The sequence below is a fragment of the Podarcis gaigeae genome, assembly GCF_964106915.1.
Source record: "Podarcis gaigeae genome assembly, chromosome: 13".
Taxonomy (NCBI): Eukaryota; Metazoa; Chordata; class Lepidosauria; order Squamata; family Lacertidae; genus Podarcis; species Podarcis gaigeae.
The window spans coordinates 7,287,162-7,355,623 of NC_139689.1; the positions used below are offsets into that span (position 1 = coordinate 7,287,162).

General features: G+C 47.3%; 6 protein-coding genes and 1 long non-coding RNA gene across 41 annotated transcripts in view; 5 read left to right on the plus strand and 2 right to left on the minus strand.

The window, feature by feature from the left end:
- Positions 1-330: 330 nt before the first annotated feature.
- On the minus strand, positions 331-1,095 carry PSMB11 (proteasome subunit beta 11; the record flags this gene model as incomplete). The annotated part of the gene is made up of 1 exon (XM_083710713.1): positions 331-1,095. The coding sequence occupies one exon, from the start codon at positions 1,093-1,095 to the stop codon at positions 331-333; it is 765 nt and encodes a 254-aa protein (XP_083566839.1).
- Positions 1,096-7,060: 5,965 nt separating this feature from the next.
- On the plus strand, positions 7,061-13,692 carry PSMB5 (proteasome 20S subunit beta 5). The gene is made up of 3 exons (XM_083707112.1): positions 7,061-7,375; positions 9,327-9,633; positions 13,211-13,692. The coding sequence occupies exons 1-3, from the start codon at positions 7,127-7,129 to the stop codon at positions 13,507-13,509; spliced, it is 855 nt and encodes a 284-aa protein (XP_083563238.1). The 5' UTR covers positions 7,061-7,126; the 3' UTR covers positions 13,510-13,692.
- Positions 13,203-17,089, minus strand: LOC310829123. Its single transcript, XR_014557168.1, has 2 exons — positions 15,947-17,089; positions 13,203-13,947 (listed from the first exon to the last, which is right to left on the minus strand). It is a non-coding gene; the product is annotated as an uncharacterized lncRNA (long non-coding RNA).
- Positions 17,090-17,371: 282 nt separating this feature from the next.
- On the plus strand, positions 17,372-25,629 carry LOC310828871 (uncharacterized protein C14orf93). The gene is made up of 6 exons (XM_083706834.1): positions 17,372-19,273; positions 19,972-20,217; positions 20,409-20,470; positions 21,034-21,137; positions 21,671-21,783; positions 24,059-25,629. Exons 1-6 carry the CDS (start codon positions 18,752-18,754, stop codon positions 24,458-24,460), a joined length of 1,449 nt encoding a protein of 482 aa, XP_083562960.1. The 5' UTR covers positions 17,372-18,751; the 3' UTR covers positions 24,461-25,629.
- Positions 25,630-28,246: 2,617 nt separating this feature from the next.
- Positions 28,247-38,311, plus strand: HAUS4 (HAUS augmin like complex subunit 4). 4 transcript variants are annotated; one of them, XM_083706998.1, is made up of 10 exons: positions 28,247-28,367; positions 30,060-30,132; positions 30,350-30,492; positions 31,171-31,287; positions 31,955-32,095; positions 33,858-33,954; positions 34,389-34,534; positions 35,349-35,479; positions 36,516-36,584; positions 38,049-38,311. In XM_083706998.1, the coding sequence occupies exons 2-10, from the start codon at positions 30,084-30,086 to the stop codon at positions 38,224-38,226; spliced, it is 1,071 nt and encodes a 356-aa protein (XP_083563124.1). In that variant the 5' UTR covers positions 28,247-28,367; positions 30,060-30,083; the 3' UTR covers positions 38,227-38,311. The 4 variants fall into 4 exon arrangements, with proteins under 4 accessions (XP_083563124.1, XP_083563123.1, XP_083563126.1 ...); XM_083706997.1 differs by having other exon boundaries at positions 28,286-28,515; XM_083707000.1 differs by having other exon boundaries at positions 28,298-28,377.
- A 2,019-nt stretch (positions 38,312-40,330) lies between these two features.
- PRMT5 (protein arginine methyltransferase 5) lies at positions 40,331-60,081 on the plus strand. The gene is made up of 17 exons (XM_083706753.1): positions 40,331-40,642; positions 42,823-42,941; positions 43,610-43,695; positions 45,297-45,431; positions 46,052-46,167; positions 46,996-47,045; positions 47,174-47,337; positions 48,764-48,925; positions 49,666-49,743; positions 50,216-50,274; positions 52,433-52,555; positions 55,896-56,071; positions 56,237-56,346; positions 57,353-57,446; positions 57,690-57,806; positions 58,530-58,594; positions 59,700-60,081. Exons 1-17 carry the CDS (start codon positions 40,488-40,490, stop codon positions 59,850-59,852), a joined length of 1,962 nt encoding a protein of 653 aa, XP_083562879.1. The 5' UTR covers positions 40,331-40,487; the 3' UTR covers positions 59,853-60,081.
- A 1,549-nt stretch (positions 60,082-61,630) lies between these two features.
- Positions 61,631-68,462, plus strand: part of RBM23 (RNA binding motif protein 23) — a gene marked incomplete at its 3' end in the record, with an annotated part of 16,137 nt that continues 9,305 nt past the window's right edge. For 4 of the 32 annotated variants that reach the window (XM_083706878.1, XM_083706867.1, XM_083706865.1 and 1 more), the window contains exons 1-3: positions 61,766-61,934; positions 66,730-66,858; positions 66,974-67,054. In XM_083706878.1, the coding sequence (XP_083563004.1) occupies positions 66,823-66,858; positions 66,974-67,054 (117 nt within the window). In that variant the 5' untranslated portion in view covers positions 61,766-61,934; positions 66,730-66,822. Of the gene's footprint in view, positions 61,939-62,056; positions 62,238-66,580; positions 66,859-66,973; positions 67,055-68,462 lie in introns of those variants that run through there. The other 28 variants (XM_083706875.1, XM_083706862.1, XM_083706854.1 and 25 more) reach the window with 17 other exon arrangements.

Here is a 68,462-nt window from a genome sequence, read left to right on the forward strand (position 1 = left end):
AAGCCACGCTGATTGCTTTTCACCATATTTGTGAATTATTTGGGGTTCTGATTCGCCGTTTGTAGAAATAAGCGATTGGTTTCCCTCTCCGCTTGTCTTGCTGCTACAATATTGTCCCTATGTTGGGTTTGCACTGGTCCAAGCTGCCATCTTTGCAGCTTTGGGGTGGGTTTAGAAAAAAACAAAACTATTTAGTCCACTCCCGCTCCCTATTTTACAACCTGTGCTTTGTTTTCTCTGCACCGCTTTGCTGAAATGAATGGTTTCTGAATCTGGGTTATGGCTGCTTCTTGCTGAAACCGACAGACCCGTCCCGTTTTAGGCTGGTATCTAGTCAATTCCACGGTGCCTTTCTTTAGTGTCGCCCTCTCCATCGCCCAGTGGCCCCAATCCATGATAGACCTGGCTGAGATCTTCCCGGGAGACGCACACCCAGCCGTTTGGCCGCACGTGGTAGAGGTCCACATTCCCCCCGGAGTAGGCATCTCGGTGGGCTGCGTGAGCCACAGCCTGGCGGGCCAGCATGAAAGCCTCGTCGCGTGGCAGGTCGAAGCGGTAGGAGCCGTCCATCACCCCGTAGGCATAGGGAGAACCAGAGCCCACTGCGAAAATGTCTCCTTGGAGGCATGTGCCATCGCTGTAGACGTAGCGCAGAGCAGGCCCGCTGTCGTCCCAGCCGCACAGCACGGTGGCCACGCACAGGTCCTTGTGGCGGCAGCCCCGCAAGAGGAAAGCCAGCAGCTTGGCGGCCCCTGCCACGCTGACCTGGCGCCCGCCGTGGAGCTGCCTCAGGCGCAGAGAGCACCGCAACAGGCGCAACCAGGAGGCGCAGTCGGCCGACGTCCCGGACGTGGTCGCCAGGAGGTGGCGGTGGAGGGTCATGACCTTGCGGGCCGACGGATCAGACACGAGGTTCCCGCTCGAAGCGCGGGTGTCCGCTGCCACCACCACCCCATGGCTGCAGCGGAAGGCCAGCGTGGTGGTGCCGTGGGACAGTGGAAATGGCAGGGGCACCACTCTCCCGCTTGGGGGTGGCAGGGGCCAGCTGGGGGCCTGCGGCGGGAGGTCCAGGCCCAGGACGCTCTGGAGAGCCATTTGGGAAGAGTTCTGGAAACACTGGGAGAAGAGAGCTTATAAAAGGAGGGAGGGGGCCTAGATTTCGGGAAGGATCAGATAGAGGATTGGGGCGGGGCTGGAGACAAGGTGAGATGGTCAGGTAAAGCTGCATGTTTAACGGTGGGGAAAGGAGGGTGACGAAAAGCTTCAGGAAGCTTTTGCTAGGTGACAGGCTCCGACCTGTTTTTTGACACTGACTAATTTCCTTTTTTATTTTTTATTTTAGTCTAAAGGCAGGTGGGAGAAGCATCCTCCGTTTATGAGCAGTGGGTTCTATTGTATTCAGTTTGGCAGGCTCCCAAGCCTGTGTCTAGGACTGCAGCCTAAGAGACAGGTGTGCGAGTACTTCATAATGGGGCTGAAACAGTGAGCGGTGAATGATGCAGCAAGAAAAGCTGGGTCTCATTCACACCCCGTGGTGCGTCTTCTTCATTTATTTGTTAAATTTGTATACTGCCCTTCCACCGAAGATCTTGGGGCAGTTCACAACATGAACATACAAAACGAAAACGCAAAAATACGTAACAAGACCAAGAACAAACCCATAACCCTACCTTCCACAAAGAAGGCCTGGTTCTTTGTGGCCCAAGGCCTGGTTGAAGAGGAACATCTTTGCCTGTCACCTACAGGTGTATAATGAAGGTGCCAGGTAAGCCTCCCTGGGGAGAGCATCCCACAAATGGGGAGCCACCACAGAGAAGGCCCTGTTCTCGTGTTGCCTCCCTCTGGACCTCTTGTGGAGAATGCACATGACGAAGGGCCTCAGATGGTGATCTCAGATCCCAGGTAGGTTCATATGGAGAGAGGTGCTCCTTGAGGTGTTGAGGTCCTGCGCTATTTTAAGATTTTATCGGTCAAAATCAACACTTTGAATTGGGCCTGGAAACTAATTGGCAGCCAGTGCAGTTGGGCCAGGATTGGCATTACAGTGGTACCTTGGGTTAAGAACTTAAATTCTTTCTGGAGGTCCCTTCTTAACCTGAAGCAAAGTTCTTAACCCAAGGTACTATTTCTGGGTTAGCGGAGTCTGTAACCTGAAATGTCTGTAACCCGAGGTACCACTGTATACGCTCAAAACATCTTGCCCTGGTGAGCAACCTAGCAGCTGAATTTTGCACCAGCTGAAGTTTTTGAACCATCTTCAGAGACAGCCCTAAGTTTAATGCATACAGTGATATAACCTAGAGGTTACTAGGGCCTAGATAACGTAGTAAGTTAGTGAGTGACCTCCTCTGTCCCAGGGTTGTTCCTTCTCCCATCTCTTGGGCCCCCAGAGAGACTGAAGAATCTGCCCTAGACTTGAGTCAGAGTATTTGTCCATCTAGCCCAGGATAAGCCTACGCTGACTGGGTGTAGAAGAAGAGTTTGGATTTGATACCCCGTTTTATCACTACCCGAAGGAGTCTCAAAGCGGCTAACATTCTCCTTTCCCTTCCTCTCCCACAACAAACACTCTGTGAGGTGAGTGGGGCTGAGAGACTTCAGGGAAGTGTGACTGGCCCAAGGTCACGAAGCAGCTGCATGTGGAGGAGCAGAGACGTGAACCCGGTTCACCAGATTACGAGTCTACTGCTCTTAACCAAAACACCACACTGGCTCTCTGTATTTTATTTACTCTTCTTTCTTGCATTGAAACCCATCTTCTCCAAGGAGCTCCAGGTGGTGTGCGTGGTCCCTCCCCCTCCCTCCACATTCAATCCCTGCAAACGACCCGTTCGCCAGGGTGAGGCAGTTGCCTCAGGTGGAGACAGCCGAGAGGGGTGGCAAATCCAGGCCCCCAAGGAGTGTGCTATTCTCCCCCTCCTGCAAAGAGCAGGGCCACCACCTGCTCCTCTCTAGCCTCCCTTCCCTCCCATCCCCCTCAGCATGCCAGAGTTTCCCCAGACCATTTCCAGTTGCTTCAGGTGGTGTGTTTGTGCCATTTTCTGTTCTGCCTCAAGCGGCAACATTTATTGAGCCAGCCTTGGGAGGTAGTTAGGCAATGCAGCAATGGCTTCATGGTCAAGCAGGGCGTTGGATTCTGGTCTCCCAGGGCCTAGTCTGACACACTCGCCCATCACACACTGGGTTTCAGGCATGGAGTTTCTCTCAGGCCTACCTGGAGATGTGGGGACTTTAGCCTGGGACCATCTCCTTTCTTCACAAGGAGAACTTTCCATATACTTTGGCATCGAGGTCCCTCTTTTTGTAAAACAACCACCACAACAAAACGTCACTACACCCAGAGCCATCACAATCAAGTGAAGGTATTGTTGTTCCCCCAAGCGTTTGGGTCAGGGGCCGAGTGGAAGCCCAGTCAGACCAATAAAGCACGTTTCACCCTTGCCGCGTCCCCAGTGCCACGTCAAAGGCAAAAGCGATGGGGTTCTTTCTTGGCAGAGGCTGCAATCTGCTTTTGTGTTTGGCTCTTGGGAAGCTGCTTTAGGACAGTCTCTGAGAGAGCAAACTGGCAGCTGGAATTATACAACCAGACACATCAAATATGCTTTTGCTGCTTGCAATTTAGCTCATAATAAATATTGCTTTGTTTTCTCGTCTCCACCAGTTATTGGCAAGGATGGCCCATCAGCGCAAAACAGGCATCGACCAACTCAGCTTCAATTAGGTAGCCCATCGTGCAGCCCAGACACCTTGGCCTAGCGAAAGTGGGACCCTGAGCCAAACTGGTCCCCGGCACCGAGAGAGTTACCTCTCCTTTCCCTCCCGCCCTGACCTGAAAGAGACGCTGCCCTGTCAGCATCTGTCACCCTCAAATGCGTCCTTCCGCGTGCTCCAACGAAATGTGATGCCGAGTCCCCCAGCAGCATCCATCTAGCGCTTGGGGGGCTGGGGGAAGTGAGTGGGGGGATGTGGGAGCCAGGAGGGAATGGGAGGGGTGTGTGAAGAAGACCCTCAAAGGGCAATCCTGGTTGTGATCCAGTTACATGGTGATGGGGCGATCCTGTACACTCTGTCACCAGGCTTTGCACTAATGGCTCCACTCCGCTTTCTCTCCAGAAATGCCTTGACCTTTGCCGGGGGCGGGAGGGTGGGTCACGCTTAGCTCAGTGATAGTCAAGACCTGTGGATGATCCTGCTATGGGTAGCAACTGCAGAATGCTGCCTTCAGACAGTTGGTCTGCCTAACTCAGTATTGCCTGCACTGGAGACGCCATTGGGGACTGAATCAGAGGCCCTCTGCATGCAATATGTCTTAGAGAAACTAGTGCTGAAAGAGGGGGTGCAGGCGGTTTGGCTTTTTTTGGAGGATGTCCTCTGTCCTCCAAGACCAAAACAGTTGGCTTCAGTGCCGTTAAAGGTGTACAAAGCAAACAGGCATTTCCAGCAGAAAAGAGCAGGACGAGAGACACCCATGTTAATGGGAAGCAGAAGTTCCTTTTCAGAAGATGTTTAGTGCTTACGCTGCATTAATGGGAAACAGAGCATTTATCACTGGAACTATCAGAGGTGTACAATCCGGAGAACTTAACTCTGCAGCAGAAAAGGTAAGTGTGAATGCATTTCGAACTAGGCACGGGGGTGTGTGTGTGTGGTAAATTCAAGTCACAGTTAAGTTTATAAAAGGATGTCTGCCATGGAGAAAGTGGACAGAGAACAGTTTTTATCCCTCTGTCGTAACTCTAGGACTCATGGATGTTCAATGAAGCTGAATGTTGGAAGGTTCAGGATAGGTACGATAATCAATATGATACGATAATCTTTATTGTCATTGTCCCTTACAGAACAATGAAATTGAAAAATCTACATAAGACATTCAGAACCCAACAAGCCTGCTATCCCAGCTATCCCAACCTGGTTAGCCCCGTAAAAACTCTGATACTCCCATACAGACTCCATACAATGCATTTAAAACCAAAATCACATTTGGGTTGAAACTGTTTCTCAGGCGGCTAGTCCTAGTCTTTATAACCCTGTACCTTCTTCCAGAAGGCAGAAGCTGAAAGAAATCATTTCCGGGGTGCGCTATCTCTGCAGCTTTCTTATGGTACCTGGAAGCATAGATTTGATCCAAGGTGGGAAGAGTGCACCCAATTATTCTCTCCACAGTCTTTACAACCCTCGACAGCATTGTTTTTCCCCTGACCGTGCAGTAAAAGTTGAACTATGGGACCTGCTGCCACTGGAATCAGTGATGACCACCAACGTGGCTTTAAAAGAGGATTAGACAAATTCCTGGGGGAGAGGGTCATCAATGGTTACTAGCCCTCATGGCTATGCTCTGCCTCCATGGCTGCTCCTGAATACCAGCTGCTGGAAACCACAGGAGCAGAGAGAGCTGTTGTACGCATGTCCCACTTGCGGGTTTCCCATTTGGGTATCTGTTCGGCCACTGTGAGAAGAGGGTGCTGAACTAGGCGTGCCTTTGGCCCAGTTGAGCTGGCTCTTCTTGCATTCCTCTGGGCTTTAACAGGCAGCTGTCAGGGACCACGGATACAGGCTTAGAGTTTTCCCTTTCCACCACCTGAAGCAAAAAGGCTGAGCCAGCTGCCCGACTGGCTTAGGCAGCTGCTGGGGCACGAGGGATGGTAGAAGGGAATCCTGTCTCCGTTCATCAGCATCCTTCAAGTGCTGTGCAATGGCACAGCGTTCAGGCTCGCTGGAGAGCAGTGCCATCTCTAGGAAGCCCGTGTGTAAATGCATACGCTCCATCTCAGAGTCTTTCACCCCACCCCACCCCGATGGTGCCAGGGAGAAGGTGAAGAGGCTGATACCAAACATGTGGGGATACAGGCTGCTTCCTGATCATTCCAGTCAAAGCTTCTGCCAGTGCAGGGTGCTATGGTTCTGTATGGTGATGGGAACTGCCTATCGTCAACACCACCGGCTTCCTATCAAAGTTGTTGAATTAGTGTATAAAGCCCTGAATAACTTCAATGACTGCATCAGTGAGTCTTGTCGACTGGGCAGCCCAGGACCTCCAGACACACTGACCATGCCAGCTGAGGTTGATTGAAGTTGTAGTCCAGAGAGCACCACATAAGCTATTCCTGCACTAGATGTTAGTCTGTCACCATCCCTGCTGAGTTTCAGGTGCCTGGTTAAAATTGTTTTATTTCAGGAGGCTTTTGCAACATGACTGCGTCTTTGAAGTTTTACATTTTCTGATGCTCTAGGTTTATTTTTTATTTTTATTATATAAAATTTGTGAGGTTAAATTTATGCTTTACATTCTGTTTGTTTTTGTCATTTTATTGTTATAAGCTGCTTTGGGACCTAGATGGTGAAAAGCTGAGAATAAATTTAATAATAATAGTAGTTCAGAAGAAGAGCGGCACAATTGAACATGAGTGTTTAACCCCTATTCTTCACACTCGCAAAGATCAGACACTTCAGGGTACTTGAATTCTGCTTCTGGATTCCCCAGCTACTACTGTCCAATCATGAATGAGGGGCTAACTTGTTTACTTGTTTTAGCCCAGAATTTGTTGTTGGCCTCCAGGCCACCATGTGGCGGTGAGTTCCATAGGAAACGAAACTAGTACTTTGCACATCTTGCACCGTACAAGAAAAACTCGTTTCCTTTGTCCTAGAATCCTAGAATTGTAGAGTTGGAAGGGACCCTGTGGGTCATCTAGTCCAACCCCTAACTTCACTAGTTGCTCAGAATATAAAGGAATAAAAGCACTCGTCCTTTCCCATCCCCAAACGACATTCCTCCCCGCCCCCTCCCAGGAAATGAAGACGGTGACTAACACATTTCCCTTCCATTGACCTATTTGCTTTCGCCGGGGCAGCCGGTCTCTCAGGTCTAGCCTTGCCCTCACCTAAGATGGCGCCCGGCATTTTATTCGTACCAGCAAGCCTCAGGAAACGGCCTGCTCCCTCACTAAAAATGGCGAAGCCAGCCTCTCACGCGCGGCGTGAAATAAGAACGAGGCCGCAACCAAGATGGCGCCCGCCGCTTGCTTACAGGCGTGCGGCTCCCGCGAGCTCTGCCCACACCAAACATGGCGCCCGGAGCCTATATAGGCTGTAGGCCCTGAGTCACGGTGACTAGCCCTTATCCAAGATGGCGCTGGCCAGCCTGCTGGAGCCGCAGCTGCCCGTGAACAGGGCCGGGTTCTTCGGTTTCGGGGCCGGCAACGAGTTCCGACTCCCCGCGCTCGGCACCTGCGGTGGGGGCGGCCATGGGGCGGAGGCCCAGGCCTCGGGGATGCCCCTGCTTCTGGCGGCCCCTTGTCCCGGCCTGGACCGAGGCACCGCCGCGGGGGATGCCAAGATCGAGCTGCTGCACGGCACCACCACCCTGGCCTTCAAGGTGGGCGGCGGGGAGTGGGGGGACACGCCCCTTTGGGGGCTGAGAGGGGGCGCTTTGGGTGCGAGTGGGGGGGTTGGATGCATCGCTTTGGGGGGTGAGCCCTACTTGGAGAAGACTCATTGAGACGAATGAGTTGGGTCCTCTCTTGAGTACGACCAGCATTGGATTACAAACCCAGGTTTTGAAACCTTTATCTTGTTTGTTTGCTCAAAGCTGTTCTTGGCTGTTTTTATTATTTGCGCGTGGAAGGCAAAGTGCAGCTTTTACAGTGTCCGACTAGGACCCGGGAGACCAGGGTTCGAATCCCCACTCAGCCATGAAGCCTCCCTGGGTGACCTTAGGCCAGTCACCATCTCTCAGCCTCACAGGGTGGTGGGTGCTTGTTGTGAGTTCGTTCTGGGCTTTTTATTATGTAATTTGTGTTTTGATACTGTGTTTTTATGATTGCGAGTCACCATGAGATCTGCGGATGAAGGGTGGTATACAAATTTAATAATATTGATGATTATTTGTTTGTTTAATTAAATTTGTATACCGCCCTTCATCTGAGGGTCACAAGGTGGTATGGAATGTTAATGACTTAAAATACATAAGCTCTCCTGGGAGTAGGGATGACAAGAAAGATATCTGGCTGGTGGTGGCTGTACAGTGGTGCCCCGCAAGACGAATGCCTCGCAAGACGGAAACCCCGCAAGACGAAAGGGTTTTCATTTTGCGAGTTGCTTCGCAAGACGAATTTCCCTATGGGCTTGCTTCGCAAGAAGAAAGCCCATAGGGAAATCTCCGGGGACCTCTTTTAAATGCTGGTGGTGGGGAGCAAAGCCTTTTCCCCCCTCCGGCCTTCAGAAGAGGTCCAGGAAGGCCGGCGGGGGCCGAAAGGCTTTGCTCCCCACCGCCAGCATTTTAAAAGCAGTCCGGGATAGCAGGGAAACGCTTCCCGCTATCCCGGACGGCTTTTGAAGGCAGGCGGGGGGGGGGAGCAAAGACTTTTGCCCCCTGCCGGCCTTCAGAAGAGAGTCTTTGTCCCCCCTGCCTGCCTTCCCGGGGGCTTTTAAATCGCCCCAGGACAGCGGCAGCGCTGCCGCCCGCCAGCATTTTAAGATCACCCCGGACAGCAGAGAAGTCCTCCGCTGTCCCGGGGTTTTTTAAAATGCTGGGGGTGGGAAGAAAAGCCCTTGTCCCCCCCCCCAGCCTTCAGAAGAGGTTGGGGGACAGACTGTCCCCGGACCTGATCTGAAGGCGGTTTCCATAGGAACGCATTGATTGATTTTCAATGCATTCCTATGGGAAACCGTGCTTCGCAAGACGAAAAACTCTCAAGAAGAAAAAACTTGCGGAACGAATTAATTTCGTCTTGCGAGGCACTACTGTAGTTAGTGGCGAATAAGAGGCCTGAACTGGATGTTCAGATATGTGCGAAGGATACTGGAGTCCATATTGGGGTAATTTGGGAGAATAGGTTGGTTCAGTTGGGGGCATAGAAAATTGGGAAGTGGAAGGCGCACTTTGTAGAGAGGGATTCACTTGAAGGAAAGGCTTCAGGAAATGGAAGACCTGAGAAGGTGGGCAAAGGGTGGCATTGTCTTCAAAAGTCACTTTGAGATTATCACCTGAGTTTTTTGGAATAGAATTAATGGGCTTTTGATGTCTTGTGGGCACTTCTGAGGGAGAGGGATACTGGCCTCACAAACCCTGGTGTTCTTTTGGACTGGTGATTCAGGTTGAGACAGAGGTAGGCTGCTTTGGCAAATCCCATACTGGATTGGCAGGTGAATGTTGCCTCAGGATGGTATCTTATCACCTGGACCATGTAATGGGGTGTGAGGAACCCTCTTGCACTGGTGCCTTCAAACAGGGTGGGCACACTTTGGATTGCCATTCATTCTGGTTGTGTGTATCCTTTGTGGTTTGTTCATCATGATCTTGACCTCTTGATTCCTTGATCCTCCAGTTTCAGCATGGTGTGATAGTGGCCGTGGATTCCCGGGCAACAGCAGGTGTCTACATTGCTTCTCAGACGGTCAAGAAGGTCATCGAGATTAACCCTTACCTGCTGGGCACCATGGCTGGTGGTGCAGCCGATTGCAGCTTCTGGGAGCGGCTGCTGGCACGGCAGTGTCGCATCTATGAACTCCGCAACAAGGAGCGGATATCGGTGGCTGCTGCCTCAAAGCTGTTGGCCAACATGGTGTATCAGTACAAGGGAATGGGGCTCTCTATGGGTACCATGATCTGTGGCTGGGACAAGCGAGGGCCAGGTGAGGACACCACATTTTTCTTGGGGGGGGGGCTTTCATAAGATTTAAATGTCCTCTCCACTCCCCTGTCTTACTAAATTCTAACCAGATTTAGCCTTTGCGCTACAGTGGTACCTCAGGATGCGAACGGGATCCGTACCAGAGCCCCGTTCGCATCTTGAAGTGAATGCAACCTGCAACTGTGTGTGCGTGGGTCGCGATTTGCCACTTCCGCGCATGTGCGTGACGTCATTTTGAGTGTATGCACAAGCGGCGAAACCTGTAAGTAACATGTTCCTTTACTTCCGGGTCGCCGCGGAGCGCAACCCAAAAGCGCTTAACCTGAAGCAACTTCAGCCCGAGGTATGAGTGTATTTTCCTTGATCATGCCCGTACCCATCCCTATGTTCTGGTGACTCCACAATCCTTGTCTGTATTTACATTGGCATTTGCTGTGGGAAGTGCTATACAGGCGGTGATAAATCCATTGTGTGATGTTCCTGAATGCACATATATTTTTTTATCTGGCACCCTGTGCTCCTTTGGGAGAAAGGGCAGGATAAAAAAAAAATGATGGTTAAGATTACCTTTTTGGGGTCCAGTGTCTTCCTGTTTCTGCTTTCGTCACTTAAAACTACCTTCCGAGACTCCCCAACCTTTACATTTGCATTGGTTTAGGACTAATTAAGGCTGTACCCCTACCTCACATGCTGTCCGAGTTTTGGGTTGGGTTTTCTGACATTGCATTTTGACACTGCGAAAAGAACATGCACTGGTTCTGAATTCTGCTGTGCATCTCAAGTGATACTTTGGCTCCTGCTCTCTCTCGCTCACTTTTGTTTGTTTCTACTTCCTTGGGAAACTACAGCACGTTAATACTCTTTATAGGTAAGTGTTCAATTCTGTAGGGAGGTGGAGCCAGTAACATAGGAAACATACTGCCCTGCTAGCTGAATTAAAATATCTGGCAGATACCTGGATAAATTACAGTCATACCTCGGCTTACAGCTGCTTCAGGTTGCGTTTTTTGGGGGGTTACGCACCCGCTGAAACCTGGAAGTACCGGAACGGGTTACTTCCGGGTTTCGGCGGTCGCACGTGCGCAGAAGTGCCGAATCGCAATGCGCGTGTGTGCAGACGCGCTGCTGCGGGTTGCGAACGCTGCAGGTTGCAAACGTGTATCTCGCACGGATCACGTTCACAACCCGAGTGTCCACTGTATTGGAGAAGTGACTGATTATCGCCCTATTTGCACCATTCATTGAAAGCAGTATCATACCACTTTAAACAGTCATAGCTTCTCCCAAAGAATCCTGGGAACAGCTGAGAGTTGTTATGAGGCTTATATTCCCCTCACAAGAGCCGAGTTCACAGAACAGTCAATCCCTCTTCCCTGGGAAGTTTTGAGAGTTGTAGCTCTGTGAGGGGAATAGGAGCATCCTAACAACATTCAGCACCCTTAACAAACTACATTTCCCACGGTTCTTTGGGGGAAGCCATGACTGTTTAAAATAGTATGACGCTGCTTCAGATATATAGGACAGTTGGGTCCAATGTCTCACTTGTAGTCGTAGCTGCAACCTTCTTCCCCCAAACACTGCTGCACTTTTACAACCAACTTGCTAGTGGTGAGGTTATTATAGTTTACCAATTAAGTATATTATTTTATATCCTGCTTTCTTCCATCTTGAAACTTAAGATGATGATGATGACAACAACAATAATTTATTATTTATACTCTGCCCATCTGGCTGGGCTTTCCCAGCCGCTCTGGGTGGCTTCCAACAAAATATTAAAATACAGTAATACATCAAACATTAAAAGCTTCCCTAAACAGGGCTGCCTTCAGATGCATGTAGGGCTCACAAGGGGTCTCGCATACAGGCACAGATCAGACCCCGACCTATTTAGCTTCTGCAGGGCTGCTGCTAGAAACTCTTGCAAAGTCTCTGGCTGTGTAAAAATGTGTCTACAAGCAAGGGTGGTTGTGCCTCCAGGTTGAATATGCTAACTAGCGAGGTGGTATCTCCAGGTAGAAAGTGCTTGGTACAGCCATTGTTGCTTTGGTACAGCTAGCTGTGCCATGCACATGGGTTTTACTAAATGTTCCCCTACCTGGTTCCCTCCAGATGTTTTAGTCCACAGCTGTGCTGTCTGGGACTGATGGGAGCAGTGGTCCAAGAATTCTGGCGGATACCAGGGGAAGGGTGTATGTACTAAGTTGACTGGGCTTGCATTTGTAAGTAGGAAGATTCCCACAATCCCCACATAGATGGTTGGTACCCAGTACTTGTTGCCCATGAAGGCCTTCCTCTGGAAGCACTTGGTTGCACTAGCGTAGAATCACAGTGTGGTGATCGTATTTAAAATGGTTTTGTCTACTTTTAATATTTGTATAGCAGACCATTGGGCCAGGTTGGCTGCTCTCCTGAGGAAAAAATCCAAAGAATTTACATGGGCTCTGCACATTTTTAATTTCCTCGATGTTTGCACTGACTAGTCCCTTTGATAAATCCCTTTCTCATATGTTTATTTGTTACATCCTGTCTTTCCATGTGGAATACCCAATATGTCTATATATGATTGGGGCTGAGAGAAGCTGCAGTCTTTGGTTGCCCTGAAATCAGTGATACTTTGCATCCAAGTATGCAAAGGACTAGGATATAAACCTTTCTGTTTTCCTTTATTCCTCTGACTTAGGCATGAGGATCTTGTTCCATATTCTACATCATATTCCACCCTTTCCATCACCAAGGCTGTGCTCTCAGTGCAACTCCCCCCTGCCCATTTCTTTCTAAATCAGTGCCTACAGTTTCAGGATATTCTAAAATACCTCTTCATTTAACATTCCCCAAAGGATTCTGTCCCCCACCTAAACACTTAAAAGCACATTCTTCCCAGGACCACCTTTCCCTTCCAGGTGTTGGACTGCATCTTTCATCATCCCTGACCATAGGCTATGCTTGCGGGAACTGATGGGAGTTGGAGACCAGCAACATTTTGAGGGCTACAGGTTCCCTATATCTGGTGTAGGATACAAGACACATAGCTCTGTGTTGCAGCTCTTTTTATAGAAAGGGAAACCCCAGTGTTTTCATTGTGAAAGGTATCTGTGTAGCTTGTTCCATCAGGATGGGAAACTGATCTTGAAGAATTAGTCCTTTTGGGTTTTGTCAACGGTCCAGGAAGGCTGATTAGAGCAGGGAATACTGGGCAGAAGATGCCTGGAGCTGTGGCCAAGTTTATTCTTGAGCTTTGAACAAAATGCATAGCTATAGCTCCTCCCAATGAACATACCCCCCCCCCAGCATTCCAGTTGCCACATTTCCTTTGGAAGTTGCATAGCCCCATGTTGGGACACATGCAGCAGCATCAGGAACTGTAGCGCTTGGGTGTTGAAACTTGGAGATGGTTGCTGGAAGAAGCTCAGAGGGCTGAATGCTCCCTTCCATCAACCTGTTTAAAAACACGGTATAGAAATTGAGATCATTTTTGGAGGGGAGAAGGGTGTGCAAGGCAACCTTTGGTGCTGATACGATAATTGTAATCATTTTGTGAAAAGCCCCAGTAACACAAACTTCCCCGCCTTGCCTTTCAGGCCTTTATTACGTGGACAGTGAAGGGAACCGCATCTCAGGCAAAGTTTTCTCGGTGGGCTCCGGTTCTGTCTACGCCTACGGAGTGATGGACCGTGGCTACTCTAACGATCTCACCGTCGAAGAAGCCTGCGATCTGGCCCGTCGCGCCATCTACCAGGCTACATACCGTGATGCCTACTCTGGGGGCACTGTCAACCTCTACCACGTACGCCAGGATGGCTGGGTCCGTGTCTCCAGCGATGACGTGTCCAAACTGCATGAATTATATAATGACAAAGCCACAGAAACAGTCGCTTGAGATGATGGACTTTGGGAGAAAGCAGGGGTGCTGATTTGGGGTCTTTTAAGGGTTGCTGGCTGGAGGAAGGGCGGGACTCACAGATGCCGCTGTCTGGGAAGATGTCTCATGCTTGTAACCCATGTTTCATGTAGTATTTGGGTTTTTTTTTCCTTGTTCAGAATTAAACTTCTGCTGTCCAAACTGCTTTTTGTCTTCACTTGAAAAACGAGAGTGGGCAAGGGAAATCTTGGCTACTCCAGTCCCGTCAGAGGTGTGTTGTTGGCTTTGGATTCCTGCCAGCGGAGGGATGCCTTGGAGGGGCAAACATGTTGGCTGCCTCTGTGGGCGTTAGTGATTGGGCACAGGAGGTGGGAGATAAATGTCTCTTGAAATTCATTGTTCCTAGGCAAGAAAGCAGAAGGTCGGCTGTTCCCACAGGCACTGAAGCATACGTGTCTGCCGATACCAAGGGAGGGAGGAAGTCAAACGATTGTTAAATAATTGCTCCTTTCCCCCATGATAGCCCACGTTACTTCACTTGCATCTTCACACACGTTTGATCAAACTAGTCCCTTGCCGTTCGTAGGGATCCCACCCCCTCACCCACCCCAAATCTAAGCTTGTTGAATGTTGACAGTCATAGATGAAGAAGTGCATGCCAATATTAACCCATGGTGGCCCACTCGCCAAGCATCGCCATCCCAAATACACTTATGCACCGTTGGATTTTCTGGTTCCCACCCAATTGACGCGAGCGATGTGTGTGCAGTGCGTAGAACCTAATGTGAACAGAAAAGGTTATTGCCAGCTGCAGGGCAGCAGGAACAGAATGAACAAAGCAGCCAAGATGGAGGCGTAGTTTTGTAGAGAGTCGAAAACAAAAGAAACCTTCCTGGGTAAACGGCCTTTCCTTTTCCAAATCTGCCCCCTCCATGCTTGTTTAGTGGGTGGAGAGGAAGAAAATTAGGGTTACAGTACACAACAAAATGAGTGAGGCATGGGCCAAGGGGTTTCCTGGATTGGGTCGGGGGGGTACAGCTGCAAAGGTTGAAGGGAACAGCCGGCAAGAAGGATGAACAGAAGGAGGAAGGCAATGAGATGAAAGCTGTGTGTACACAGGAGCCAAGGGGAGAGCAATAACAGAAACAGTTTGGAGTGAAATAAATATAGAAGAAGAAACACGAGGGACTAGCAGGAGCATGAGAGGAAGGCTTTGAGAAACAAAATAGCATGCAGAAGTAAAGGGTGGCAAGGATCAAAGGGAAGTGTAAATTGGAGGAATAAAAAACAGCCTGATTGTACATGTCCAGGAAAGGGGGAAATTGGCAGTGCCCAGCTAGTCTAGGTGTCCCCTGCTGGGGCCCTGCTCAGGAATGCGTGTGCAGCTTTGGTGTGTGTTTGTGTGCGTACAGGAGATTGGCCAATCAGGGCAGAAGGGGGGAGCATGGGGGTGTGGCGGTTGGCAGCAGGGTGCACATCCTCCCCCTTTGCACACACACGAATACAAAGAGCTGCACGACCTTCCAGTATCCTTTTCCCAGGGACGTGTGGGATGGAATTGGGGGTGGTGGGGGTGGAGGGGAAAGGATCTGGGGAGGGATTGAAAAGGGAGGCACCCCAATCCCTTCTTTGGCCTTGCCAGGGAAAATATACGCCAAGGGAGAGAGAGTCTTGTATGTGGCAGAATGTGGGAGGGGGGAAAGCAGGAGAGCAGGGATATGCTTGGCAGAAAATATATGTACATGCAGGAACAGAGTAGCTTTGGAGGCTTTTATACTGTACATGGATATAGCAAAGAGGGAGAAAGAGGTCTATATAATGCTGAGGGATGGATAAGTGTACAGGAAAATAGGTAACACTCAGATATCATAGATCAAAGATTAGTTTACCCCTCCAAGCCCTTTAACTGCTATGGGGCTTTAAAGAATGGGGGTGGGGGGAATACCTTTCTTCATTTTATTGTGGATGATGTGAGAATTTTAATGGGAATTAGTAGTGGTCATTAATAACAAGGCAGTTAGTCTGGATTATTTAACGCTGTGTAAAGTAATGTGATTTGGCTGTGATGCTGTAGAGGTAAATGGTGTTTCAAGAAGAGCGGATAGGAAAATAAGTGGAGAGGTGAGGCTGTGAGTATACTAATTAGGCACACAGGATGTGTGTCTACATGATCAGGCTTGCAGAGGAATAATGCATGCATCTGCGTTGGATTTTTTAATCAAATATACCTTCTCTCGTCTCAATCTAATCATGCTTTTGTTTCTACAAGAGGGTGATTAGAAAAGGCACAGGGGGCTTATTCAATATCATTTGGGGTGACAAATATGCTAACATGCATTATTAATTCTTTTGTTCACCCTGCCAGGATTGCTGTAAAGCACTGAAACGGTGAATTTCCTTTGGCCCAATTTTTCATTAGTGACTGGCTGCGGAATCATTTTGGACTTAAATTAACCTGGAATAAAAGGGTTTTCTTCTTCTTTGGCGATCACTCGTAACCGAGTAAGATTGCCTTCCATGAACATAGTGGAGGCCAAGTCTGGATCTACACATCCTTCCACAGTGGGGACATAGGTTTGTTTCTGGGTGGGAGTAGATCACGTTGAGGGTTTGCCAAACATGCCTTCCTCTTAGCATGTTTCTCCCTTTCGTCCTGAGTTCGAGTGTCTTCAAAGCCCATGACACCTTTGGTAAAGACTTCTCCAATTGGAGAGCTTGCAGGCCAGTGTTTCCCAATTGTCGGTGTTTATACTACATTTTTATAGATTTGCCTCAAGAGTCTTTAAACCTCTTTTGTTTACCGCCAGCATTACGCTTTCCATTTTTAAGTTCGGAATAGAGTAGTGTAGTTGCTTTGGAAGACGATAATCAGGCACTCGAACATCAAGACCAGTCCAACGAAGTTAATGTTGAAGAATCATTGCTTCGACACTATTGATCTTTGCTTCTTCCAGTACACTGGCATTAGTTCGCCTGTCTTCCCTGGAATAAAAGAGTACTCTAAGTGTTTATGACCCTGGGGGTGTTCTAGCCCTGACATTGCAGTGGGAACATGGCAGCTAATAAATTGGAGGATCTGTATAGTATTTTGTGTGGAAGGGTTGTGTCAGATGCTTGGGAATCAGGCGCTGTGAGGCCTGTCAATATTTCCCCTCCCCCAAGTAATAAATTAACCTTCATTTTGAAAGCAAGGGTAAATTAAGAAGGGAAAGACTGGCCACATAATTTTTAAAATTGTGAGTGACACACAAGCCCATTGGGGACAGACAGCTTTGCTAGTCAGGGATACCAGCTGAGGGAGGACTTATAGGGAAAATACTTATCAGATACTCAGTAATTGGGTGGGCAGGGGGGGAAAAAAACCCAGCAACAAATGGAGGGAGAAACAATATTATTAGAAAATGAGGATTTAAATGTGGCTGGGTTTCTTATTCAAGGCCATGGTTGGTGCCCTTGTGCCAGTGGGGCTCGAGTCTTAACATGACCTTGGGTCTGGTCAGCCATTTTGGAAGATACCCCAGTCAAGGCAACTTTTTTTGGGGGGGGGAAATCATTTATTTTATGCGTTGTTGTCGTTGGTGTGTAATTACTGGGTATTCGACATGTCCTTATATTGGATTTTAAAACGTAGAATATGACCGGCACCTTTCGCGGGGCCACGGAAAGGAAAGCCCTCGACCACCCAGTGTGGGGAAGGCGGCCTTGAAAAGGGCCCAGCCTCGCGGACCTCCTCAGAGAGCCCCCTTCTTCCCCGTCCATGTTCCTTTCCCCCGCCCCTCGCTCCTATCCCCGGGCCTAGGCGCCACTGTCTGCAACCAATCGGCTCCCTCCTGCTCTTCCGCAATAGCCAATCGGAGAGCGGCGGGGCGGACGGAGGGCTGTGCCGTTCGTACACGACTGCGGCGCTCTTGCTTCTCCTGCGGCCCCCGCGCCCCCCAACCCCGGGCGCTGCACACGCGGGATGGAATGCTAGGGAGTGTAGGATTCCAAACCATTGGGCCGCAGAACCAAACGAGGAGAAACCCCGGGCACGTTTCTCGCCTTGGGGGTTGCGAATTTTAAATATGCAAAGAGATGCCTTGCATGAACTTTAAAACCACTTTCGAGCAGTTGAAATTGGAAAAACGGAACAGCTTCCTAGGCATGGGGATGGATAGTTTCCCCTCTCCGCTTTACTTTCCATTTTCACCTCAGACTCGGTCCCCTCCTCCGTCCCCAGTTACGGAGATTCAAAAACATTGGTTCTTCAAGGGCTGTTTGCAAGTGCTTTGCAAGAGCTGAATGCGCTGCTGGTTAAAAGCAAACTGTACTTTTGAGGAAAAACAAACGTTGCACAGTGTGAACTACTGAAACAAAGCAGAGGTTTCCCCCCACTTTTTTCTTTTGGCAGGGTCTCAGTGCTTCTACAAAGAAATTGAAAAGAGGTAGCCAAAACCCGAACTGCTAGTTCAGCTCTTGAGTTCATTGCAGGACTTTGACTGCCAAAATAATCAATAGATATAGACTAAAAGCAATAAGATTTACAAGAGGTCAGCTGTGGGTTCATATAGATCCAAATGGACAAGTCGGGTGGCTGGAAGATAGTGCTGAATCCCTCCTAATGTTAATCACACTGAGCATAAATCTAGATTGGGGCTCACAAACTGATTCATAGTCAGTTGAGTTTTTTTTTTTATTCAGGTGTTCTGTGGCATGTCTGCCTTAAATATAATGATTTTTGATTGTATTTTAATTGCTTCTTTTATTTCTCAAATTTATTGAATTATAATTTGAATTCTATGGAATCCAAATTGTAATTCAGCCTGATACAATATAAGAAATAAAAGAACAAAGGAAAATGCAGTTTAAAATACAGCATCTAGCAAAATGCATTGCAACTGCATCAAGGGATTGGGGAGGGGGGAGTTTCCGAACCACAGATTTAGACATATTAGATTGAATGCAAGTATGAAATGGCCTTGCCTGTTGGGTTTGGCTGCAGCAGATCTGTATACAGAGGTTAGAGCCTAAATCTAAGCAATTTAGATGATCAGAAGCAGGTAGGTTCAGATGTACTACAACATGGCTGTCTGCTCCAGTCATACTCTTAGAAATATTTCTTTAATATCTTTCCTCTTGTTTGCTGAGACCCAGCCTTCTGAGCAGTGCCATGGGCATGCCTCCATCACAGAGCATTCCAGGCCAGATCTGAAGCTCGCCTTGCCTCCTCCAAGAGAACTAGCTGGGGAACACCAAGAATCCCTCATAAACCTGCATCGTCATGTCATTCAGTGCCACAATTTTGTTCTCCCCTCCCGGCACCAAAGAGGCAAAATGCTGCTGCTGCACCTGCAAGCAGGAGCCGGGGGCTCAGGCGACTACGCCGCCCCCGCCACCATCTTCATCAGGCACCCCTATCACAGTTACAGGCAGTGGGCTAGCAGTACAGTCTTCAGAGCAACTGCTCCATGTCATCTATCAACGTGTAGAGAAGGCAGTGGGCCTTGCTGAGGTGGCGCTGAGCCTGGCCAAGGCCAATAATGAAGCCCTGAGGCGGCTGGAGGAGGAAATGGGGACACTGCGCCGAAGGACAGCCCCTGTCGTCAAAGCCAGCCCCCTGAGTGGTCCTGAGGAGCGGCAAGAGGACAATGAAGAGCAGAATGAGGAGGAACAAGAGGCCGAAGGCTTCAGAACTGGCGTCCAGGTGGTCATTGAAGAGCTGCGGCAGCTGGGAGCGGCGGCAGGGCCACCTGGACACTTGGGTTTCTCGCCTGTGCATCTGGGGCCCGGGGGGCTTGGCGGGGTATGTAGGCTGAAGATTAAGAGCTTCTTTGTCCCTCCCACCCCACAAAATACACACAGTCCCCATGTCCCTCCGGTCAGACACAGATGGGCTCATGAATATTTGATGGCATCTCTCGCCTCCTCTGCCAATGACCTGCTCAGGAGAGATGCATTCTGGGAGCCATGCCAAGCTCTGCTCTGCTGTTGTGGCCTGGGGTTGGGGGGCACTGGCAAGAGCTAAAAGTGTATGTGTATTTGTATATGTGATACCAAAGCTGGTACGGGAGCCAGGCTGGAGCTGTTTGCGATGATTAAGGGGCATTGGCAACGTTGTGATTGGCAGATGTTCTAGTGGGTTAGTGTTAGAATGTTTTCATATATATGGGGCTATGAGAAGTGCCTTTGAGCCTTCCGTACCACTTGAGCCAACTGTGAACTTTTGTCGGTGCAAGATAAAAAGAGGCTTTAAAATTCAGCTATGTGTTTTGGCCATTACGCACTTGTGTTTGCAGGCCAATGCGTTTTGTGTGCGTGCGTGAAAACACACAAAAGAAGGTTTGGAGGAACTTTAAAGGATAGTAGAGCAGAGATTAATTAAATGCCCACATTTTGAGTCAGAGCTGTAGAATTGGAATAGCAGCTGCGATAGGAAGGGTAGCTGCAGTTTGGAATGAAGGATATCATATTAAGTTGTACAAGTCTTTTTCTTGTTCCCAGGGAGCAGAAGAATCACCTGCAGTAGATGTCTCCATTCAACGGGTCTATGCCACACCACCTTCCCCCTCCTCTCAGCCTCTGGATGATCCTTCTCTCTCCTGCCCAGAGGTATCCCCCAACAGCATCACCTTGGAGGACAACATGCATGGGGAGCCACGTTTCTCTTTGGGCTTTGCAAGTCTTCCTTGTAGAAACCGAAGCATGGGACAGAAGAATGCAAGGCGCAAGAGGGACTTGGTGCTCTCGGTTAGTTGCCTTAGATAGCTGCCACATATTGGAGCTTGTGTCTCACAAGGAACTTGGCATGGGCCCAGCAGCTTAGACACTGCAAAGCTTATTTTAATTAACTTTCTGAGGCATGCTGCTCTGTTTTAATAGCTTGGGGTTTGCAGAGTTACTGTGGAGGGGCACTTATCTCTTTCTGTTTACTCTCCCAGAAACTGGTCCATAATGTCCACAACCACATCACCAATGACAAGAGGTTTGATGGCTCTGAGAGGTGAGCTCTGGGTGGGATTGGCAAATAAGATAAGGAAGAGTAACTGCAAAGGAAAGATAGCCAACAAGTGTGGCTTCTCTTCTCACTGTGTTGTGATGGGAGAAGGAAGTTGCATGGATCAAGCTGGTCTTTTCTGCATAGCTAATAGAAGCACAGAACGCCTTTATTGATCTGGCAACCCATGTTCCCACTGAAATTAATCTCAACATCCTGAATAGTCAGCCTTCATTATTATTATCCCTTATTAAGGCACCTTAATAACCTTTAGGTTATTAATGCTTATATAGGGCCAATTGTTTGCAACGTGCTTTATAAACTACAAGAGGAGAGGTCTCTGCCTTAAGGGCTTGTAATATAGAATGCAACACATGGGAGACAACAGGAAGGAGAAGAAGGAGAGAGTCACGGTAAAGATGGGAGAATAATGTACTTAGGGTTAGTTAGATTATGGTATGAGGACCTGGAGGTTGTGCTGAAGGCATTGCTAAAAATATGGGTTTTGAAGATGGATTTGTTCTAGTCTTTACGTTTCTCCATTCTCTTTCTCTCTCCCCCCACCCCAGCATTAAATCTTCATGGAATATCTCTGTAGTGAAATTCTTGCTGGAGAAACTGAAGCATGAATTGGTATCAAATCACCACAATTACACTGACAAAGAACTAAAAGGTAAGATGAGGGTGAATAAAAACACTTCACTTGGTTCATGTCTGGATTTTATTGTTAGAAAATACCTAGAACATTTTTACCTGTTGAGTAATCCTTATACACTTTGCTGGTAAATTTTACTCCAGGTCTGAAAATAAATATCTCTCTTGGTGTTCACTCTGGAACCTACTGCTGCTGTTGTTGTTGCTGTTGTTGTTGTGATATTTGTCAGTCACTTTTCTCAGACCGTGACTAAAGTGACTTATGTTGGAACCAGTTCAGAATATCCAATGACAATGTAAAAGCACAGCTATGCAGAAGAAAGGCAGGATTTGCAAACTCTAACCCACTAAAAGAGGCCACAGTGCCACCCTTCAAATTAGGAGCCAAATATCCCAGGTAAAGAGAAAAGTCTTTAGCTTCTGGTGACATTGAAATGCTGGCTGTTCATATACACAGACATGCAGACATAAATATCCTCTGGTTACTCAAGTGTGCTTCAAGTTCCTGCTCTTCATGCCTGCAATTGCTTTGCCTACTTTTTGTTCTGTTAGGTGCTTGTGTGGCCTATTTTCTAACCAAACGACGTGAGTATCGCAACTCTCTGAATCCCTTCAAAGGACTTAAGGAGAAGGAGGAGAAGAAACTACGAAGTAGACGCTACCGGGTAAGGGACCAATCCTTTTTTCTGAGGAAGTATTTCTCCTGTATTATCTCAACACTACATTATCTACCAAAAATAGTTTTTTGCCCCTCTTTTTATTTAAGCCCAAATGCATTCCTCCATCAATTCCAAAAATCACACTGAAGTGGAGTAGAAAATGGCATTTATATTCTGGTTAGAAACATAAAGAAGCAACACTGTATATGACAGGTGAAGGAATAGGTTTGGTGCACTAAGAAAGTTCTTAATATTTATCTGGAATTCTCTTCCTTGTAATTTGAACTGTAGGTTCATATCCTATTCCCTGGAAATTTGCTCTGTCATCTATGACAGACCTTCAAATATTTAAAGATGGCTTCTTATGCTCCAGGCTAAACATACCACAACTCCTTCCAAATTTTCATTACAGGGCTGGTCTCTAGGCCCATTTCATCTCTGCTCAACACACTCCGGTTGTTGAATGGGATGGGTTGCTTAACAGTGGAACAGACCTGCCTCAGAAGTTGGACTCTTTGTTTTTTATGCCGACGGCAGATGGCTATCAGGGATGCTATAGCAGAGAATTTCCTGCATTGGCAGAGGGATTTGACTTAGCCCTCCAGATATTGTTGAACAACAACTTCCCATCAGCCCCAACAAGCATGGCCTATGACCATGGATGGTGGAAGTTGTAGTTTAACAACCTCTGGAGGGTCAGAGGTTCCCCTCTCATAGATCTTTGGGGTCCTTTCTAACCCTGATTATATAAGGCAGCTTAGAACAGGCTACATGTAGTGGGAACTGCTCTATATCTTCAGTGAACTATGTGATGTTGAAATTACTTGAAGTAAATATATGTTCAAACTGCTGCAAAGACATTCCATCAGTTTCATCAAGCAGTTTAGGTGTTAAATAACTCAGATTTCATAATTAATAAGTGCATGTTTCCTCCTCAGCTGTGACTTACATAACATTTGAGTTCTGACTGTTCTTGGATTCCAGCCGTAACGACATTTCCTCAGACAACACCATTTCATTCCCCTTTTTATAACCTGATCCTAACTAAGAAGTAAATGGCACTGTGTTCAATGGAGCTTACTCCTTAAGGCTGTCATCTTATGTACACTTCTTGCGAATAAGCCCTATGAACTGCAGTGAGACTTACATCTGAGTTAAATATGCCTATGCTTTATGGAAAGTTGCCAAAGGTAAACCGGAGACAGTTTACAAAATGTTATGGAGGTTTTAGAAGTGATTTAACTGGTTAAATCCTTAATGAGTAGTGCTATCCTATGTCTGCTTAGAAGTCCTATTGACTCCAATATGGCATAATCCTGGATAGGTTAGGATTGCAACTGAAATGTCATTTTTTAAAGACTGCAGTCTCATGAACATACATAAGGTAATCCCATTGAAAAAAGTGTGACTTCTGAATAAATACGCACAGGATTGGTCTGTTAGCAGGGTGAGAGGATTCTCTCAGTCAAAAATAAATTACTTGATCAAAGTTGTTAAACAAACTACTATTCATTCTAATTAGCTTCCTACCTAGCAGTTCGTTCCTAAGTGTATTTACTCAGACATAAGGCCCATTGAGTTCAATATGGCTTATTTGCAAGTGTCGGCTTCTAAGACAGCAGCCTGAAACAGAAAAAAAAGGAAGAAGACAAAACCAGGGAACTGGATCATTATGTCTGCATCCCACTTGTTTTCCAGTATCATTTATCAAAGCAGTGCTGGTCTTCCTTTAAAAAGAAAGAAAAATGAAGCCTGCCTCAGAGTAAAGCTTCTGAGACCTCCCTGTAGTAGAAGAGACTTTCCTTCACCCAGGGGAGCAGACACTCGGGTGGTGGGGCCAATGAGCCCATCAACCCACAGCTGCCAAGAGGTGTTTGCTTTATAAACTGCAGGCCTTGGAGCATGTGTTCTATTTCTGCTGCAGAGACGATTCCCAAGCTAGCTTGTCAAATGCTGGGCAGCAGAAAGCTGTGATTTTCAGACACATGCCACAGAGCGGGTTCCACTTTTTAAAAGACACTGGGCAGCAAGGAAGCAAATTCCTAAGGTGGTGGGGGATTGCAGTATGGCAGGCCCAGGTAGAGCCAAGTTTTGGAGTCCTCCAACACTAGGGGGAGGACAAAATGGGGGGGAAGGTATATGATAGAGGAGTTTGGGGGCAGGGAGAGACATTTGGGAAAGACAGACCAGTGAGGACAGATGGGGTGAGTAATTGCAGGGGCGTAGGCAAAGATGATATTCTTAGAATGACTAATTAGGCTTCATTTTGTCTTCCCATTAGCTTTTTGCAAATCGTTCAGGGGTGGCGCGTCTGCTGGGCCCTGAAGAGCAGCGTCTGTGGCAAGGCGTGACGGAGGAGCTCATGTCAGACGAGGAAGACAGCCTAAGTGAGCCAGGTGTGTGGGTGGCACGCCCCCCACGATTCCGCGCTACCCCTCTCACTCAGCTTTGCTACCGACTTGATGCCAACTCAAAGCATGGCACCAAAGCTAACCGGGTTTATGGGTCGCCCTCTGACCGCCTGCCCTCCGCTGAAGCTCAGCTCCTGCCCTTGCACCTCTACAACCCCCATTTTCAAGAGGAAGGAGCCAGGGCGGGCACACCGCCTAGGCCGCCCAGCCACAAGGGCTTTTGTCCTGACCTCAGCTCATTTGTTGAGATCAAAGTGGAAAAGGATGAGTGACCTGAAAATGCTGGTCGTGTTTAATATGGCAGCCAAAAGGAAGACAAGGAGAGAATACAGGTTCACCACCAGCTGAACTGAGTATCTTCCCAAAGAGGAGGAGGGAAGCAAATTGCCTGCCATGCGCCAGGTTGCATTTGTGGGCTGAGACGCATCTTCGCTCCATAAGGAGCTATTACTTCTAGGTCATGATAGAGAAGAAATGGAGGATAGAGAGGGACACCACTGGGAAAAGGAGCCCTTCACAAAGATATGGCTGTTTGGTCTATACCCTACAGGTTGACGGTGTGAACATGAAGAGTACAACGTTGCAAAGGGAATTAAGTTTTTTCTGAGCCTTCAGTAAAAGCAACCTTCAAACATAAATAGGAATTTCCATAAAAACTGACTACATTGTGGACTGGGTGGATCAGAAACTTTGGAGAACCTTTCACATTACAAAACTACTCTCAGTTATACTATTGAGTTAATAGTAACGCAAAAAAATGATAATAATGTCTGAGACGTTTTCTGAAATTATGGGGATTGCTCACTGCTTAGTCAAACTGCTTTTGGGACCACAAGAGTTAAGAGAACACTTAGAGTGCTTCTTGGTTGACTCTTCATTGATAGCAATGCTTTTAAATTAGAAACATTTAGTGATACCAAGTTGACTGTTCTGTGAAAACATTAGGCAGGTGTGTATTTTATTCCTTCATAAACCTCCCTCCTACTTTCAGAGTTCCTATTCCTCCCTCTTGTTTGCAGGAAGAGTAAAAATCTTGTGTAGGAACTTGAAGAGCTAAGAAACAACACTCCTGGATTTTATTATTGCATTGTTGTGATAACTTCCCCTTTGCTAGGTTTCAGGAATGGTTCTCTATTGTCAAATTCCAAGTCCCCTACAACAGGAGGAAAAGAAATATCTCTTTTACCAGTGGTAAAATACCAGGCTTTTTGTTGTTTTTTTTAAAAAATTGCATATGCTAATTCACACAAATGTACACTAATTAATTTCCAGAGGATTAGCTGTGCTAGAATGTTGCAGCCAAAACAGCAAAGAGTCATTAACACTTCATGCATCTGACGAAGTGGACTCTAGTTCACAAAAGTTTATGCCGCCATAAGTGTGTTAAGGTGCCACGAGACTCTTCATTGTTCTTACTAAGTAAAAGTACGTGTTGACTTGCCTGGCTCAAGTTTTTAAAAGAATTTGTTTCAAATTAACTGTGTGTCAGTCTTACCACTGACCTGTCATGAAACTATGGCACTGGCTCCCACGGGAGGCAGTGATGGCCACCAACTAATACTGGCTATAAAAGAGGATTGGACAAATTCATGGAGGAGGCTGATGTTGGCTCTACTAGCCATGATGGCTATGCTCTGCCTCCACAGCTAGAGTCCGTAATGCTTCTGAGGAGGGCTCTTCTGCTTGGATCCTGTTTGTGGGTTTCTCATGGGCACCCGGCTAGCTGCTGTGAGAACAGGATGCTGGACCAAATGGCCCATTGGCCTGATCCAGCAAGCTCTTCTCATGTTCTTATGTACATGGATGGACTTATGAGAAACATATTTTAGAGGGTGCTGTCAGGTGTGCAGACATTGGGGGTACAAAACAGCCCCCCAAAAGAGGGCCACAGTACCATCCTTAGGCATACTACTGTATCAAAGGCATAAACTGGATATTTATTGAGTCATCACTGTCCTCTAGTGGCTTTTTTAGATAGTACAAAAGGATGGATAGTCTTTTTCCTCTGTGGCTGGGCAGACACCTGTTATCAGTCTTTGTTTGATCTAGAAAAAAGCAAAGTGTAAGAGTGGTCAGTGTTATTATGCTTGCTGCAGCCCTCTATTCCTTTCCTCGACACTCACTCGGCTCCCTGTAACCCATGACCCTGTATCTTGGTTTCTATGACAATCCATCCGTCTCTATTTACAGTCACAAGCAATAATCAGAAACTCCATTCTGATCATAAGAGAATGCATTGAAAGAATGGGACAATAGGTCACTGGTAAAGATCAGGTTCCAGTGATGGGAAATAACACTGCCAGGAACATTGGAATGGAGATACGCTGCCACCTAGAGCACAGGGGTAGGTGGACCAAGAGGCAACTTCCTATGTTCAAAATCTTAGGTATGCATAAAGCACCTAACGTATTTGTAAAACTCCTCATTAATTGATCTGGGCTAATGGCTGTCCCCTGGCTATGTTTTCCTGGTTCAGATAGAATCTCAGCTCCACAGATAAACACAAACTGAAATCTATAGATTGCAAAACCTATCAATCAAAAGAAGCTACCATGGACAGAGACAGTTAAAACAGCATAGCCATCACCTTGTCATATGGGTGGCAATAATACTGGAACAACTGAGTTTTAGGCTCTTTTCACAAGGTAAGTTTAAGGTAATGGGAAAAGTGGACTCCTCCCACTACCAGCTACTACATGTATACACACTACTTTTTAGCAGTTTCTAGTGTACACAGTGCTGTACAGTTTTGTAACGAATTCCTTACCAAGCTGAATCTCATAGTGGTTCACATTGAGCCCATAAGACACCCCCCCCATGTAAAAATAAACAAAAGCTTGCTATAAAATGTTTGGGTGGTACATTAATAGAATACATCTATTTTACAAACAGGGTAAACTGAGGCTGAGCTAGTGATTCTCCTAAAGTCTCTCGGGTAATCGGTCTGTGCCAGGGGAAGAACTAAGGCATCTGGTCTCAAGGCTAACACTATATCCTGCCATGATGGCTGGGTACAAAAAGAGCAGATGGGACTCCTGTACCTTTAATAGTTGTAGGAATGCTCTCCCCAAGGAGGCTTGCCTGGTGCCATTGTTGCATATCTTTAGGCAAAAACATTCATTTTTAATCAGGCCTTTGACTTTTAACTATCTGTGGCCTTTTTACACGAGTGGGGATGTTTTAATATGGTTTATTTATTTAGAAAAGGTTGGTATTTGGCTTTTGCTTAAAATATTGTAACTGGCTTTGAGTTGGTGTGACCTAAAAAATGACTAATAAAATGAATAATAATGATAATACTAGGAGAGAGAAATCTTTTGAGTGTAGCTTTCTTCACTTCTGCAGTGCTGTGACATGACCAGATGCCCTGACAAAATTCCCGCTTGCAAGTAAACTATTAAAGAGGGAGCCCTTTGTTCTGTTGTCGGTGTGTCACTCCCCAATAAGACCTGAGGTGCATCTGTGATGCTTGGGACGCAGAGAAAGAACATTGGGAGTTGTGCAAAAAAAAAATACTGTTGTTGTTGTTGTTGTTGTTGTTGTTGTTATTGTTATTATTATTATTATATTTATACCTCGCCCTCCCCAGCCAAGACCGGGCTCAGGGTGGCTAACAACCAATAATAAAAACAAGTTGATTAAAATACAATTTAAAAACAAGATTAAAAGCATTGGCTGGGAATTTTTATTTATTATATAAAATTTATACACTGCTAGATTGTAGAAAAGAACTCAAAGCGGTTTACAAAAAAAAATTTATAACTAAAAAATCTACAACCACAATCTACAGAATGTTATATGGAATAGAATAGACTAAAACAAAACTCATCGCCAGCCTGAGCCCCTCCAGATGTTTACGACTACAACTCCCATCGGCCCCAGCGGGCGAAGGCCTCCTTAAGATTCAGAATGAATATTAAAAGCGCCCAACGAAGGCGGTTTGCAGACACAGACCAATCAGGATGTAAATAAGCGGCCGAGGTCCCGCCCTTTCTGCCACCAACCTCCCGCCTTCCTTTTCTTCTCGCCGCTCCTCATTGGCTTCCGGTTTCTAAGGCGCGCCCCAAGTAGGTGGCTCCGCCTCCTCTTCGAACTTTTGCTTTGCTGCGCGCGCGGGGGAGACGGTTGGAAGCCGCGTTTTGGCCGCGTGCAGATCGAGCCCTGGGGCAGAAAGAAAAGGTGGGGAAAGGTGAACGCTTCTGGTGACGTCACTGGCGGAACCCCCACTTTTTTCCTAAAAAAGAAACGAGCGCGGAATTGGGGGGGGGTGCCTCGATGTTTAACTCACGCTAATTTTTACTTTTCGCAAAGAAAATGGGCTTTTGGGGTGAGTAGGCGGGGTGTTTGTGGGTAAAAAAAACCCATATATAGCAAGGTGCACATGCTTTTTGACTGTTTTACACCAGGCAGGCAGACACTTAACCGGTGAAGCTTCCCCTCTTCGTTTTAAAGGGAAACTGCACCAGTTGAATTTCTGCCTGCCTCGCAGATTTTTAAGGCCCTGGAGCTTTTCCCACAGAAAGCAATGACCTTCCTGGAAAGAAGCGCCTAAAATCCTATTTATACGCATTGGGAGGACCCATTTCTTTCTTCTGCCATATCTTTGTATGGTGGCAGTGCTGCTGTTGTGGCCTCCTTGGCCTGCCAGTTGAAGACCAGTTGCCTCAAGCACAGGGCTGGGAGTGGCATGGGATGGCAGTGGTGGGTCTGTGCAAAGGATGGGCTGTTTAGCTTGGTGCGTGCCCCGTTGCATTCTGGGACAATGGGATGAGGAGTCTGGTTTTGGGTCAGTGGGATTGGCTGCAGCAGCATATGTCTCCCTCAACTTGCCCTACACCTTGAGGGAGAGCAAATGGAAAGGACACCCTCCTCATGCTTACCGTGGGATTGGCAAGAGGAGGACCAATGAACCGGGGTGCCTTAAAGTAGATCTACCCCAGGATCGCACAATCTCTGCGATGAGGATGTTCAAGGATGCTTCTTAGGTTAGCATGACCTAGTATGCTCATTTTCAGATAGCACCAAACTGGGAGGGGTAACTGAAGAGAGAATTGGGATTCAAGGTGACCCTAACAGATTGGAGAGCCGGGCCCAAACTCACAGAATGAATTTCAACAGGGACAAATGACAGGTAGAACCAGCTGCACAAATATAAGATGGGGGCCACCTGGAGGCTGGAGCTTGTTTTCTCTTGCTCTGGAGGTTAGGACCCAAACCAACTTGGTTCAAGTTACAAGAAAGGAGATTAGGACTCGACATCAGGAAGAACTTTCTGATAGTAAGAGCTGTTTTGACAGTGGGACTGTCTCCCTTGGGAGGTTGTGGACTCTCCTTCCCTGGAGGTTTTTAAGCAGGGGTTGGACTAGATGAGCCTTGAGGTCCCTTCTAACTTGACAACTATCCGATTCCGTAAGGAGAGAACAAAAACGGTCTTCCTCAGTTTAGAGTGTCAGGTTGGAGTTTGGCATATGTATGCATCTCCTTTAGGGATTAGCATGACTTTCCTGAAATTGGGGGTGATGGAGGGGAGGGGTTTGTGTATTCCTGTGCAGTAGATGCCTCCATAGCAGTGCCTATACATAAGTTGGGGCACACTTCCAACAGGCATCTCCTAAAGTTGGCCTGAGACAAACTCATAACCCTCCCTTCCGCTGACACCTTTTACATATGCTTATCTGGCTGGCAGAGGTATATAGATTCCTTCTTCAGCCAGCACTGATATGCCAGAGACCAGCTGTGCTTCCAGGTTTGCTTGTTGCCACACAAGACAGTAGGGGCTGTTCTGTATGGCAGCGAGTATATATTTCCCCCGAGGGACCTGTCTATCTTTCTGCCTGCTAACAGCTCTCATCTCACCTTTTTCTTTTCTAGCTGATTTTTCCTGGTAAAGGGCCAATGGCATCTGCCTTAGGGACCGTCGGTGTTCAGTTGCTGCGGCAGCCAGGTAACTTCATGGGGGTTATTTGAGGGGAGACTGAGGCGTTAAGCAAATGTGGGGAACCTTTGACCCTCCAGATGCTGCTGAACTACAGCGCCTACTATCCCATTGGCTATGCTTTCCAGAACTGATGGGAGTTGTAGTTCAACAACATTCTGGAGAGACAAAGGTCCTCCTCCTGGCACAGAGCTTTACTCTCTTTTGCTGTTTCCCGTCCCCCCAGGTTGTGGGAGCTGCCTGCCCCCTTGCTCACTCACTGATGAGGACCTGGCTGCCTATCCTGGCTTGGCTAACCTCCTTTTGGGCCTGACCAGCCATATGGACTCCAGCGGGCTCAGTGTACACTTGGCACAACAAATGGAGGAGGTAAGAGCAGGTTCTCTCCTCCAGGCTAGTCTGTGCTTCATGACCACGGTGTTGGACAAGAAAAGCCGTCCAAACCCGACCTCTCATTTTTAGGAGGGAGGGAGTCCCTTCTGGCTCTGGCGTGGTAAGATTCTAGAGTTGATGGCGACAGACGTTTGAGTCCTCCAAGCGGCAGGGATTTGACATGCCGACTCTCAGCTGTGCTGTTACGCAAAAAATGCCCTTGTACAAATCTATGGTTAAGCGGTATTTGGAATCCTGTGCACAGTTTTGGTCGCCTCAGGGCAGATAAATAAAGAAGTATTTCTTCATGCAGTGAATAGTTAAAACTATAGCACTCGCTCCCACGGGGAGGCAGTGATGGCTATCAACTTGGACGGCTATGAAAGAGGTTTAGGCAAATTCAGGGAAGAAACAGCTACTGATGGTTACTAGCCATTATGGCAAGGCTCAGAAGCCCACCCCCATGAGACCTGTTTGCCCTGCCCTATATAGAATTCAGGTTGCATGATTTGGCTTTCCTCTGAGCTGCATTGGTCCTCTCTCCCTCCGCCGTTGCCTAAAAGAGGATTTGTACAGCAGTGGATGACTGTAAGAGTGTGTTTATTTTATTATTAAGGAGGTATCCTCACTGCTGTCTCTCCCCATCCCCACGGCCACACATTTCCTCTTTCATAGGCAAGAAAGGAATTGCAGCGGTGCCGAAGAAACTGGTTGAAATGGGAAGTGGTCCATCGGCTTCTGCAGGAGGCGCTAAGGGAACTGGGAACTGGCCTGTCTCCACGGGACCAAAAAGTAACGCTTGAAGGGAAACGGGGGGGGGGGGGATTGGCGGGTGAGTCAGGGCTGTCGGTAGGAATCTAGAAGTAGGCAGAGAGCTTTGAGAAAGGCTGGCTAAAGCGTTTGGCAATAAGCATTACTGAAGAAAAATGGTGTTGTGCTTATAGTCGGCTTTTGAAGTGGGTTCGTGGAGCGCTCTAACAAGGCTCAAAAGCAGACAGCGTGATCTCGGTTTGTTTGTTTAAGGCATTTACACCGTGCCCTTTAGCAAGAAAGACTCTGGTAGCTTACAGAAATGAGTACTAAGATGATCTTGCCTGTCTACTATCTAAGAAACCCGTGACATATGAGGAAAATGGGATGGGAGAGGGAGGAAAGGAGAAGCAAGCTCAAGCCTACGAGCTTAAACCTACAGTTCTTATAATGAAGTGATGAAGCTTTGTCTGGGTAGATTCTGGCCGTTTAGAGGAGCAGGTCAGCTCCTGGCTGCTTCTTGTCGGGGAAAGAAACATGGGGTGATAAACGGGAACATCAAGCCTTGAACCACTGAAATGTGATGGTGTTATGCAAGCTTCAGAGAAAAGCCTTGGGTGTGTGGAAGGTCTGGCGAGGCTGATGAGAGGCTTTGTGTTTAGGGGGGGATTTGCTTGCCCCCCCAACCTCTTTCATTCCTGTTCCTCAGTTCCTTGAGGTCCTGGAGCAACAGCTTTCGGTAGCTGAACTGAAACGGATGCTTGATCTCGGCCCTTCTCTGCAAGACACACAACCGTCTCTTTTGGGTTTGGAGGCCTCTGATCTACAGGAGCTTCTTCCCCCTAACCAAGTAAGATGGGCGTAAGCAGGAGAATTCCCCACAAGTAGAGCTGTTGAGAGGCCCAAGCATAGAGGCCCAATCCTTCCTTTTTAGATCGCGTTACGAAACTTATAATGTCCTGCAAAAAGAGGCCGTGTTATTCCCCAACTAGCTTTTCCCTCTTGTTCAAGATAGCCTTAATGTGCATGAAGATCAGACATCCCTAAACTCAGCCCTCCAGATGTTTTGGGACTCCCATGATCCCTAGCTAACAGGACCAGTGGACAGGGATGATGGGAATTGTAGTCAGAGCCATCTTTCCCATAGGGCTTAGTGGTTCATTGTGCCAGGGTGCCGGCCTCTCGGGGGCGCCCCAGTGAGTGGGGGAGCTGCGCGGCTTTGCCGGCGGCCTCCCCTGTATGCCCGCCAGCTGCGCCTCGCCAACCATATGGCTAGTGGGCGCGCAGCTTGCCTCCCAAGCCTCCCTCCCTCCCTGACCCTACACCCCCAGTCTTCCCTCTGTGAAAGTAGCATTTATTACTACTTGGGAGGAGGCGACGGCAGCAGCAAAATGAACATTTGGGGACACTGGGGGGATCTTTGCATGCCGGCGCAGCATATGCTAAAGACAGCCCTGATTGTAGTCCCAAAACATCTGGAGGGCCGCGTTTGGGGGTGCCTGGTGAAGATTCATCTGTAGGGCAGGGGCTGATATATGAGAGATCCTGCCCCAGGACACAGGCAGGGCCAACGTGAAACCCCCACCTCCCCAAAAGGTGTGTCTTTACCAGAAAAAAACCCCATGGCTTAACTTCCCACGTTTCCTCTCAATAACCCTGGGAATCTTAGCTCTCTAAGGGAGTTCTTAGTGCCTTTGTGAAATTAAAAGTGCTTCCAGGTGGTATTCCCTCCCACCCCCACAATCCATGTTTTTAATCACCAAACTAGGTGTGAGCGAAGCTATATTTCAAGAAAGAAAGGCCTAGTAGTCTGGAGTGGTGCATGCTCTAGTTATCCCCCGCTTGGACTACCGCAATACGCTCTACGTGGGGCTGCCTTTGAAGGTGACCCAGAAACTACAATTAATCCAGAATGTGGCAGCTAGACTGGTGACTGGGGGTGGCCGCCGAGACCACATAACACTGGTCCTGAAAGAACTACACTGGCCCTCAGTATTTTTCCGAGCACAATTCAAAGTGTTGTTGCTGATCTTTAAAGGCCTAAATGGCCTCGGCTCAGTATACCTGAAGGAGTGTCTCCACCCCCATTGTTCAGCCTGGACACTGAGGTCCAGCTCCCAGGGCCTTCTGGCGGGTCCCTCCCTGCAAGAAGTGAGGTTACAGGGAACCAGGCAGAGGGCCTTCTTGGTGGTGGCGCCCGCCCTGTGGAACGCCCTCCCACCAGATGTCAAAGAAATAAACAACTATCTGACCTTTAGAAGACATCTGAAGGCAGCCCTGTTTAGGGAAGTTATTAATGTTTGACATTTTATCGCTTTTTAAATATTCTATTGGGAGCCGGCCAGAGTGGCTGGGGAAATCCAGCCAGATGGGAGGGGTATAAATAATAAATTATTACTATCAGTAGTAGTTGTATGGTCACTGCATGAGGGGATGCTCCTTTAGGGGCTTTTATCTCCTCTCTCCCTGTTACTTCAGTCGACGTGGCTTGCGAGTGTTTGATATACAGATCCAATGTGCCCAACGCTACCCGAAAGAACTCTTAAAAAATCCCCGGCGACAGTTAAGCTCGTTCACATTTATAGTCCTCTCTTTTTTGCGCTTTGCCACAGGAGCTGGAGCAAATGCGAAAACACCTCCCCGCGGAATTGGAGAAACGCCTTAAGTCCAAATGCCTTGCCGTACTCGGTTACTACCTCCCCGAGAGTGGTGAGATGCTGTTCTTCCCCCCAGGCTGCCTTAGCAGGAGAGGTTCTCTCATTCCAGCAGCTTTGCCGAGACACCGGCTCCAGCAGGCGCCTTCTGCCCTTTAGCTGTTTCTGCGCCAGCTGGTCATTATCGGACAAAGCGCTGCCTGAGTTTGCTTTCCCCCTCTTCCCTCCCTGTCCCCTCTCCCTCGTGCGTCGTGTTTTCGAGTTTGTAGGCCTGTGGGCAGCAGGGACCGTTTAGTCTTAATGGATTGTGTGTGAACTACTCCGATAGCCTTTTTTTGGCTGAAGAGCAGGTTACAAATACTTGAAATGCAAATGGGGGGAGCCCCCTGCAGGTGTGTGTGGGGTGGGAACGCCTATGACAATTCTGGGGGATTTAAGGGTGCCGTGTGGGTCAGGGCTGCCTGTTAACCTGACCTCTCTTCTTCTCAGATGGCGCTGGAGAAGTTGCACGGGCAGCAATGCTGGGGACCTTGGCAGAGTGCTTGGCTGCAGAGAAGCGGCACCTGCGAGAAAGCCAGGCTCGGCACCAGGAACTGGTGGGGTTGCTGGAGCAGCAGAAAGCTGCCTATCCCCAGGTAACAGCTGGAGGAGGGAAGTCTGCCAGTGTGGGCTTTAGGCGGGCCAGAAGTCTCTGTGCGCATTTTGCCAAGAAAAATGTGCAAATAAGGAAGAAAGCTCAGCTTGCACAGTTTAAAACACATTGTGTGTGTGTGTAACGGGGAGAATAAAATTGATAACGTAGTTAAAAAAAATATTTTGCAATGAAATTTCTCCCACCTCTCACTTGTGCTCACCCCCTCTCAAAATTTGCTTCTGAAGGACAGGGGACCCCCTGGGGCAAATTTTGGGGGACATGGGGAGAGGAGAGGAAAGCAAAGTCTTGTTGTGTAAGTGGAGCACCTTGTTAAAAAAATCAGAATGTTTCAATCTTTTTTTCTGAGCATTCCAAAAATGTTGGAGACAACTGACTGCTTTTTAAAGTGCAAAATACCCTGTTTCTCTTTAATAATTAGTAACCAGGTAAATATTAAATAACCTGGAAATAAATGTGTTGCTAGCCCTGCAGCAAATCTTTAAAATGAATCAATGCCTCTGCCAGATAACATTGCGCTTTATCATTACCTAAATATGCATATTTACACCTTGTATATCAAACAGAGGCACTTCATTTTTGGCTGATGAAAACAAGCTGGACTTTTCGTTCAGACTTCGCTTCTGCCCGTATACATCATGACTTCAGTTAGGTCCATTAATTTCAATGCTCTGATCAGGGTTTAGTCCAACACAGCCCTATGTTTTTAAAACTTCGTAAGTTGCTGAGAAAGTCTTAACGTAGCAAGCAACTGATTAATCGATTAAGCACTAATTTCACTCTCCCATGTGCCGCAGGTCTTATTACGCTGCTTGGCCATCCTGAAACGCTTGGCCCGTGAGCTCCGCCTTAATGCTCAGTCTGAACTCGACTATTTCAGCACCCAGTACCTGGAGACCAAGTGCAATGCCATGTTCTTCAAGATACGGTGAGGCCTTACCTGTGTCTCCCCAGCTCCTGACCAGGATCCTGAAGCTGCCCAGGAGCAATGGAGCAGTATAGATTTGGACCAGTGGTTTGCGGAGGGGCATAGCTCAGAAGACAAAAGTTGGGACGTACTGGGGGGTGAACAGCAAAGAGAGAGTCTGAGCTAACAGACTCTCTCTCCCTGGAAAGTGTCCAGCCTATCAGTCCAAGGTCACGTAGAGCAGATAAAGTGGCTACAAAAAAAGCACAGTGGTTGCAAGATCAGGTTGCAAGGCACAGAAGTGACAAGGCCGAAAGTGGGTGAAAACCTTAACTGGGAGCACCTTCGCTCCGAGAATGGCTGCTTTGTTCTTTTGCTGTGATCATTAAAGACTCTTTAAATGGTAAGCGAATCTTTTCGCTTTGTCCTGCTTATCTACGGCCAAAGCCTGACACCCTTCTGTTGATAAGGTTTATTCCTCAGCACATGTAAGCTATGCTGACTTCAATCCCTGGTGGCATCTCTGGGTAGGGTGCGGGGAGAACCCTGACTGAAAATCCTGGAACGCCACTGCCGGTCAGTGCAGACAATATGGAGCCTGATTGGCCGATGGTCCAACTCTGTGTAAGGCAACTTCCTATGCTCACCCAGATCAGATCTGTCTGATGAATATGGTTTGGTGATCCGCCTTGTATCCAACCTGGGGTGTCTGTCATAGGGTAGCAAGTCATTATGTCCCTAAAGGACATACTGGGAGGTTTTCTGTAGTTCCCAAGAGAGAATTAGAAGCCAGGAGACGCTTTGCAACTTTGGTTTGCACATAACGTTGGTCGTACTCGCAGCAGACCCTTTAAAAACAAAGGGACGTGACTGACGCGGATTTGTTAATTTGAGCAGGCCTTTTGTGAGTAGGAAGTCGGATACAGCTCAGTGGTTAGGAGTGTTGCGGTCATCTGTGAGCGAGGGGCAGAGAAGAAGCTGTACATGGGAGGTGTTATAGGAAGCGGACTCTAGTGTCTGTCAATCCTGCTCCTCCAAATAATTCTGTCTGCTACAGGCTCGAGGAGCTGAGCATCCTTTTGGAAACCTACACGCCTGAGAAAGTGGACGTGCATCGCATGATGAGGTAAGTGTGTGTGTGTGTGTGTGTGTGTGTGTGTGTGTGTGTGTTGAGGCGGCCAGTCTTTATTTATGTCCGTAAAGCTAAACACAGAGACTCCCGTGGGTCCCACTGCTGTGGCAGGTGTGAATACAGATAGCAGCTGGAAGGTGATTACCAGCAAATGGTGTTTCGTTGGCAGGCATCTCCCTTTTATTTTATTTTTTTTAAAAATCTCTGAGGTACCCTAAGTCACGACGAGTTGTGCTGCAGAGCTTTTGCTGACTTCGCATCTGCACTAGAGGGTAATGCCAAGATCTTATTGAATCATAGAATTGTAGAGTCGGAAGGGACTTCAGGGGTCATCTAGTCCAACCCCCAGCAGTGCAGGAAACTTGCTTGTTTGTGGTCTCTGTCCAGCCCTACATAGAGAATTGGAGAACTGGGACCAGTAACAAAAAAGTTGCTGTTCAGGATTCCATCTGATCCAGTCCATTCTTCCTCCTGGTTGGCTTTCTGTTCATTCTCTTTCTTCCTCCACACGCTACCTCTCAAGGTCAGCCAGCACTCTGAGCATTCTTAGTCTTCATTCTTGTTGGGGTTTTTTTGTACACCGTGTGGTTCCCCAGGCCTACCAATACATCTCATTTCTCTCTGTGCGTGGTGCCATTTTTGGCTTTGCCAGAAGCAATGGTACTCACAGCCTGAGTACCATTATGTTTCTATCCCTCCTTTACTCCAGGAGTTTAAGGTGGTGTACCTCCCCATTTTATCTTCACAACAACCCTGTGAGGCAGGCTAGGCTGAGAAGGTAGTCTTTGCGGGTACCCTGGTGTCCACGGGCGCTGGGTTGGCAACCCCTGCTCTAACCGATATGCCATACCAGAAATATAAGGAATGATATTTGTTCTTGAGGCTTGGAGGGCACAAGGAGATAATGCTGAAGAGGCTTCTTTCAGCTACCTCCGGAGATAGGAAGTACCTTCTCAGTAACACGACTCCAGTTGGACTTTTTTCTGGATGGACAGGAACGGATTGTGGAAAGAAGCTGGGTTTTGGGTAGCTGCTAGGAGGCTGGAAAAGTGTGTCTCTATGAGATATGACTTGTGGAGTCTGTAAAACCCACACAGACGATGTTTGCTTCTAACCTGCTTGTGAAGATTATCAGAGATCACAAAGAAAGGAATATATGACAACAAGAAGAAGATGAAGAAAGTAATAAAGAGACTATCTGGACAGAACTGGATAGAACTGTTTAATTAAAGCAGTAATAGAAGTGATGTTTGGACCCTCGTTCAGAGCTTGATGTATGGGTACCCCCAACAAAATTTTAAAAATCTGGCTGTATAATTTGGAATTAATGTGATTTGAAACAATGTGATTTGATTGGCCTGTTAATAAAAATTATGTTTAAAAAAAAAGTGTGTCTCTGGCATAGATTTTGCAAAAGCTTGTCCAACACGCCAGTCTTTCATTCTTTGTTTTTTCTAGGGACAAACTGCAGGCGGCACTAAGCCAAGAGGAGCAAGACCTGGCCACTTCTCGCAAGATCGTCTCCAACTATGAGACACTGGGCCCAGAATTCGAAGAACTGGTGAAGGAATATGCCCGGCTGCAAGCCATCATTGAGAATAGGCGCTGGGCCCTGAGAGAATTCAGCAAAGACTGAGGCCCTGTTTGGGCATAGACTGGTTGAATATTGCTCTGTTTAGTGTGTAACGACTGTTTTGTACAATAAAGTATGGAGGAAAGGCTGGCTGGCTTCACACGTCTTTGTTAAAAGGTAAAGGGACCCCTGACCATTAGGTCCAGTTGTGACCGACTCTGGGGTTGCGGCGCTCATCTCACTTTAATGGCCGAGGGAGCTGGCGTACAGCTTCCGGGTCATGTGGCCAGCAGGACTAAGCCGCTTCTGGTGCACGGAAATGCCGTTTACCTTCCCGCCAGAGTGGTACCTATTTATCTACTTGCACTTTGATGTGCTTTCGAACTGCTAGGTGGGCAGGAGCAGGGACTGAGCAATGGGAGCTCACCCCGTCACGGGGATTATGTCTTTGTTGCTTATCCATTAGAGGGATAGACACCTGGGTCCTGCTTTTCTCCCCTGCCCTGTGAACAGACTGCTGGGTTTCTTGTGGTATCCATTTTGAATTCACTAAAACATTAGCATTTCCCAGAAGAAAAACTTGCACTTGCGTCCTCCATAATGACCAGATTTGCGCATCATGTTGGTGAAGTCGGCAAACCTTTTGTTAATTAGAGCAAATGAATCGCACCGGAAGTTGTTGTGGTTGCCCTTGTGGCTTTTCATGGCTTGCTCTTTATCCAAAAGCAAAAAATAAACCCTGCAATTGTTTGTCCCCGTGTTTTCTTACTTGGTGAAATGTGCAGGTAAGTGGAGGATGGCTTTTGTGGCTTGGCATCTTGACCAGCTTCCAAGTTCCATCTGCAGCGCCTCCTGCTGGAGAAAGAACCGGGGAAAATGGTATTAGCTGCCAGGGACCGAAAGAGAGCCTTAAACATCTCCAGATACTGTACCCAAAATAAATTGTTCTGCTGCTGTTTGGACTGTAATTTTCAGCTGCTTTGGGAGCCACCTGGTTTCAAAGGCACATTTAATATAATATTCAACTGAATTATGAATACAGTACATGAATATCTATCTATCTGCTTCCAGACCTGTGGATAGTCAGTTTTCCTGATATATTTTGTGTTACTAAACAGCTATACAGTGAAACGCAGAAATTAAAAAACACAGAAATTAAAAATAGACTGCTGTTGGTAAAAAGGGATTTAAAAATAAGACACCTGCAGTATTTTTCAGTATATCATAGACAACTTCCATTAATTAACTTTGCAATGGTTGCTATTTGTTTTTGATTATTTTAAAAAGCGTTACTGCTTTTAAAAGAGGCTAACTTTGATGCATTAAAAAAATACCTCAAAGGCGAGAAGAAGGGATGACTTTTCAATGATGATGTGCTCTGCTACTGCATTATTTAGGAAAAACAAATAAGGGCGTTCTGCCAGCAGCCCATATTTAACTGCATAAAAGAAAACCAGCTTTCTATCTTGTTCCCAGTAGTAGCTAAAGGGTTTCTTAAGTCTGCAAGCAAATATTCATAGCTTGGGAATTTAAAATGCAAATATGTTGTTGGACGGAAATATTCAACTGTTCAATGCGAAAAATTAGGACTTTTCCTGCTGTATTTAAATATTGCTCAAATCTAATAGGTTCACATGAATTTATTTATTTATTTATTTATTTAGCCACGTTTGGGCAGGCTTATTTTATGCGGATTCCCCCTGCAGTATGAGGTGGAGGCTAGATGTAAAATAACGTCAATGCCTAAATGGCAATAACATTACCTAGTTAAAATTTTCTAATTCTAAACTGGTGTCTTTGGGTGGTGGGGCAAAATTACGCCCTTTCCGAGCCAGCCAGGAGTCGAACCTAGAATCTTCTGATCCGTAGTCAGACGCGTTATCCATTGCGCCACTGGCCCTTGGACGTTCTGTGAGTTTCACGGCACCTTGCCTATAGAGCACGCTACGCCGGGCGAGCGCGATGAACAACTGAAAACCTGTGCCGCGATGCATGACGGGAACTGCAGTACTCAGACGAGCGGAGAGCAAGGCATGCTGATGTTAATATCAGTGGAATATAAAAGACCTCAAGCGCCTCTCCACCCAAGAGCATGATGGGAAACCGATTTCTTTCCCCCGACGCCTTATTGAGCTAGAATGCTATTTCCCCGCCCCCGGCTTGGAGCCTAATTGGCTCCTCCTCTTATTCCTGCCCGGGAAAGGCCTCCTGCGATTGGCTGGACCTTTTATTATTTCCCACCCCTCTCCGAGGGCGTCCGCTGATTGGTCAGGGTGACGAAGTGGGCGCGGCTGCCGGGCTCCCGGCTCCTTGTGTGGCGGGCGATGGCGGCGAGCGCAGCGGCGGCGATGGCGGCTGCAGCGGCGTCCGCGGTGGGGCCGGGGGCGGCGGCGGCGACGGCGGCGCGCGTCTCCTGCGGGAGGGACTTGAGCTGCGTCCCGGAAGTGGCGGGCACCCTCGGAGCGGTCGCCAGGCAGGGGTGAGAGGGACCACGTGGTCCTCTGCTGACCCTTGACCCCTCCCCTAAGCGTGCCATGGTGACCCCTGACCTCTACCTGCGGGTCACCTGGGACCATCCCGGGCTGAAGGCTGGTTGGGTTGGGTTTGCTTTTTTATGCCTTCCCATTTACTCAGAATCCCGGGGTGACCTCTGACCCCAGGAGAGGTCATGCCACCTGACCCTTGACCTCAGAGAATGCAAAGGTGCTGCCTCTGTGTGGCTTCCAACAGCTTCCCAGCAGGCAGAGACTCTTCTAGCATTGAAGATCGTAGAATGGTAGAGTTGGAAGGGGCCCTCCAAGAGTCATCTAGTCCAACCCCCTGCAACACAGGGATCTCAGCTAAAGCATCCATGACAGATGGCCATCCAGCCTCTGCTTATAAACCTCCAGTGAAGGAAAGTCCACTACCACCCGAGGGAGACCGTCCCACTTTTGAACAGATAAGATTGATGGGGATCAATGCGTCCGTTTCATAGATCAGGACAGTGGAACCTTTGGCATTCCAGATCTTGCTGGCCTACAACTTTTGTAACCCAGTCAAGGGTTTGGCCGCCATGGCTGGGGCTGACACTAGAGTCTATAACAGCATCTGGAGGGCCACCGGCTCCCCAGCTCTGACGTAGAGGAATCTTCCCCTAGGGCAGCCTTTCTCAACCTGTGGGTCCCCAGATGTTGAACTACAACTCCCATCACCCCTAGCCAGCAAGACCAGAGCTCAGGGATGATGGGAGTTGTAGTCCAACAACATCTGGGGATCCACAGGTTGAGAACCGCTGCCCTAGGGTGTGGTGGCAGTTCTGCTTGATTTCTGCCACTAAGCTCACTGATGAGTGAAGCAGGTGGCACAATAGCTCAGTCTGGCTGTTTGAGCCCACCCAGGGATGGCTGTGGGCAGGATTCTTGCAGTGCTAGGAGTTGGACTGGATGACCCTTAGGGTCCTTCCTGTTCTATGATTCATTGAGGAAACACTTAAACTGTGAGTTTCCGCACCCTCAGCCTCGCTTGGGAAGTAGCTTGCAACCACCTAGCCAGGCATGAACTTTGATATCATCTGGGTGAGTTGCTGTGTTTAGACACTATGTTCTAGCTTTGTAGTTACATCCTTTGCCATATATATTTTGTAGGTCTAAAAATTTAGATTCAGTCTTTGTACTGTATATTGTAAGATTTCTTCTCAGTCAAATTACTGCGGTCATGAACCTGCAGAGCTATAGGTGAAACCTGGCTGTTAACGTGACCATTGTTAGTGGCATATTGATTGCCTTGGAGGAGAAAATAAATTAACTTTTCCAACAAGTGAGAGTTTTCCCCAGTTCTTGCTCAAGCTTCAATTCTGTCTCAAGGGATTCTATAGAAAAAACTCCACAATTCACTGGAGACTGTGTTGATTATCACCACTATAAAGATAACATCATCCCCAAAAAGAAAAGAAATGGGGAAGGGACGTTGGTATAAGCTGTACAACCGTATTAAAATTTTAATCCACTAGTTAATCATTTTAATCCATTAATTAATAAACTTAGAAAAACTACAGGCAGCTTATCTTTTTTTAAAAAAGCATTTGCTATTCCATCTTTCAATTAGTAGAGATGCTGAAGATGCTTATGTTCTGATTGGCAGGTTAAAACAACAACAAAAAACCCATGAAATAATCAGTGATTAGAGAGAAGAGGCAGTAGGTAGCACGTGAACTAACATTATCAGGGAGGTTAAATTTAATTGCCTGGTTGGCCAAGTGGGAAGTAAATGGTCTTGCACAACAATTGAAGGCCAACAGAACGAGTGGATCTGCACTATACTTTAAAGCTATATCATGCGAGTTCAAACAGACAGCTTCCTTCAGAGGTCCCTGGGGAAAAGGATTGATTTATTAAAGCACTCAGAGAATTGTAGCTCTTTGCGGGGAATAGGCAACTCCTGACAATTCTCAGCACCCTTTGCAAACTGTGGCATGATACTGTTTTAAATGTATAGAAAATATGGGGTCTGTTTGTTAAGATGTGACTCCCTTGTCAAACTCAAGACACATCCACAGAGAAGGCTCTTTTCTGCATCCCAACCAAACACATCTCAGGTGCCGGTGGGATGCAGTGTTGTCATTTTAACTTGTGGTACCAGGATCTTAACTTCTCAATTTCCTCTCTCCTCACCCAATAGGTTTGATTTCCTTTGCATGCCCATTTTCCACCCTCGCTACAAGGGGGAGTTTTTCCAGGAGCCAGCTAAAAACCGACCAGGACCCCAGACACGCTCTGACCTCTTGCTCTCGGGGAGAGGTGAGAACTTGGGAACCCAGATTGCGGCTGTTGCTTTCTCTGTCGGTTAAAGACTGGGCGGGAAGTAACGAATTTATTTACTTATCAAAATATAGTGGTATTCTCAAGGGCTTGGTGTAGGGAAGGCCCTTTGGTTTATTTTTTATTTATTTAGTATATTTAATAATATTTAGTATTATTTATTTATTTTATTTATTTATTTATTTAACTCTCTTTCTCTCTAGATATATATATATCTCACTTACTTTACCTCTATGCAGCTTACCAGAAACAAAGTTTAATAGAAAGGAACAAAATCACAGTAAAAAGTACAGTCGTACCTTGGAAGACAAACAGAATCTGTTCCAGAAGTCCATTCGACTTCTAAAACATTCGGAAACCAAAGTGCGGCTTCTGATTGGCTGCAGGAAGCTCCACTACAAATGCTGGGAGGTCTGGATTTGGATAAAAATTTGGAGAGAGGAGATAGTTCCTTAGTAGGAGGTCACTGAGTACTTGTTACTGTGTGACTCATGAGTAGTACAAGTTTTTTTTTATTTTTTAAAAAAGCTTTCATTTGGTTTTAAAGGGCAAGCTGCATTCTTATTGTGGCTATTGGCTCTGAACAAGCTGTCTGTCTTTCCCCAAATGAATGGTCACATTCTCCTTGACATCCTGCTTCCTTGCAGACTGGAACACCCTGATTGTGGGCAAACTGTCCCCATGGATCCGGGCAGACTCCAATGTGGAAAAGGTTCGCAGGAATTCTGAGGCGGTGAGTGAGCTTGGCAACAAAGGGTTGGGAGGTGTTTCTAAGATGGTCTACAAAGGTTTGTGTGTGCTGTTTGGGAAATGGAGAAACTGTCCACCAAGACTTTAAAAACTACCTTGCCATGTTAGACTCAAAACTCTGTCTTGGCCACCATTTCAGCAGTGACCAGCCAGATCATAAGCAGGGGATGTTGATTTGTCTATTAAAATCTGTGTAAATTCAATTTATTGTTGACGTGCTGAATAAACATTTCAGCAGATGATGTTCTGTGTGTTCCTGGCATGTGGAAAGTGGAGGTATCTGGCATGGGAATGCCTGGTCCTAAGTATCCTAACTAATATCGTCTGAAATATAAATTAGTATGTGCTTCCTTTTTTTGACCAGATACTTGTAACTGGTCAATAGCTTAAGGACCGCCTCTCCCCATACAAACTGACCCGACCCTGCACTTCTCACCCGAGGCCCTTTGCTATGTCCCCACCCTCCCAGAGAGGTTCAGAGGGTGGCAGCAAGAGAACGGACCTTTTCTGTGGTGGTTCCCCAATTGTGGAACGCTCTCTCCAGAGAGGCTCGCCTGGTGCCATCGTTACATGTCTTTAGGCGCCAGGCAAAAACATTCCTCTTTATTCAGGCCTATGGCTATTAAATAATCTATGGCCTGTAAAATTGTGGGATAGAAGACTGTTATTCTGATGATTATTTTATTATTAGGCTGTACATTGGAATGCTTTTTACTATGTTTTTATTATGTTTTTGTCAATGATGTTCTGTAATGTGTTTATAATATTGTACGCCACCCTGGCATCATTTGATAAAGGGTGGCATATAAATTGAATTAATAATATAATGCCAATTGCTGTCATGACATCTGTGGCACTGAATTCCATAAATTAAATGTGCATTGCATAAAGGGACAGAGCTTTGGTCGTTCTAGCCCAGCATTGGCCACTCTGATTGGTGGAAACTCTCCAAGGTCTCTTTCCAGACCTGCTACCTGATATTCTTTTAGCTAGAGATTCTGAGGATTGAATCTCTAGCCTTCTACATGCAAAGCAGGCCCTGAGCCACTAAGCCAGGAGTAGCCAATATGGTACACTCTAGACCAGGGGTACACAACCTGCTCTACCTTCCAGATGTTTCTGGACTACAACTCCCATCAGCCCCAGCCAGCATAGCCAGTGATGAGGGATGATGGGAGTTGTAGTCCAGAAACATCTGGAGGGCCGCAGGTTGTGCATTCCTTCTCTAAGATGCTGTTGGACTTCAGTTATCATCATACCCAGCATGTGTGGTGTGGCCAATGGTCAGAGATGATGGGAGTTGTGGTCCAACAAAATATGGAGGGCGCCATTTTAGCTGATGGCCATTTCCAATAGTTCTTCCTTGTGTTTTGTCCTGAACCTCTTGTTTAATCGTTTCCTTGTATCGCTTGGAGTTCTTGTGGAGGGAAAATGAGGTTTCCTTTCTTTTAGTGCATTGCCCTTTCAAAAACAAAACACCAGCCATTCTAAACCTTCCTCCAGTTTTGCTGTGCGTATATCCTTTCAAGTTTGAATTGGGCAATAACTTTACATGTTGTTCTATGCTTTCTCTGTCCTCCCCAGGCCATGTTGCAGGAGCTGAATTTTGGGGCGTACTTGGGACTCCCAGCATTCCTGCTGCCCCTGAAGCAGGCAGACAACCCCAACTTGGCCCGCGTTCTGTGTAACCACATCAATACTGGGCATCACACTTCCATGGTAATGGCATCAAATACTTCGCCCCCTGCCATTAGATCCACAGTACACCTGCAAAAACCTCACCTGCATCCCTCTGACATGCCACTTGTTTGTTGGTACAAATGAAAAAATAAATGCCATTCAAAGCAATGCAATGAAACACAATACTACAACAACAACAACAACAACAACAACAACAACAACAACAACAACATTTCTATGCCGCCTATCTGGCTAGTTTGTCCCAACCACTCTGGCTGGCTTCCAACAAAACATTAAAAACACAATAAAACATCAAACACTGAAATTTTCCCTATATAGGGCTGACTTCATGTGTCTTCTAAAAGTCAGTTTCCAAAACGAAAACCCTAATTTACCTTTCATCGGAATTTATCTTTCATCAGAAGGTGACGGAGGTTTTTATGCAGAGGTTGGGTGAACATCCACCAGGGATTCTTTCTCTGTGATTCCTGCATTGTCGGGGGTGGGGTGGGCTAGATGACCCCTGGGGGTTCATTCCATCCCTACGATTTGTCACTATACTCAGGCCATTGTTGAAGACAAGGACCAACCAACGCTTTCCTTCCTGCTTCATGCATGTGATCATTTCCCCCCTCCCTTTCCCCCTCCCCCAAATTTAGTTCTGGATGCGGGTCCCACTGCTGGCCCCTGAGGACTTGCGGGACGACGTCATCGAGAACGAGGCAGTGCAGGAGATAGAGGACGAGTCCGCAGGCGAGGAGAAGACCTGGCAATGGTGAGTGAGGAATTGGCTGGCAGCAGGAACCTGGGCGGATGCTGGGAAGGCAGAGCCAGTTTGTTACAGAATAAGAACAGAGTGCAAGTCACACTTTTAAAGCTGAGTTTTGTTTGTTTGTTTTATTTTCATTTTAACCGCCCTGAGATCTGCGGATGGAGGGCGGTATACAAATTTAATAAATAAAACAAATTTATTTATTTTAAAAAAAACTATTAATCTCTTCCTATAAAACCTCTTGAAATGGCTTAGCAATAAATACATAATTTCATATATGAAAACAGTTGGGATAATCACATACCTAAACCAACGTGTATACAAACAATTGCAAAGAGGTCCTTTTTCACCTAAATGCAGCCCAGTACTTGAGGCAAGGGTGAGATGGTTTCCAAAACCCCATATTCATTTATCCAAAACTGGGCAAGAAGTGAATTGAAGGGTCTTGACCTTGCTAGAGGTTATTGTCTCTCTTTAAAAGCAGGGGCGGAATCCAGATTTGTTCTTGGAACTCTTGTTATGCCGCTGAAGAACTAGATATCGTGTTCTTTTTTAAAAAAAATGTTTTGATCCTTTGATACTGGCTGTTTCAATTTGTGTGGCCATTTGTGGCAAAGTGGGGCTGGCCTTTTGGCTCCCCTCTCCCGAGACTCAACACCTGAGTCTTCTGACTCATCTCCTGAACACATCAGTCGCTCCGCTAGTTGCGTAAGCAAGTCCTGGGGGAGAAAGAGAGGAAGGAAGGGAGGGGAAGAGGACAATGCAGGTCCGAGGAAGAGACAGGAGATGCCAGCCTTCCCATGGGGCCACATGACTTTCTTGTTTCTCCAGGTGGCACAATTTCCGGACGCTGTGTGACTACAACAAGCGTGTTGCCGTGGGTGAGTGACGAGACGGGGGGGCACCCCCAGAGGCTGGGGGAGGGAGGCTTGCACCCCTTGGCACCCTCAAGGTGCAGAGACTGGCGCCTCTTCTATCCCTTTGACGCCTTTTTGTGCCTTCTCCTCAGCGCTGGAGGTGGGCCCCGACCTGCCGTCCAATCATGTCATTGACCGCTGGCTGGGGGAGCCAATCAAAGCGGCCATACTGCCCACCAGCATCTTCCTGACCAATAAGAAAGGCTTCCCTGTCCTCTCCAAGATGCATCAGCGCCTGGTCTTCCGCCTGCTGAAGGTCAGGTTCCCCCTTTTCTGCCTTGAGAACAGGATACTGAGCTGGATGGACCATTGGCCGGATCCAGCAGCCTCTTCTCACGTTCTTCCCTGCTTCTTTCCATCACTGGAACCCTGAGTTTATCGCCTGTGTGAAGGGTTACCTGTCTAAATTCTTCTTTACCTTTCCCAGAACAAATCTGGCCGTTGGAAAGAGCACAACGCCCTCCTCCCTAGGGCGCCATTTTCTGCGACAAAGCCATTTTGGGAGAGAGCCTTGCTTTTTGCGAGGGCACGCAAGGAATGAAGGGGGGGGGGACAGAATAAGCAGCAGAGAATTCTGAGCTACGGCCCCACGTGATTTTGCTAAATTAAATCCTCCTGAAGAGAAAACGTTAGCTCTACGTGTGAAAAGATGTATGACTAGAACAGGTGCCTGGCAGGTAACTCCTGAGGGACTTGCAGTCTGTGAGGTTGAAGCAGGCATCTGGGAGATCTAGCTAAGCCAAAATAACATATGATTGAAATAATCTTACCTTAAAGTGGAACCTCGGGTTAAGTACTTTATTCGTTCTGGAGGTCTGTACTTAACCTGAAACTGTTCTTAACCTGAAGCACCACTTTAGCTAATGGGGCCTCCTGCTGCTACCACACTGCCACAACGTAATTTCTGTTCTCATCCTGAAGCAAAGTTCTTAACCCGAAGCACTATTTCTGGGTTAGCGGAGTCTGTAACCTGAAGCGTATGTAACCTGAAGCCTATGTAACCCGAGGTACCACTGTATTTGCCTGCTTGTTCCTGTCTCCATCCCTCTCCTTCCCCTGTTTCTCTGGTTCTGTTTTTAGATCTGGGGTGTGATCATCCAGCATGTGGGCTTAGTCCAGGCCTCCCTTTTCCACGTTAGACATAATGTCAGCTGCTAAAAGCTGAGCTTGAGTGATTTGCAGAGCCTGCAAAGCCTATTGTATGACACTTCCCAAGAGTCCGGTGGTTGCCAGGCATTTGCGAAGTGCTGCGCACAGGACTTTGACAGGTGTCAGTCACTTATCAAATGACTGATAGGCAGGCTTTGCAAAGGGGAGATGAGGGACTGGCATGCCAGGCCGGGAAGGTTCCCCGAAGCGTCATGTACACAATTAACGCTAACAATAATTTGCAGAGCGATGGGTCACCAGGGTGGATGAGTGGATACTTTAGCGTGAACCGGGATGGTGTAGGGGTTAGACTGTTGGACTAAGATACAGGAGACCAGGGTTCAAATCCCCACTCAGCCATGAAGCTTTCTGGGTGACCTTGGGTCTGTCACAGTCTGTCAGCCTGACCTACTTCACAGGATTGTTGTGAGGATAAAGGAGGGAGGCAGAGAACCCTGTACGCCACTTTGAGCTCCTTGGGGAAAGGCTGGATGTAAAGAAATAAACTTGGCCCTTCCACTCCCGTCCCCCAGCTTGAGGTGCAGTTCATCATCACAGGCTCCCACCACCATCCGGAAAAGGAGTTCTGCTCCTACCTGCAGTACCTGGAGTACCTGAGCCAGAACCGCCCTCCTCCTTCTGCCTACGAGCTCTTTGCAAAGGGCTATGAAGACTATCTCCAGTCCCCACTGCAGGTGAGTCTCCTGGGTTCAAGGTCCTCTCCAGCTCTGAATACGTGAGTTGCTCCCTCTCAGCCTTCGGTGTGCACCTCTGAAAACTGACCACCTTGGGTGTGCGAGGCAAAGAGGACTGCTGTGTGTTTTGGCTGAATTCCACCACCCTGGTGCAAAACCTACACTCAGGAAGTCTGCACATATTTTGCTTTGGCGTAACTTGCTTGGATACGGTTTGCTGAGCGCCTCCTCTCCTGGCTGGTCAGCGCCCTTCCCAAATCGATCTGGCAGCGGGGGCATGACAGGGAGCAGGTGAGGCTGCCTCCCCTCCCCCAGCCTGTAGAGGCAAAGGAGCAGAGCCTGCCAACGCCGCCTTTCGCACTCGCCTCTTCTTCCTCATCTGACTTCCACCGCAGCCAGGATTGTCACCCGCTAGGTTGTTGTTGGACTAAAATAGTCTGATCTATCTCTGGATGCTTTAGGATGCTAATAAATTATGATGGTGATGCCTTAGTTAAGATTCCTGCATTGCAAGAGTTGGACTAGAATTCCCCCGGGGTCCCTTGCAGCTCTATGATTCTGTGATCTTCCCATTTGACCTCTGTAGTGTGTTACTTTGGTGTGTCTTTTCCATCCGCCCATCTCCTTACCCGCAGTGCTGGAAGTCCTGCTCCTTAACAAACACCCGGCCCCTTTGTTTGCTGTGTGGCCCACACTGGGTGCAAAACCTTTCTCCTTGTGGTGCTTTTCCCCCCGCACAGCCCCTGATGGACAACCTGGAATCCCAGACCTATGAGGTGTTTGAGAAGGACCCTATCAAGTACTCCCAGTACCAACAGGTTGGTGTGTGGTGGAGAAAAGGTGTGGGGCTTGCTGAGAGGGAGGTTGGAGCTATGAGAGAGGGGCAAGAAGTGGGGAGGGAAAGAGTGGGGGGAGGGGTATCTGGGGAGGAGCACAGGCCAAATATTTGTGCTTGGGTGGAACACAGAAGCTGGTTGGAGCACTGTAGGGCCAACATGTTGTGGGAAGGAGGGGAAACTAGAGGGAAGGGTTGCTAATGGGCCTTCCCGGTGTTGTTGGACTACAACTCCCATCAACCCCAGCTGATGGCAAATAGTCAGGGGTGATGGGAGTTGTAGTCTAGCAGTGCCTGGAGGACTTCACATTTGGGCTAGAGAGAAAAGGCCTCATAAGGAACGTGTTTTGTGAAGGGGAGATTGGAGTGGGAACATGATCAGCTAGTTCTCGATGGCGGGGAGAGGAACTGACTTTTACAGACGCACTCCAACCCATTATTCTCCCTCCCATCAGGCGATATACAAGTGCCTCCTAGACCGTGTGCCTGATGAGGAGAAAGAAACTAACGTTCAGTGAGTAAGAATCCCAACGTTGAGCCGGGTTGGCCTCATTTGACTGCTTTTGTGGAGGTTGCTGGGAAATGGGAGGATTTGGGAGGCACCCTTTGGCACTTTTTAGCCAGCCGTTTATTGCCACATTATATTTGTTTATAATAACATTTCTATATCAGTATGTCCATATATATATATATATATATATATATATATGCTTTCGTAGATTTTCACGGGTACAGGAATGCAGGTTTTGGTGTCCTCGGGTGTCTTCCCGTGTAAAAGTTGGGGTGTCTAGGCGACGTTTCGACGAGGTCTCACTCGTCATCTTCGTCGAAACGTCGAAACGTCGCCTAGACACCCCAACTTTTACACGGGAAGACACCCGAGGACACCAAAACCTGCATTCCTGTACCCGTGAAAATCTACGAAAGCGTGAAGATGACGAGTGAGACCTCGTCGAAACGTCGCCTAGACACCCCAACTTTTACACGGGAAGACACCCGAGGACACCAAAACCTGCATATATATATACGAAAGCAAATATATATATACACACACACACACACACACACACACACACACACGTCAAAGCTGTTTACAGCAATAAAATCATCATTTTTTATTTGTATGCCGCCTTTCCACAGTTAAATAAACAATGCTCAAGGCGGCTTACAGCTTAACAAGATTTACATAATTACAAAAGTCATGAACAATAAATAAACCACATCAAAAAAATACACAACCAAATGGGAAACAATTTCCACATAAATCAAAATAACTAAGAATTTTAAGCAATAAAAAATATATAAACACAGATAAAAAACATGTTTTAAGCAATAAAAACATATAACCCTACAATAAAAACATATAAAAAGGAAAACATATAAAAAGGTTAAAAACAAACATTGGTTAACCATTGTGGAAGGACGTATTCCCAATTGCCTGCTGGAATAGAAAAGTTTTCAGCAGGGTCAGTAGTAGATGAGCAGTCAGGGAAGCTTTGGTAATATACCATTTCAGTTCTGTTCAGCTTGTGGTGCCACCTCAGTGGGGATGAAACTCTTGTTCGGCACCACCTGCCCCATTTTCCTTTCATATAAGTGGATTATAAGTTGAAAAGGGCCCTCTCCCTGTTTCTTCTTACTCTGCTTGAACTCCCAGATCCTCTAATCTGCACAGTGTCTTTCAAGCCGCCCCCCACCCGCAGGAGCAACAAATTTACTGCCGGCTCTTCCAAGAAAAGCTTGACATCAAAACTACCACAGGGTGCACCTAGAGAAACACACCGTTTGATGAAGCTTTCTCCTTTTTTGTCTCTGTCTTGCCCTGAGCACAGGCTCCAGCAGTTTCTTGTAGCACATTAAAAATAAATAAAGAGGAATGAACAGTTCGGAAGCAGGATTTCTCGTCTTTAAGAGAAATTGGCACTCCTTCACTTTTCACTCTTCTCTCGCTGAGAAAAATGGGTTCGGGAGCGCTAGGCCTGTTTCCTGCGCACACTTAAATTGGGAGAGAACACCATTGAACCCTGCAGGACCACTCCTGAGGAGTAAAGGTCAAAAATCCAACTGCGTATGTTGGTTAAAATGACGTAGCCCAACTTGTGTTTGAATGTGGTCTAGCATGAATTGGCATACTTCCTTCAGAAATGGAGCACGGATAATGGCCTTCCGTCACAAAACGTAGGTGGGCCTTGAGTTTATTGTGCTTTTGGGGTCTGCGTCAATGGCTCTTTCCAGCTGGTCAGCCATCTTGCCCCCATCTGGAGAGTAAGTTGCTTAGTTGCCTGTTATTTTAGCACCCCTCCACAGAGCCAAGGACTTGCCGATCAGAAGGTCGGCGGTTCGAATCCCTGCCACGGGGTGAGCTCCCGTTGTTTGGTCCCATCTCCTGCCAACCTAGCAGTTCGAAAGCACATCAAAGTGCAAGTAGATAAATAGGTACCGCTCTGGCGGGAAGGTAAATGGTGTTTCCGTGCGCTGCTCTGGTTCACCAGAAGCGGCTTAGTCATGCTGGCCACATGACCCGGAAGCTGTACGCCGGCTCCCTCGGCCAATAAAGCGAGATGAGCGCCACAACCCCAGAGTCGGCCACGACTGGACCTAATGGTCAGGGGTCCCTTCACCTTTACAGCATCTTCCTCCTTTTTCCCTTCTCTCCTTCCCCAACTGCTCAGGGTGGTGATGGTGCTTGGAGCAGGACGGGGGCCCCTTGTGAATGCTTCCCTCCGCGCTGCGCGACAGGCCGACAGACACATCAAGATTTACGCTGTGGAGAAAAACCCCAATGCTGTGGTGACGTAAGTACTTTAGCTCTTTCCTCCCCCCCCGGGTGGAAATGGAAAAGAAACATTTTGTGCCCTCTCTTCTGTGAGGAGAGCAGGTGAAACCCACACAGGCCCCCATACTGGCTGTGAGAAAAAGGAAACCGGAAAACTGCAGGATTTGTGAAGGTTTACAGGACCAGGGCTCTGCTCTTCATCCTGGACAAACTAACAAATTGAAAGATATATTTTTTTTACAAAAGTTGGACAGTAACTGCAGCGGATAACTTAAAGGTATAAGATTGCATCAATAAGTCCCCCGCAGGTCATTGCATCTTATTGCCTCAGGCAAATGCTCCAAAACAGGAACCGAGATGGGAGATAATGCAGGAAACCGCAATCTAGAATGTTTTGCTGTCTGTAGATTAGGTAAAAGGTAAAGGTACCCCTGCCCATACGGGCCAGTCTTGACAGACTCTGGGGTTGTGCGCCCATCTCACTCAAGAGGCCAGGGGCCAGCGCTGTCCGGAGACACTTCCGGGTCACGTGGCCAGCGTGACATTGCTGCACCTCGCGAGCCAGAGCCGCACACGGAAACGCCGTTTACCTTCCCGCTGGTAAGCGGTCCCTATTTATCTACTTGCACCCGGGGGTGCTTTCGAACTGCTAGGTTGGCAGGCGCTGGGACCGAGCAGCGGGAGCGTACCCCGCCGCAGGGATTCGAACCGCCGACCGAAAGGCAAGTCCTAGGCGCTGAGGCTTTAACCCACAGCGCCACCTGCGTCCCGTCTGTAGATTAACAGATAGTTTTAATGTGCAAATTTTGCTCTCTGGCACTCCCCCCTTCTTTGTTGTTGTTTGTTAACTGGGGAAGAGAAAACGCCTTCTGAACTAGGGAGGGCTTGGGTTTCATCTCCGTCCCCCTTCGCTTTGTATTATTACATGTTAGTTTAAAATGGAAGCTTCTAGGCAGATACCTTGTGCATTGGTTTATATTCTTTGGGCAGGTTCCTAATAAATCAAGAGATTTTTTTTTTTTTTTGTAATAATTTTTTATTATTTTTGCAAAACAAAGAAAACAAGGAACAAGGGTATAGGAAAAACAAACAAATCACAAACAAATACATAAAACGTGACTTCCCCATACCTCCCCTTCTCTGCATCATTATTTTATAATGTGTCAGCAACCCTTCAGTCAATTTCTCTGTATATTCTCATTAAGTTTCCCCCTTTAATTTACGATTTACAGCTGTAGTTCTTTGTTTCTAGCCTCTCGATATCTTAACCGTCCAATATTTTGCAATAGTTCTTAAGGTATACTTTAAATTTTCTCCAATCTTCCTCCACCGCCTCCTTCCTCTGGTCACGGATTCTGCCGGTCATCTCTGCCATAAATCAAGAGATTTTAGCAGGTTGCTAAAATATAATTACAGGCACATTTGCACTCCCCATTACTAAATATAACAGCAATAATACTATTACCTCATTGCGGCATGAGGTGTGAAAAGGCTTTTTTCCTTCTTAGAGGCCTCACCCAACCCTGTTACAGATAGGTAGCCGTGTTGGTCTGCCATAGTCAAAACAAAAAAATTCCTTCCAGTAGCACCTTAAAGACTAACTAAGTTAGTTCTTGGTATGAGCTTTCGTGTGCATGCACACTTCTTCAGATACTTCTTGATATCTGAAGAAGTGTGCATGCACACGAAAGCTCATACCAAGAACTAACTTAGTTGGTCTTTAAGGTGCTACTGGAAGGAATTTTTTTTGTTTCACCCAACCCTGTCGTACTCACCATATAAGCTGCAGGTGGGAGACCTGATGACACCCTTGTTTTTTCCTTACTGGTGAGGAGGCTTCATACTGTGAGTCAAGTGTGGAGTTCAGTTCACAGTGTCCCCAGGGAAATGGCATTGTCCTAGTCAGGTTTGGGGAACCTGAGGTCCTCTGGCTGTTGCTGGACTACAACTCCCATGAGCCCTAGCGTGTATGCCCAATCACAGTTGTAGCTGAGCAACAGCAAAGGCTCCCCCACAGTCCAGACTGTAGAGATGTATTACTGGGAAACAGCAAAAGTTTGCTTTTCCTGTCTCTCCTTCTCAGCCTTGTGCGAACGTGGCAGTTAACTTGAATGGCTTTCAAAGAGGATTAGAGAAATTCACGGAGGATTAGGCTATTGATGGCTACTAACCCTTATAGTAAGGCTCTCCTTCCACTGCTGGGATTACCAGTTACTAGAAACTGCAGTGCTCATTGCAATGAGGCCGAGGATATGTTCTTTCATATGTGGTGGACGTGTAAAAGGGTAAAAGAGTATTGGGAGATAATTTATAATGAATTGGGGGAAAAATGTTTTAAAGCACTTTTCCAAAAAAAAACAGAGTCCTTTTTGTTGGGCATAATTCAGATGGAAATTCCCAGGTGTCAAAAAAAGGTAATTTATGTATGCCACTACAGTGGCCCGTGTTCTCTTAGCCCCAAAATGAAAAGCGAGCGATGTCCCAACCAAAGAAGAATGGTAACGTAAAACTGATGGAATATACGCAGCTTGCGGATCTAACTTATAGAATAAGAGAACAAGAAGAACATTTGTTCTTCTTAAAGATTGGAAAATGTTTATTGAATATATTGGGGGGAAATTGTGTACACTTGAAAACATGGACAGCATTGAGATAAATTCAACAGTGTAAATAAGTTTTGATGGATGTAATAATGGAATACTGAACGGTTTAGTTTATATAAAATATGCATGGAAGGAGGAGAAGGGAAATCATTGATATCTTAAGGTTGTTTAAATGTATATTCTAAATTGTAAAACAAAAGTTAATAAATAATAATAATAAAACTGCAGTGCTGTTATGCTCCAGTTTGCAGGCTTCTCCAAGGTGTCTTGATGGCCTCTGTGAGAGGATAATACTGGACCAGACGGGCCTGTGACTTGATTCAGCAGGGCTTCTCCTATATTCTTACGCACAGATTATAAAGCCCCTTGCTTTGTTTTGTGGCGATAAGGGGGAAGGTGGAAGCTGTGGTGTTGCCGGAACAAAAGGCTGGGAACGGTTACTCATTCCAGTCTCCCTTTGAGTGGGGTTGAATGGTCTACATGCCCATGCCTTGAGTCTCCCTGATGTCCTTGTGGGATTGAAATGTCGGGATAACCTGCTCTGCACACCAAGGTGTTTTATGACCCTCCTAAGGAGCCTCCTAAGAAGAGCCCAGCTGAATTGGGCCCATCTAGTCCAGCTTCCTGTTCTCACAGTGGCCAACCAGATGCCTCTTCTGGGAAGCCCACAAGCTGGACCTCCCTGTGGGCAACAGCAGCTGAGGGTGGAACTTTGCTAGTTTGATGCCCTTTGACCTCTGCCTTCCCTTCCTGCAGGCTGGAGAGCTGGCAGTACGAGGAATGGGGTTCCCAGGTGACTGTGGTCTCCTGCGACATGCGTGAGTGGGAAGCCCCCGAGAAGGCTGACCTCATGGTGTCGGAGTTGCTGGGGTCCTTTGCTGACAACGAGCTGTCCCCAGAGTGCCTGGACGGGGCAGAGCACTGTCTGAAAGGTGAGTGGGGCACAGTGGAGGGCAGCCCGCGGACAGGGAGAGTATAATTTGGGGGTCGTTTTGAGTGGAGAGGGAGCACTGCTTTGAGCATCTAGATGCTAAGTGGGTTGGGGCTACCAGCCAATTCCAAGCACCTGATGTCTTTTCCCTTCCTCCTATATGCAGAAGGAGGGGTGAGCATCCCGGGCGACTACACCTCTTTCCTGGGCCCAATCTCGTCCTCGAAGCTCTACAACGAAGTGCGCGTCTGTCGCGAGAAAGACCGCGATCCCGAGGTGAGACTTTCTCCATGCCCTGTGGTCTGCAGTTCTGCAGCTGCTGCATGCATAAAAGAAATAAAAACTGTTGTATGGAGAAAAAGCAGGATTCTGTGAACTCTGAATGACACAGGCAGAAAATGGCACTTTTTCTAACCGCCAGTAATGCATAAAAACATTGGGTCAAGGTTAAAAAGAAATACCCCTTTATTGTTTTAGTACCACACACACACACACACAAATACAAATGTATTTGGAAGGATATGAGACCAGACAGCTAAATTCAGCTAAGACAACTGAGTCTTGTACACCTGGAAGATGGGAACGTATGTTACGGCCATAAGCTTTCGTGGAATGGACTCTTATCCGGAAAAGCCAATGTCAGTATTGAACTCCCAGCTCCCATCAGCCCAAACCTCCAGAGCCAACAACCAGGAATGATGGGACTTGTGGTTCAACAACATCTGGAGGGCACAGTGTTTGTTACTGACGGCTTTTAGGGCATAATAAATGTGCTAGTTTCCCATTTGCTACAAGATGGCTCTCATATCTTCTCTCAGCCTCTTCTTTTGCAGGCTAAACATGCCCAGCTCTCTCAACCTTTCCCCATAAGGCTTGGCTTCCAGCCTAAATGTAATCAGAGGTGAAGAGCTTGTTACAGTAAGGACTAGACGCTTGTTTTTAATGATTTGTAAAAGAATCAATGTTAAGAGCACAGGGAATGACATGGTCCGTAGGGACAGGAGAAATTAGTGACATGAACTGAGCTGTTTTGAACTTGTCAGTTCAAGTTCCACAAACCCAGCAGACGAAGGAAGACAGTATTCTTTTGAAGAAGGCCCAACACAGTTTTTGTACAGCAGTCTCACTCCCCACCCTTCCAAATAATAGGAGGAAATAATTGCAAACCTTTTAACATGGCTCTGTCAAGTACAACAAGCAGTCGGCACCCATGTATGCAAAGTGAATTTTAGAACAGTGTCCTAACAGCGTTTTGTTCTGTTCCTGTCTTTCACGTCCCCAGGCTCAGTTTGAAATGCCTTACGTTGTCCGGCTTCACAACTTCCACCAGTTGGCACCCCCGCAGGCATGCTTCTCCTTCAAGCACCCTAACCCAGGTAGGAGAAGGGCTGCAGAGGAGCTAACCGCATGTTCCCTGCTGAGGAGGGTGGGGCTTAGACTAGCCACACGATGTGGCAAGAACTGCTAGTCACACCTTTAAAAACCAAACTGCCATAGAACCTGGGTTGGCCCAGACCAGGTGAGTGGTGGGCGATCAGCTTGTGCCCTTAAGAGAGCAAGGTGGGCCGTCCTTTGAGGGGGAGTGGCCTTGGCTGACCACACCCCCTTCCTTCTTGTAGACAGAGTCAAAGACAACAACCGCTACCAGACACTGGAGTTCCCCGTGGATGTAAACACAGTGCTTCACGGTTTCGCAGGCTACTTTGAGACCACTCTGTATGGAGACATCACTCTCAGTAAGTTGAGGGGAGATAAGGGGGGGTTATTTATTTAATTTAAATACTTTTAAACCGCATGCCCATGGAAAGTACGACAGGGCGGTGTGCAGCATACAAAACTGCAACAAAAGCAATTTAAAACGTCAGTAGCCACTGGTAGGTAAAAAGAAATTTGTGTTGCAAAGGCCCGTCCGAATAACAGGGTTTTTTTGAGAGACTCCCAAAAGGCAAGAATTAATATTACATTATTTAGTAAATTTGTATACCGCCCTATATCTATAGATATAGGGATAAAATTACAATATAAAAAACCCACAATATACATAATAAGAATAAGAGCAAAAGCAAAAGCAACTCAACAATCCCCCTTCCACAACAAATTTCAAAGGGCGTTGGATGTCAGCCAGCCAAAGGCCTGGTCGAAAAGGAACATTTTTGCCCGGCACTTAAAGGTGTATAATGAAAGTGCCAGCCCAAACTTCCTTGGGAAGAGCATCGCACAAACAGGAAGCCACTGCAGAAAAGGCTTGTTCTCGTGCTGCCACCCTTCAGACCTCTCATGGAGGCGGCACACGTACAGGGGCCTCAAGGTTGGGTTCCTAGCAAAGGCCAACAGAAGCTCAGGTGGTGGGGAACCACCAGGTGTGCCCCCTCAGAGGTTGAAGGTGTGGAGTGAGCGGTCTTGCTTTGATGTTCCTTGATGTTGCAGAATGTGCCTTTTTCAATGTTTCCTCCGCCTAGGTATTCGGCCTGAGACTCACTCACCTGGCATGTTTTCCTGGTTCCCTATCTTCTTCCCTCTCAAGGTAAGTGCTTCCTTAAACGCTCCCTTGTGGGAGAGGAAGGCATCCCTTGTTACCGCTGGGCAGTAAGACTTTACACCAAGGGAACCTCCAAGGTGATAAGTACAGCTGTAGAAGGTGTGGGCGTTTTGTGCGCTTTACATTCAGTGGGGGAAAACACAACAATATGTGCCAGGATAATCAAATGCTATTTAAGGCAACACGGTTTCTGTCTCCTCATCTCTGTCTTTGCCACTTCTTCCCCCACTGTCTCTCCTCCTCTGCCCTCTTACACACCTTTTCTTTGCTTTTGATCTCTTTTTTCCTTTTTTTTTTGTTGGTGGTGGTGAGACTGGATGGTTCTTCTAAATTGGTTTTCACACCTATAAGAAAACCTATTTGGGGGGGAAATAACAAAACAGGATGCTCCCAGCTAGCCCACACATTCCTAATGCTTTAGAATTAGGGCTGAGAGCACAAGGCTTTCATCAAGAGTAGGCAAGTGAGAACTGTCTGAGCACAGGCTGAGCTTGATGGAGCAATGCCCTGTTTGCCCTAGTAGACTGCCTCCAGTGGAGAAATTATTTATTATTTCTCAAATTATTAGGTGCTTTCTTCTTCTTTGGCGATTACTCGTAGCCGAGTAAGATTGTCTTCCATGAAAACAGTTTTAACAGTGACTGTGGAGGCCAATTCTGGATCTACATGTCGTTCCACAGTGGGGACATAGGTTTCCAGGTGGAAACTGATTATGGTGAGGGTTTGCCAAATGTGCCTTCCTCTTAGCACGTTTCTCCCTTTCGTCCTGAGTGTCTTCAAAGCCCATGACACCTTTGGTAAAGGCTGTTCTCCATTTGGAGCGCTCCCAGGCCAGTGTTTCCCAGTTGTTTGTGTTTATACTACATTTTTAAAGATTTGCCTCGAGAGAGTCTTTAAACCTCTCTCTTACCCAAGGCAACCCAAAAGTGACTTACAACCAAACAAGAGAAGGGAAGAAATGTCTTTAGCAGACCGCTGAGGAAAAAGGACTTGTGGTCAAAGGTTCCTGATATAACACTGTGTTGGGGTGGTGTTATCCTGGTTTGTGAATGGACCCTCAGCTATTAATGCTCTTCTCCCCACCTCCCAGCAACCCATGAACGTGCAGGCAGGTGAGCGCATTCGTGTGGCCTTCTGGCGCTGCAGCAACTCGAAGAAAGTGTGGTACGAGTGGGCCGTAGTCTCTCCCATGTGCTCCGTCATCCACAACCCCACAGGACGTTCCTACACCATTGGACTATGAGAGGAGTCAAGTCCATTTCCCTTAACCAAGTTCTTCTTGCTGCTAGCCCTGAGACACAAGAAATCCTATTTCCACTCAGAGTGACATCAGAGACTGTGCAGAGAGCTGGAGGGGCTCCAACCTTGTTGCGGGGGTAGATCCAGGAAAGGTCCATTCTTAACACCTGCCATTGTTCCATGTGTTGCTTCTGGTCTGGTCTGTGAAATTTCAATAAAGTCATTCAAATGTGTATTTGGAGCTGCTGTCTGTGATGAAGCAAGGAACTCACTTTCGATATTTGATTTTGAAAGCAATACAACCGTTATGGAATTAGCTGCCATCTTCTGTCGTGACGTCTTAACTTAGATGGCTTTAAACAACAATTAAAACCAGTTGAAGATAGCCCTGTTGATGGCTGTTAACTGTCACAGCTAAGTTGAACTTCCATATTCAGAGGCAGTCTATAATGAACCAGGGCCAACAGGATGCACGTCAGCTGGAGGCCCCAAGCATCCCTGAGCCGCTTCAGTCTTACCAAGCAGAACACCCAACAGTTGTTATGAAAATATTTTGTACGCAATGCTGGCTTATTTTATTTCCTAAATTTATACTTTGCTTGGTTGTGAAAAAACCTTGAAACGGTTTACAAAAGAGTAAGACAAATTGAGGAAAAAAATCACAACCCTACTTTAAAACATAAAGATGTTAAAATACTAAAACGGGTTAAATTTTCTTCAACTTCCTAAGCATCAGCAGGTGCCGAAAAAGTGTACAGCAGAGGCACCTGCTTGATGTCAAGAGGCAGGGAGTTCCAAAGTGCCCAAACAGGTCGAGTAGGCCCTGTATGTAGGGCAAGGCACCTGCGTAGGTTTCTCATTCAAAAACGCTTCAGCTCTTCCTTGCTGGGCAGGGTTGTGGACCCGCAAGCGCCCAAACTAGTTGCCAACCAGTTTAAATCCAATATGTGCTCTGACCGCAGGAGCAGCTTATATGAAGTACTGCCGCCATTATCGTTTTATCGGATTTGGTGTTGTGCCCTTTGCCCCCAAAGGTATTTAAAAGGAAATGGCTCTTTTGTGCTTGATGCAGGATTCACGGGGAAGATAAGGGGGTGACAAAATACGGCTCTCGGGTGTCCCATTTTATATGTGTCTCCCCACTTTATATGGTTTAAAGGTGGAGCGAGGGGTGCCCCAGGGGAGGGAAGCCATCTTGGATCGGGCTGGGCGATGATTGGCTTCCGCCGCAGCCTGTAGGACCGCGGGAGTCGTAGCAGGCCTGTGGTTCTGTTGCCATGGCAACTGCGCGGCACAGCACCCCCCCCTCCGTTCCATCATTTTTCACAGGAGCTCAGCGGCTTTTGGCTTCTACCAGGAAAGAGGCCTTGCCGCCGCCGCCACGAAGCAACCAATCAGGGATTCGCTTCCACCACGAAGGCCTCCGTCCAATCAGCTCGAGCGATTGGGTGCCGTTTCCTAAGCTTTTCATAAAATTAAATAGCTTGAGGAGCCCCCTCTCCTTCGAGGAATGACAGCCAATGATGATTTTTATGGGGAACAATACACTTTATTTTCCCCCGCACTTTTACCCAATCAGACTTCGTCCTCACAGTTCCTCCGTCGTTTTGGCCAATCGCCTTTAAGTATATTCCGCCTTCGGCCCACCTCCGCCTCGCAACCATTGGTTCCACTCGGGGGCGGGGGCGAAAGGAAAACCTTACCTCAAACGTTCCTGAGCCATTATCGAGTGAGCATCGAGATCACGGCTTGGAAACCCGCCTCCGTGCAGTAGCCCGACCAATCGCAGTCTTGATTGTAATGACACCCCCCCTCCCATTCCCCCGACCCTTCTTGCTCTTTTTCCTCCTCCTCCTCCACTCTTAGCCAATCAAGAGCGCTAGAGTCCAAGCGCATGCGCTTTGGGCCCTCCGCGAGGCGAAGGAGAAGGGAGGGGGGAGCTTCTGGAGGGAGAAGTGTTCGCCGCCATCTTAGCATCGCCGCTGCTGCTTGTTGCGGCCGCGTCTGAGGAGAGAGCGAAAGTCTTTGGAGCTGACCCGGGCCGGAAAGAGACCTGTGGGGTCTAACGGCCAAAGGGGAGGGGGAGGTGGGTGAGTGACTTCGAGAAAGGCCTGAGGGGAGGGAGGGGGGAAGAGCCCGGAGGCGCCGAACGGGCAGAAGTGGCGGCGGTGACGTCACGGTCGCGGCGGTGACGTCAGCGGGAGGGGTTTCTAGGGCTCCCCGCCGTTCTGAAAAAGAGACGGGAGCGCGGGCCGAAGGGCCGCAGACGCCGCGAGAGGCAAAGGGCGGGGCTTTGGGGAGGGGGCGTGGCCTGGCCTTGGGTTGCTCTCCCGCTTTCCTTCCCACCCGCCTCCCGCATTGCGGGGGCAGGTGGTGGACGAAAGGCCAGGTAGGCGGTGCAGGGTCTCCTTCCGATGTGGGGGGAGGGGGTTTCCAGGCAGGTAACAAGATGGTGCCTCTGAGCCTAAAAGAGAGCGGGGGGGAGGGGTGCTAAACATGGCGGTAGGTGTGTTTTATATATGTATGTATGCTCATCCTTATTAAATTTATATGCCGCCTTTCATCCAAGAATCGCAGGGCGGTTTGCAACATAAAATGTTCAAGATGTATGTGGCTCATTTCCTACTTGCAGGCGGTGTTTGTTTTTGGAGTGGTGGTATAGCTTACTCCATTTTTAAAGAGAGTTAGGACTCGAGGAGGGCCAACCCCCCTCGGGATAAGAAAGCTTAAGGCCACACTTTGGAGTGGGGGAGGTGTCTGTTGTGGTGTATCCATTGTACTTCGGTAAACGTGAAGAGGCCCTTTGAAGACTTTGGTGGAAAAGTGGGTAGTGCATATACATAGATACGGATGCTGTGAGGTTCTGATGTTGCAAGTACATGATTGCAGCCTGTTGGGTTCCCTGTTAGACTGCAGATCTAGTATAGACCTGTGTATCTTTCCTAAAAGGTAAACGCTGTTGTGTTCAGGTTAGCATGCATGGTATTGCAGTCCCTGAAGCACAAGAAATGCTGTTTTTCTTCTTGTGGTTTGCAGTCCCCTCGTTGCCAACCTCATCAACTCTGAAATATGGGTAACTTTGACAGTCAAGTTGAAGGCAGAACAGGTATTAAGTGATCTGTGGGGATCTACTATTTCTAAGTTCAGTAGATTATTTGGGGTAGGCAGGGAGTTGAAGAAGAGCCAGCAGGAGTGGAGTGTTGGAGCGGAGTTCTCTAGGGATATTATTTAGGGGAAAACTTCAGAACATTTTGAACCATTCTTGTCTGTCTCTAGATTCCGCTAGACTGAAGTCTGGAAAGCTACTGAGTTATATTAGGAAAAGTCAAAATAAGGGTTTATTTAATGCTAGGGGTAAGCAATGTGGTGCTTTCCTCATGTTGTTGGAATACAACACACCTAATAGTCAGGGGAGATGAGAATTGTAGTATAAGAACATTTGGAGACTACCCCTGAGAATATGGTGGCTTCTGCTCATTTCCTTAAATCCTCCTTTCAGGATAATGATTCTTTAAAGGCAACTTGCAAGAAGCATTCAACCACATATAATAATAATAGTAGTAGTAATAAACATCAGTGTCACAATTCTTCCCATCCAGCCATTGTTGGTAGTATTGCCCTATGGGAGAGTGAAGGAAGTGTAGCCAGAGTAGACCCTGGGGTGGTTTTTGCCTGCCACGAATCCTTCCCACAGAGCAGTTGGTGGTAGGTAGCCCTGTGGTGGAGAGGGAATAGTTCAGCTGGAGCAGGCTGTGAGTTGGTCTTCTGGAATACATGTGTGAGCTCCTTGACCAAAGGCTAGTAAACAAATGATGGAGTTGGAGTTGCATGTTTTGTTTGTTTTGGTATTAAAGAGGACTTGTCTTGTGGCCATAGGGCACCTCACCTATATCTGACATAAACGGAATAGAACAAGGGTGGGAGCTTGTGGCTGTCCAGATATTGCTGGACTACAACTCGCATCACCTCTCACTTACTGGCCTTGTTGGCAGTGGTTGATGGGAGTTGGAGTCCAACCAGCTCTGGAGGCCCAAAGGCTCCCCACAATTGCCTTAGACTAGTGGGTGTCTGGAGCTACAGGTATGTATATCAAACTGGTCATAGATTTCATGATGGAAAAGTTGCACACTGTAATAAAACCTGAGCAGTAATTAAAAGCTGGAATTGGGGAGAGTAGGGAGCAAGCAGGTTCTGCATAGTGAATCCTTAAATTTGAGGCTTGGTGATCTTCATAGATGTTTTATCATTTTGATGCTTTAGAGCAGCCTTTCTCAACCTTGGGTCCCCAGGTGTTTTTGGCCTACAACTCCCATGATCCCTAGCTCACAGGACCAGTGGTCAGGGATGATGGGAGTTGTAGGCCAAAAACATCTGGGGACCCAAGGTTGAGAAGGGCTGCTTTAGGGCAAGGGTAAGGGTAGTCACTATTGGCGCCTTCCATCGGATGTTGGACTGCCAGCTCACATTAGGGGTGTGGGGTGGTGGGAATTGCGGGCCAACAGCTTCTGGAGCGCACCACGTTGGCTGCTTCTGCTTTAGGGGATACAAAGATTTGAAAAGCCTGAGATCCAAGAGAGTTGTTTATCAGGGTGGTTTAGATCCTATGTTCTAGCCTCTCTCTGCTAGCTTTCTTTGGTGTGGTTAAATTCCTCATGATGGAAACATAATAGCTTCTACTGTACCATGAAGACTAGAGCTGGGCAACTCTGGATACTCCAGAAAACATCTGCAAGTGACTGGAAGAGCAGCAGCTCCTCTGCATCTTTTGTCTGTTAACATAAGAAGCCCATGCATGTTGTCATGCTGCTATACACCATGAGAGATCTTAACTAAGGTTGGACACATTTCAAATTCCAAGGAAACCCCAAGCTTAGGCAGATATTTGCATATGAATATGCATGGTCCGTTGGGGGCACTTTTTAGGCTTCACCAGAATATGTAAGCTAAAAAACCCCAAGAAAGAACACCACCACCCAATGCAGAATAAAGGCTGTGTTTGGTAGCCTGTAGGAGTTATGGAGAGTTTTCTAGGCCATGCATGGCCATTGGGAATACTTCTGAAGTCCATTTTTAGCTTCTGAGTCTTCAGTAGACTGTGTGGCCTTTAAAAGCTGTCACTGTTGTAATAAAGCTTAGGCATTTATTGAGAGAAATGAAAAAAAAATAATTGTACTGTATTATCTAGTGGATACTGTCACTTGATCTTTCTGCCTGAGTAAATCACTGGAAGGTGGGAAATTTTTGCTTCTGTATCCCAGTAAATGATCAGCTACTATTCTAGAGCAAAGTTCTCTTTTTCTATGGAAGAGTTAAAGTCCAAAAAACTCCAGGCCAAAGGTGGGGAGAATTCTACAGCGGTGACAAAACTGATTGTTTGAACGAAACAACAAGGACTAGAAACTTTGAATCAACTTAAAATTTAAAACAATGTTGTCTTTTCACTGTTGGAAAGCTACATGAAGGTTCTTTCCTACATGTATACTTAGGAATTTCAGAGGAAGCCCCTCATAAATTCTTGCATATTTACAGACTATGACTCACTATTCATGAGGTATTTGACAATACACAAACTACATGAATTCCATGCATCCCAAAGTTGCAGGTTTTTCTTAGCCTTAGGGTTACTGTCGGTTGTGTGAATCTACTGTGGGGCACTCTTAGGGCAGTGGATCCTGCAACAGACAGAGCCAGATATGCTTTCCTCCTGTCAACAGAAGTTTGCAACAACCCAATCTACTTTGCTAACAGTGAAAGCAGCAAAGAGGAAAGGAACAGGCTAGAGTTTCTGATCAAGCAGCTCTTCCTTCTTCTCTGAATGACTGACTGGCTGTAGGAGGGGATAAGAGATGCCCACTTCTGGTTCTTCTACTGCCAGTGTTGGATTAGGGCCCCAGTGCTCAGATCCTTACACTCACAGTACACGTACAAAAGTGTGCAAGGTTTCTGCATAGTAACTTCCTAGCTCAGGTAGCTAGAGTAAACTTAGAAGAACATGGGAGTTTAAAAGGTTTGAAGAACAATGTGTTTTGGCAGTGTGGTGTGTGCCTAAAATTGAGTACTGCTACAATGGTATGACAAGACCATTTTCATGTAAAATCTGATGTTGCCTGTGAAGACTTCATGGCCATAGAGAAAACAACAGCTCTCCTGTTTGCTAAAGACTTAACTGTTCCACCCTATGCAAAGTCCTGTAGAAATAAGTGCAAGGCAGTTCAGAGTAGATATTTGGGATTATGAGGTGTTAGTACAGATCTCTGGTTTTCTAGAGTGAAAATACAGATCCTCATTTACAAAGGTTGCCAATACACAGTCCCCCTCTGTCCTGTCTCTGCTCCCCCTCTAAAAAAGTTATCGGTTTCTGGGCCCAAACTTTGATTTTATTAAAATATGTCACATAATACTTATTTCCCCACATCCACTCCTGCCCACCTCATTCTAAAGCAAAAATGTTGCAGCCAGTATTTTGCAGGTGTATCTGACAGGCACCCCTTTACCCAGACGGAAAAGTGGGGTGTTTTTATTTTTTACTCTCCTGGGGGATGTTTTGCAGTGTGAGGTCTGTGGAAGGAGTGTGGAGTGCAGGTTCCCATGTGAAGGAATTTACTGGGTGGATTGAGATCATTCTAGATTAGAAGAGGAGGCAGGGGCAGGTTGCGAGAGGAGAGGGATCGTTTGCATGGGATGTGGGCAGGCAACCTGAGATGCTCTTTCACGTTTGTCTTGGCATTCCAGAATCCCAGAGGTCACATGGTGGGCTCCAGTTGGTTTTACAGATCCGTAGATTCTAGAACTCTAGCGTATCCGAGCAACATGCACGGTCCTCCCTGCCCACCCCTGCGTAGCCCACTTCTCAATTTCACTCATGCCTCCATCTTCTCCAGGCTGTGATCGAATTCTTTGCCTGCTAGAAGCCCTTCTCCACTAGCAGCTCCTGTGTCTCGGGGTGGTGGGGAGCCCACCCGTTTGGGCCAGCCATGGATCCGGCGTTCCCCAATCCATCCCAGGACCCAGTGAGTACCCACCCTCACCCCCTTCTCTTGTTCTTCGGGAAGGTAGTGTTGTGGGGTTCCATTGCAGGGAACACTGCGTTTAACCCTTCCCCTCTCTCTCTCTCCCGACTTGCAGAGCCAAGAGGACGGCATGGCCTCGGATGACTTTGATATCGTGATAGAGGCCATGTTGGAGGCCCCGTACAAGAAAGAGGAGGTAAGGAGTGAGTTCTTGAAAGCAGCAGCAGCAGCACCCCCAGCCTGTGAAAAAAGGGGTTCTTAGCCATGCTACCAAGATTGCAGTGTGGTGCCTAATGCAGTCCCTTGTGTAGCTCCCTTCCCTGAGGGCCTCAACTTTTTTTTTTAATAAAAAAAGTAATGATTCTAGCTGACATAGCTGCATTTTATTGTTTCCATTGTTAATGTAAGGCCACCAAAGAAACTGGTTATTGGCTTGCATAAAAATGCAGGCCACTAAAGATGTGAAATCATGTTACTTCAGAGACAAGCTTATTGGATCAGGAATTGCCAGTTGCTTGCCACAATTCAGCCACCATACTGCCTAGGGTCTAGAAAATAAAATAAAAACGTTCCTTCTCTTTGATAAGCCTTAGACCACTTGTCCTCTCCATCCCTGCCAAAGAGCACCCAAACTTTGCAGCAGAATAACACATTCCAAAGAAAGCTATGTGCATTTGTGTGACATGCCGTTTCCCCCCTGGCCTTTATTTGTTTAAGGTAGTTCTGGAATGCACTTCTTTAGAAGCAGCTCCCATTAGAAATCAGTGGGTGCGAATCTGGCCACGGTTTTGGCCGTGGTGGCGTTTATCTCTTCCTAAGCATTGGTTGCATGTGGCACTTTGCCCCACCTGCTGTTGTGACCAGAACAACAGCATCCCATGCAGAGCCTTGGCTCATGCAGTTATTAGCTCGAAAACAACAAATTCTGTGTTAATTAAATCAAGGAATTTTGTTGTTGATGATTCCGACTGCAGGTCCCCGGTCCCGGTCCCCCCCTGGAAACTGAATGCTTGCCAGGTAAATGTTCCTGGAGTGGGTTTTGGCAATAGGAGAGAACTCAGTTAAGTGTCACTGGTATTTTGGGTAGGCTAAACACTGGGTGAAACGTCGTTGTTTTTCTTTACAGTAGAAGTTGGGGTTCTCAGGGAAGCAAATCCTGCACCAGTTTCAAAGTGGGTGTAAGGCAAGCAGATTTGACCCTTCTTTAAGCAGAGGGAAAACCCCTTGAAAGTTGAGTTGCTGAAGATCAACTACTTGCGACAATTCTGCGTTGAACAGTATATTGTGTTTTTTTAAAGGAAACAATTCCTGGTAGTAGAATGATGGGCCGGGGGAGTTTTGGTACATGCCAGATATGAAAAGCTAATAACTCTAACTTTTCTAATGAAAACTCTTTGGTTTTCAAACTTCAAAAGTGACTTCTCTCCCTGCCAAAGAGCCCTGGAGGCCCCCCTCCCAGCATTTGGTGGGGGACAGGCCTATATTGGGGTGCATGTGTGTGTTTTGCTCTTATGTCCCAGCCTGCTGAGGCAGCTTAAGTACTCAGTTGTTCTTGCAGCTGTGCTCCTAATTTTTACGAAAGACAAAACATTAAAAGCGTAGTA

Bases quoted from the DNA above. Each gene is read 5' to 3' on its own strand.
- PSMB5 (XM_083707112.1), top strand. From the start codon at position 7,127: ATGGCGCTGGCCAGCCTGCTGGAGCCGCAGCTGCCCGTGAACAGGGCC. The intron at 7,376-9,326 runs GTGGGCGGCGGG...TTGATCCTCCAG, and splicing joins CCACCACCCTGGCCTTCAAG to TTTCAGCATGGTGTGATAGT. The intron at 9,634-13,210 runs GTGAGGACACCA...CTTGCCTTTCAG, and splicing joins CTGGGACAAGCGAGGGCCAG to GCCTTTATTACGTGGACAGT.
- LOC310828871 (XM_083706834.1), top strand. From the start codon at position 18,752: ATGTCATTCAGTGCCACAATTTTGTTCTCCCCTCCCGGCACCAAAGAG. The intron at 20,471-21,033 runs GTGAGCTCTGGG...CCCCCACCCCAG, and splicing joins AGGTTTGATGGCTCTGAGAG to CATTAAATCTTCATGGAATA. The intron at 21,784-24,058 runs GTAAGGGACCAA...TCTTCCCATTAG, and splicing joins TACGAAGTAGACGCTACCGG to CTTTTTGCAAATCGTTCAGG.
- HAUS4 (XM_083706998.1), top strand. From the start codon at position 30,084: ATGGCATCTGCCTTAGGGACCGTCGGTGTTCAGTTGCTGCGGCAGCCA. The intron at 30,133-30,349 runs GTAACTTCATGG...CCGTCCCCCCAG, and splicing joins TCAGTTGCTGCGGCAGCCAG to GTTGTGGGAGCTGCCTGCCC. The intron at 32,096-33,857 runs GTAAGATGGGCG...GCTTTGCCACAG, and splicing joins AGCTTCTTCCCCCTAACCAA to GAGCTGGAGCAAATGCGAAA.
- PRMT5 (XM_083706753.1), top strand. From the start codon at position 40,488: ATGGCGGCGAGCGCAGCGGCGGCGATGGCGGCTGCAGCGGCGTCCGCG. The intron at 45,432-46,051 runs GTAATGGCATCA...CCCCAAATTTAG, and splicing joins CTGGGCATCACACTTCCATG to TTCTGGATGCGGGTCCCACT. The intron at 58,595-59,699 runs GTAAGTGCTTCC...CCCACCTCCCAG, and splicing joins CTATCTTCTTCCCTCTCAAG to CAACCCATGAACGTGCAGGC.